At 35.2% G+C, this 67756-nt stretch overlaps 1 protein-coding gene and 2 pseudogenes across 4 annotated transcripts; 1 reads left to right on the forward strand and 2 right to left on the reverse strand.

The window, feature by feature from the left end:
* Positions 1-14846: 14846 nt before the first annotated feature.
* Positions 14847-60403, reverse strand: Nsrp1 (nuclear speckle splicing regulatory protein 1). 4 transcript variants are annotated; one of them, XM_027924556.3, is made up of 7 exons: positions 60360-60400; positions 59039-59132; positions 26151-26207; positions 22650-22778; positions 21598-21805; positions 20179-20287; positions 14847-16762 (listed from the first exon to the last, which is right to left on the reverse strand). In XM_027924556.3, the coding sequence occupies exons 1-7, from the start codon at positions 60377-60379 to the stop codon at positions 15694-15696; spliced, it is 1686 nt and encodes a 561-aa protein (XP_027780357.2). In that variant the 5' UTR covers positions 60380-60400; the 3' UTR covers positions 14847-15693. The 4 variants fall into 4 exon arrangements, with proteins under 4 accessions (XP_027780357.2, XP_071459339.1, XP_071459340.1 ...); XM_071603238.1 differs by lacking the exon at positions 60360-60400 and adding an exon at positions 59893-59940; XM_071603239.1 differs by lacking the exon at positions 59039-59132 and having other exon boundaries at positions 60360-60403.
* On the forward strand, positions 33828-34308 carry LOC139702396 (large ribosomal subunit protein eL21-like; annotated as a pseudogene).
* Positions 37638-37802, reverse strand: LOC114083315 (U2 spliceosomal RNA; annotated as a pseudogene).
* Positions 60404-67756: the final 7353 nt, after the last annotated feature.

Genomic DNA, 67756 nt, shown 5'->3' on the forward strand with positions numbered 1-67756 from the left:
AAATTTAGGAGAAAATCTTTGCAGAATAAGAGAAATTGTTGCCAGCTATTTTTCCATCAGGGAATTAAAACACACACACACACACACACACACACAAACCAAAACCAAATAAAACCACCCACCTACACACACAAAAAAAAAATTACGTGGGGGAATGAACAGACATTTCTCAAAACAAATTAACAAACAAAAAAGACACACAAATGGCCAAAAAATATTCAACAGCTTTAGCAATCAGGGAAATGCAAGATAAAAACTACACTGAGATTTAAACTCACTCCAATTAGAATGACAATCAAGAAGTGGTGACAGAAGGCATCCCTGTCTTGTTCCAGTTTTAGAGGGAATGTTTCCCATTTTTCTCCATTTAGAATGATGTTGGCTCAGGGCTTAGCATAGATAGCCTTTACAATGTTGAGGTATGTTCCTATTATCCCTAGTTTTTCTAGCATTTTGAACATGAAGGGATGCTGTATTTTATCATATACTTTATCAGCATCTATTGAGATAATCATATGATTTTTATCTTTGAATCTATTGATGTGATGAATTACATTTATTGATGAATTACATTTATCATTCATTTATGTTGACCCAACCTTGCATTCCTAGGATGAACCCTACTTGATTATGATGCACTATCTTTTTGATATGTTTCTGTATTTGATTTGCCAGAATTTTATTGAGAATTTTTGTATCTATATTCATTAGAGATATTGATCTAAAGTTTTCTTTCTTTGATGTGTCTTTGTCTGGTTTTGGAATCAGGGTGATACTGGCCTCAGAGAATGTGTTTGGAAGTGTTCCCTCTTTTTCTATTTCATGAAATAGTTTGAAAAGTATTGGTGTTAGTCTTCTTTAATGGTCTTGAAGAACTCAGTTGTGTATCCATCCAGTCTGGGCTTTTCTTGGTTGATGATAGGCTTTTGATGGCGTCCTCTATTTCCTTGCTTGAAATTGATCTGTTTAAATTGTGTATTTTCTCCTGATTTAGTTTGGGCATATCATATACCTCTAGAAATTTGTCAATGCTTTCAATATTTTCTATTTTATTGGAGTACAAATTTTCAAAATAATTTCTAAATATCTTCTGTATTTCTATAGTGTCTGTCATAATATTTCCTTTGTCATCACAGATGTTTGAAATTTGAGTTTCTCTCTCCTTCTCTTTGTTAGCATGGCTAATGGTTTATCAATTTTATTTATTTTTTCAGAGAACCACATTTTTGTTTTGTCATTTTTTTCAGTTGTTTATTTTGTTTCAATTTCATTGATTTCAACTCTGATTTTAATTATTTCCTGTCTCCTACTGCTTTGGGGGTTGATTTGTTCTTCTGTTTCTAGGGCTTTGAGATGTAATGTTAGGTCATTTATTTGTTGAAATGAAGGAATGAACTCCATGCAATGAACATTCCTCTTAGAACTACCTTCCTAGTGTCCCTGAGATTTTGATATGTTGTATCAGGGTTCTCATTTACCTCTAATAATTTTTAAATTTCATCCTTGATTTTGCAACCGATTGTTCATTCAATAGCATATTATTCAGTCACCAGGTGTTGGAGTAGCGCTTTTTAAAAAAATTTTATCATTGATTTCTAATTCCATTCCATTGTGGTAAGATAGAATGCAGGGCAGATAGTATCTCTACTTTTTTGTATTGACTAAGATTTGCTTTGTGGCATAACATATGGTCTGTTTTAGAGAAGGATCCATGTGCTGCTGAGAAGAAAGTGTATTTGCTTATTGATGGATAATATACTCTATATATGTCAGTTAAGTCTAAGTAATTGATTGTATTATTGAGTTCTACAGTTTCTTTGTTTAGAAAACCTATCTAGTGGTGAAAGAGGTGTGTTAAAGATCCAAAACATTCCACCAGAAATCTCCTAGAACTAATAAATGAATTCAGCAAAGTAGCTGGATATAAAATCAACACCCATAAATCAAAGGCATTTCTGTACATCAGTGACAAATCCACTGAAGAGAAACTAGGAAAACCACCCCAATAGACAATACAATAGACTTTAAAAAAATACTTGGGAATAAAGTTAATGAAAGAGGTGAAAGACCTCTACAATGAAAACTACAACATGCTAAAGAAAGAAATTAAAGGACACCTAAGAAGAGGAAAAGATCTCCCTTATTCTTGGATAGGCAGAATTAATATCAAAATGACCATAAAACCAAAAACACTATACAGATTCAATGCAATCCCAATGAAAATCTCAATGACATTCCTTATAGAAATAGAAGAAGCAATCATGAAATTCATCTGGAAAAATAAGAGACCCAGAATAGCCAAAGCAATCTTTAGCAAGAAGAGTGAAGCTGGTGGCATTACTATTCCAGACCTTAAACTATACTACAGAGCAATATTAACAAAAGCAGCATGGTATTGGCACCAAAACAGACTGGAAGACCAATGGTACAGAACAGAGAACACAGATTCTAACCCATATAACTATAGTTGTCTTATATTAGACAAAGGCACCAAAAAACGTTCATTGGAAAAAAGATAGCCTCTTCAACAAATGGTGCTGGGAAAACTGGAAATCCTCATGTAACAAAATGAAATTAAACCTCTATCTCTTACCATGAACAAAACTCAACTTAAAGTGGCTCAAGGACCTAGGAATTAAACCAGAGATAGACCTTGCGCCTAATGGAAGTAAAAATAGGCCCAAATCTCCATCATATCGTATTAGGCCCCAACTTTCTTAACAAGACTCCTATAGCACAAGAATTAATAAATGGGATGGATTCAAACTAAAAAGCTTCTTGTCAGCAAAAGGAACAATCAGTGAGATGAATAGAGAGACTACAGAATAGGAGCAAATCTTTACCACAAGCACATCAGAGCACTAATGCAATGATTATTGCAAGATTTAAGAGCCATTAATAATGAGATGGTTATTATGGGACCTGCTCAATCAGGGATTCCTCAATTGTCTGCTTTGCCAAAAACCTGGTATGTTTTAGTTATAGATATTAAAGATTGTTTTTTTTCAATTCCAATTCATCCTGAGGATAGTCCACGTTTTGCATTTACTATCCCTGCACTGAATCATGAAGGTCCTGATCAGAGATATGAATGGAAAGTACTCCCTCAAGGGATGGCTAACAGCCCAACTATGTGTCAAATTTATGTTAACAAAGTAATCCAGCCACTTAGAAATCAAAATCCTGAACTACAAATATTTCACTATATGGATGATGTATTATTAGCACACAAAGCTAAAAACACATTGCTAGAATGTTATGCCACACTTACAAACTTATTAAAAAATTATAATCTAGAGATAGCAATAGATAAAGTACAATTAAATTTTCCAATTAATTATTTAGGAGTTCTATTATCCTCAACCATGGTCCGTCCACCAAAAATTCAAATACGAGTAGATCAACTCAAATCACTTAATGACTTTCAAAAGTTATTAGGAGACATAAATTGGATAAGGCCTTATCTAGGTATACCAACAGGAGAGTTGGGACCTTTATTTGATATCCTAAAAGGTCCATCAGATCCAAATTCACCCCGCATGTTAACGCCTGAAGCAAGAAAGGCATTAAAAATCATTGAAACATATATGGAAAATATGCATTTGGATAGAATTGATATAAGTTTGCCTTTATTATTTATTGTACTACCAACAAAAAATATTCCTACAGGAGTATTTTGGCAAGAAGGTCCATTATTATGGATACATTTATCTTATTCTCCTAACACTATTCTTACTAGGTATCCTGAGGCTGTAGGACAATTAATACTCAAAGGAATAAAAGCAGCGAAGGGAGTGTTTGGAATTTCTCCCAATAAAATTATTACTCCATATACTATGAATCAAATTGATGAATTAGCTAATGAGTTAAATACTTGGGCAATAATCATGTGCAAATCTAATGTTTCATTTGATAACCACTTACCATCTAATCCTTTATTGTCTTTTTGGTCATCGCATCCTGTAATTTTTCCAAAAATGACAAGAAAAACACCAATCATGAATGTTCCAAATATATTCACTGATGGGTCAAATAATGGTACAGCAGCAATAGTTACACCTGATCAAACTTTTACATTTTTAGTACCCAAACAATCAGCTCAAAAGGTAGAGCTTAATGCAGTATTACAAGCTTTTGTGATGTTTAAAGATTCTGTATTTAATTTATTTTCCGATAGTCAGTATATAGTTAATGCTATAGTATCCCTTGAAGATGCTAGTAGGATTTCCCCTTCCTCTACTGTTTTATCTTTGCTTTCCACTATACAAAGTCTAATCTGGGACAGAAAAGATCCATTCTTTATAGGACATATCAGGGCACATACAGGATTGCCTGGAGCCCTTAGTTTGGGCAATGATTTAGCAGATAAAACTACACATGACATACATATTTTCTCTACATTAGAAGAAGCTATAAATTTTCATAAAAAGTTCCATGTCAATGCTAATACTTTACAAAAGCGTTTTAAAATAACTAAGGAACAAGCTAGACAAATAATAAAACAATGTCAAAATTGTGTGACCTTTTTACCACAAGTTAATCTTGGAGTCAATCCTAGAGGATTGATACCTAACCATATTTGGCAGATGGACGTCACACACTTGCCAGAATTTAGAAAATTAAAATATTTGCATGTTACAGTTGATACTTCTTCTGGATTTTTGATGGGCTCCCTTCATGCCGGAGAAAAAACTAAAGATGTTATAGCTCATTGCTTACAAAATTTTGCCACTGTGGGCATTCCAAAACAGTTAAAAACAGATAATGCCCCTGGTTATACTTCTACCTCTTTTAAACAATTTTGCTCATCATTTGGCATTACTCATATAACAGGAATCCCATACAATCCACAGGGACAAGGCATAGTTGAAAGAGCTCATCAAACTATTAAAATGTACTTATTAAAGCAAAAAGATGGAATTGGGAAGGGGTATATATTCCCCAAAGATAAACTTAAAATAACCCTTTTTTACTCTAAACTTTTTAAATTTGGATTCATCAGGACTTAGTGCTGCGGAAAGGCATATGTGTCCAAAAAATGTGCATAAGCCCAAGGTACTTTGGAAGGATATTCTAACAGGACAATGGAAAGGTCCTGACCCAGTAATTGTCTGGAGTCAGGGGTCTGTTTGTGTGTTTCCACAGGGAGAACAGCAGCCGATCTGGATTCCAGAGAGATTAACCAAGGTCCTGACCCAGTGATTGTCTGGAGTCGGGGGTCTGTTTGTGTGTTTCCACAGGGAGAACAGCAGCCAATTTGGATTCCAGAGAGATTAACTAAAGCGATCTCTACAGACCAAAAAGAAGATGATTTGACTCAAGTCCATAACAGCTGATATCCAAAACTCCAGTTTGGCTATCCTTACATCTGCGATAGAACCAGGATGCTTTTTTCAATATCTATTTTATTATTGCCCTTTCCCACATTCTATTTTGTTTTTTGAGCTCATACAGACCTAGGTTAATGTTTTGCTGATCAATTCTATTTTTTGACTATAGAGTTTTTAAACATTGCAATGGAGATTTCACCTGTAAAAAGTTATAAGGCCTTTACTATTAGGTTATGTGTTGTATGTATTATGTGTGCACACTTGTGTTTTGTGTTATATGTTTGAATGTACGTATGTCCATATATCATATATGATGAGCGCTCATGAAAAAATGGATCCAAATATATATATATATTTTTATTCACGTGATTTAAATGGTTTAATTTAAATTGGGTAAACAACTGTTGAGGATTGTTTTAATATGTGAACAAAAAAGGAGGTTAACAGATCTGTTTGTTTACTTTCACCTTTCCTTTTCATTATATTTAATAATTCTCTTAAAGATAATGTAAATTGTTAAGAAAATTGTTTTCTTTTAGTGCCTTCTGGAATGTTACATAATTTTTCTTTAGCCATTATTGCCAGAATTCCTATCTTCATCCCAGTGCCAGTGAAGACAATGTAAATTGTTAAGAAAATTGTTTTCTTTTAGTGCCTTCTGGAATGTTACATAATTTTTTCTTTAGCCATTATTGCCAGAATTCCTATCTTCATCCCAGTGCTGGTGAAGACAAAGATAAAACCAATCTACAGCTTCTGCAATAGCCATCACTGAACTGCTTGCAGAACTTGCCTGGACACATTGTGAACTCACCTGTATGCATTGTGAACTATCTGTTAGTGCAGCGACTTGTGGTAGTGTTGGGGTATTTTTGCTGATGATGTCATCGGTGGTACAATTTTTCCAAAAGGAGCCGTCAATTAGCTTGGTGTATCTTCCTCCCTTCTGCTTGTCATGATCGTTCAGCTAAAATTTGGGGGCCAAGAGAGGTGAGGCAAAGAACCTCACCCCCCCGCTGGTACAAAGACCTCTCCACAGGTGTGGCTGTATACTGGACTGGTAGTCAGTGATGGGTAAGATCCAATTGCAATGGTACCAACCTAATGGGTAAGGACCATATGTACTATTGGACAACCTAAGGCAGGCACGGTCCCTAAGCCACATGCTTGTTGTTTAAACAGAGAGGGGGAGATGTTGAGAGCCACAGCCGAAGGGGCCCCAGCAAACTTCCAGCTGCCGGCTGATGATTGGCTCACAGTGGCCCCAGCAACATCTAGCTGATTGGGTCCTCTGCGGTGATGCTCATTGGAGATGCTCATTGAGCTGTTTTCCTGCCCTTTCAGACTGCCAGCTGATGATTGGCTCACAGCGGCCCCAGCAACATCTAGCTGATTGGCTCCTCTGCGGTGATGCTCATTGGGCTGTTTCCCTGCCCTTTCAGTCCACGGAGCTGCTCATTGGGGGACTTTTTTGGCTCCGCCCACGCGACCCAGCCAATCGGCCTCAAGAGCAGGAGGATGGGGGGAGGTGGTGAGGCTTGTGGTTGAGAGAGAGGCTTGTGGGAAGCCGGTGGTGGCAGTTGGGGCTCTGAGGGTTTTTCCTGAGGAGCTGTTTTGTTTGGCGTGTGTGGTTCTAAAAATAAAGTTAGTTTCTTTTGACAAGTGGCTCCTGATTGTGCCCAGCCAGACTGCGGCACACTAATCTCTAGGATACATAAAGCACTCAAAAAACTTAACACCGAAAAAAAAAATAACCCAATCAATAAATGGGCCAAGGAACTGAACAGACACTTCTCAGAAGAGGATATACAATCAAATCAACAAACATATGAAAAAATGTTCAACATCTCTAGCAATTAGAGAAATGAACATCAAAACTACTCTAAGTTTTCATCTCATTCTACTCAGAAAGGTAGCTATCAAGAATACAAACAATAAGTGTTGGTGAGGATGTGGGGAAAAAGGCACACACACTTATACGTTGCTGGTGGGACTGCAAATTGATGCAGTCAATATGGAAAACAGTATGGAGATTCCTTGGAAACCTTGGAGTGGAACCACTATTTGACTTACTTATCCCACTCCTCGGTTTATACCCAAAGGACTTAAAAACAGCATACTACAGGGACACAGCCATATCGATGTTTATAGCAGCATAATTCACAATAGCTAAATTATGGAACCAATCTAGATGCCCTTCAGTAGATGAATGGATAGGGAAACTTTAGTATATATACACAATGGAACATTACTCGCCATTTAAAGAGAATAAAATCATGGCATTTGCAGGTAAATGGATGAAGCTGGAGAATATAATGCTAAGTGAAGCAAGCCAATCCCCCCAAAACAAAGGCCAAATGTTTTCTTTGATATGAGGATGCTGACTCATAGTGGTGATGTGGAGGGGAGCCTGGGAGGAATGGAGGAACTTTAGATAGGGCAAAGCGGAGGGAGGGGAAAGGAGAAGACAAAGGAGTAGGAACAATGGTGGAATGAGTTAGACATCTTTACCCTAAGTACATGTATGAGACATGAATGGTGTGAAAATACTTTGTGTACAACCAGTGACTTGAAAAATTGTGCTCTATATGTGTAATATGAAATGAGTTGCATTCTGCCATCATATATTACAAATTAGAATAAATAAATAATTTAGTAAAAAAAAGAATGACAATCAAGAATATAAATAACAGCTAGGTGTGGTGGCATACATCTATAATCTCAGTGGCTCGGGAGGCTGAGACAGGAGGATCACGAGTTCAAAGCCAGCCTCAGCAAAAGCGAGGTGCTAAGGAGATCCAGAGAGCAGCCCATTCTGCGTTGGAGTTCCTTATTCACAAAAGCATGGCTCCATAGCCCAACATCAGGGTACATATAGGCTTGAGGCTGCCACCACCACGAGACTGGGATATCGCCACTTCCATCAAGGGTCAACAATAAGAAATTGGTAAGCCCTCATCAAGGTCCCTGTGGGCCTGGCTGCACCAGAGATATCTCTACTAGGGGTGCTAACAGTTATCCTGTTGCTGAGGTAACAGGAAGTCTTAAATGGGGTTGCCTATCTCTTGTTTCTCCTACTAACACCAACTTCTTATGATGACCCTCTCTAGTCACATAATACCTCCATATTCTAACGTCCTACCTCATAAACATCTCATCCAACCCTCTAAACCCCTCTCTACCATTAGAAACTGTAAACATTACGCAAACCTATTGACTATATGGTTGAAGATAACTAAACTCATCATTTCTGATTATAGTGACAAAACTGTAAAAGTAAAAATAGAAGCTAACTGATGGCTGCACGTTGGGTACATTGAGTGCTGTAATATTGATCTCTCCCTTAAAAGTGAGGTATTGGTAAACTGTAGGGACACTATAAGACAATAGGGAAGAAGCTAAAATACCTCAAATCTATACTGCAAGAGAGGAAGACACATAGACATCATGAAAAAACAAGGGAGGAAAGTGCCCCAAACAATACTACCAAGAGAATCCACAGATAGCATAGTAGGTAAAATGTCAAGAGAAGGAGTTCAAAATATACAAAACTAAAATGATTTGGGAATTAAAGAAAGAACTAAGTGAGCAGATACAGGCAAAAATTGATCACTCCAACAAAGACATAAGAGCAAATACAGGTTGCAAGAGATTACTTCAAGAAAGAGATAGAGATACTGAAAAAAAAATAGAAATCCTCAAAATGAAAGAAACAATAAGCCAAATAACAAACTCAATAGATAGAATCACCAACAACTAGATCACTTGGAAGACAGGACATTAGACAATGAAGACAATATAAACAATGTTGAAAATAAAGTTGACCTCACAGTGAAGATGGTAAGAAACCCTGAAAAAATATTCAAGAATTGTGGGATACCACCAAAGACCAAATTTAAAATCTATTGGGATAGAGGAAGTTTCAGAGATACAAACCAAAGGAATGCACAATCTCTTCAATGAAATAATATCAGAAAATTTCCCAAGCATGAAGAATGAACTGGAAAATCAAATACCAGAGGCCTATAGGACACCAAATGTACAAGATTACAACAGATCGACACCAAAACACATTATAATGAAAATGCCTAGCATACAGAATAAGGATAGAATTTTAAAGGCTGCAAGAGAGAAAAATCGGATTATCTACAAGGGAAGACCAATTCGGATCTCAGCAGATTTTTCAACCCAGACTCTTAAAGCCAGGAGATCCTGAAACAACATATACCAAGTTCTAAAAGATAATGGATGCCAACCAAGAACCTTATATTCAGCAAAATTAAGCTTCAAATTTGATGATGAAATAAAAACCTCCCATGATAAACAGAAGCTAAAAGAATTTACAGCAAGAAAGCCTGCTCTACTAGAACATTCTTGGCAAAATATTCCACAAGGAGGAAATGAAAAACAACCATGAAAATCTTCAAAGGGAAGAACTACCATAAAGGAAAAACAAACCAAAGGAGAAACCAAGTCAAGCTAAATACCAAAAATAAACAAAAATGACTGGTAATACAATTAATGTCTCTTTCAACTCTTTTTGATAAATTTTTATACATAAAAATTTTAACTACAGGGGATGGGGATGTGGCTCAAGTGGTAGTGCGCTCGCCTGGCATGCGTGGGGCCCTGGGTTCGATCCTCAGCACCACATAAAAATAAAATAAAGATGTTGTGGCCACCGAAAACTAAAAAATAAATATTAAAAAAATTCTCTCTTAAAAAAAATGTTAACTACAATATTATCTAATTTTTCAGGTTTTTGTTTATTTTGTATTTTTTTGTTTTCCATTTCTCTTTACAAAGTTACACAAATATTTTCCTTAAAGGTTTTAGCATTTTATATATCTTAATATATAATTAATCTGGTATGTGTATATACATTGTCTGTGATATGAGGTATATTTCTTTCTTATAATTAAAAAAACATTATTCAAGATTAAGGGATGTGGGCTGGGGATGTGGCTCAAGCGGTGGTGTACTCACCTGTCATGCGCAGGGCGCTGGGTTCGATCCTCGGCGCCACATAAAAATAAAATAAAGATGTGTCCACTGAAAACTAAAAAAAATAAATAAATAAAAATGTTTTTAAAAAGATTCAAGGATGAAAAAGATCAATCAGGGTAATAATAAAGTATTTATAAAGGTAAGGGCAAGATCAAGGGAAACCAATAACTTTTGTGAAGCACCTTTTTTTCCCATAGACTTGTAGAGGTAGGAGGTGAAAAAAGAGAGAGCCATTATGAAAACCTTGTAGGAGAAGGCAAACTAACTGAAGTTATTCTCACCCAAAGCATGAAGAAACCAACTCACAGTCTGAGTCTTATAGGGAGGAATAAAGCAACTTGCTCTACTTGTTTATTCTAAGCTCATCCCTTTGGTGTCCCTTTCTGACAGACCTCAACAAGAAACCACATAACAAGGGGACTTATCATGCAGCCTATAGCATATGTCTCACCAAAAGGTGAAAGATTGAGAAAAAAGTCAATATGGCAGCCACTGGTTACATGAGGCTACTAAGTATTTGAAATGTGTCTAGTCTGAGTTGAGGTATGCTATGTGTTAAATAGGCATTATATTCCAAAAAATTACTAAGACAAACAAAATGAACATGAAATATCTTATTAACAATTATTTTCTTTGCAAACTATGTTGGTTATCCATTGGGTTAAATAAAAATATATTAAATTTCTCTATTTTTTAAAAAATAACAAGGTAACAATCTATATCTTGACTGTATATCCATATATATGTTGTCATTTTTTATATTTGTGTTGTCAAAATTCATATAACTATAAAACTAAATAGGGCAAATTGTACCATGTATAAATTATATCTCAACAAACATGACTTTTGAAAAGAAATCTAGTTCATGAAATATTTTAACAGTATTGGGCACATACTAACTACCTAATAAATAATGACTATTATTATGATTCATTAAAACAACCAGCATCAGGCTGTTTCATAGTAGGGTGGGGAGGGGTAGCATATAGACAAACTTTAGCTTAGGGCAAAGGGGTGGGAGGCGACGGGAGAGGGCATGGGGTTAGAAATTATGGTGGAATGAGATGGACATCATTATCCAAAGTACATGTATGAAGACATGAATGGTATGAATATACTCTGTATACAACCAAAGATATGAAAAGTTGTGCTCTATATGTAATATGAATTATAATTCATTTTGCTGTCATATATAATAGAATTAAAAAAAAAAAAAAAGCAAGCAAGGTGCTAAGCAGCTCAGTGAGACCCTGTCTCTAATAAAATACATAGGGTTGGGGATGAGGCTTAGTGGTCGAGTGTCCCCAAGTTCAATCCCCGGTACCAAAATAAAATAAAATAATACAAATAACAAGAGTCAGGCAGTAGCACAGGTCTGTAATCCCAGTGACTCAGGAGGCTAAGACCAAAGGATTTGAAGTTTAAGGCCATCTTAGATCCAAAATAAAAAATAAAAAGGGTTGGGGATATAGTTCAGTGGCAGAGGGCTCCTGGGTTCAATCCCCAGGACCACCAAAACAAATAAACACCTCACAAAACACAATACAAAAAGAATGCAAATAACAATAAATATTGGCAAGGATGTAGGGAAAGACACTTGGTATACTCATGAATATTTTTGGTGAGATTGCAACCATTTTGGAAAATAGTATGGAGATTCCTTAAAAGACTAGAAATGGAACCACCGTATGACCTGGCTAACCCACTCCTTAGTATTTACCCAAAATAACTAAAAGCAGTGTATTACGGTGATACATGCATACCAATGTTTATAGCAGCACAATTCACAACAGCCAAGTTATAGAAGTAACCTGGGTATCTATTAACATACAAATGGATAAAGAAAATGTGGTGTATATATATACATAATGGAGTTTTACTCAGCCATAAAGAATGAAACTGTCATTGTTGGTAAATGGAACTGGAGAACATCATACCAAGTGAAATAAGCCAGGAAAGTCAAGGGTTATGATAGAGTGCTTGCCTTGCACATGTGAGGCACTGGGTTCCATCCTCAGCACCACATAAAAATAAAAGATAAGTGTCCAGCTACAAAAAAAAAAAAAAAAAAAAAAAAAGCTTAAAAATTAAAAAATACTTAAAAAGTGGAGAGGAATCTTATGAAAATAGAAGGGAAACCAATAAAGAGGGGAGAGAAGGGGAAAGTACTGGGGAAACAAAATATACCAAACTATGCTATGTCCACATATGATTACAATGAATTCTACTTATATAATTATAATGCATTCATTGAAATAATAGGAGATCCATAGAATAGAGCACGTAGATTGGGAAGGGTAGAGCAGAAAGTGAAGGTCCTGGGGAATGAGAGTGATCTATTATGCCATGTATGAAGGTGGCATAATGAATCCTGGTATTATGTATAATCATAATCACTGATGTAAAAGATACAACAGAATTTCACTAAGTATTCCTTTTGGCAGGGTGGTGGGTACAGAGCATTGAACCCAGGGCACTTACCACTGAACTATAAACCTAGTCCTTTATTTTTTTCAGATGATCTCAATAAATTGCTGAGGGTCTTGTTAAATTGCCTGGGCTGGCCTTGAAACTGCAGTCCTCCTGCGTCAGCCTTTTGGGATTACAGGAGTGTGCTACCACACCTGGCATATTCTGATAATTTTGGGCATGGAGTTTCATGAGTGGGACCTTCTATCAAATAAGATTTTTGTAGTTGTTGTTGCAGTCCCAGAAATCTAATTCAAATCAGATCAAGAGAAAAAGAAAAGCATTTAATTATCTTTAAAAAACACCACAAAATACAAAACCTATACCCACTAGAGCCAGAGATTCAAACCAGTCATCAGGTCTTGGTCCTTCTAACCATCTCTCATTTCCTTTTTAATATGTATTTTTTCAGTTATAGGTGGACACAGTACCTTTATTTGATTATCATTATTTTTATAATTGTTGATGGATCTTTATTTATATGCAGTGCTGAGAATCGAACCCAGTACCTCATGCATGCCAGGTGAGCACTCTACCACTGAGATACAACCCCGGCCTTCATTTCTGCTTTTTTTTGTATCAAATTTATTCTGTCAGGCAGTCAGCTACTCTCACATATAACTCCAGACTTACCTCATCTTTAAAGGTAATGCTAGTAGAAAATATGTCTGTAAATTTTAACAATTTCCAGAATTGGCAGGACTTGATTCACATATCCATTCTGGAGGCTATTCTGCCTCATTTGAACTCCATAGTGAAAGGGTGCTTTCCCAAGAGAAAACCAAGGTTTTGCTACCAGAAAAGGGAGGAATGAATGGCAGAGGCAAAAACATCAGTATATTTGGGAAAAGGAGATAGGAAAAAACTCTTTAATTTGCAGTTTCTCACTGATATCATCCAACTAGGTTAATAAAAGTTATCTGTAGCTTATTCTATCTAAAATGTCCAAGTTGTTTGGTGAAAGTTTCTGAAGTTCTGGGAGAGGAAACCATATTGTCAATACCAAAGTTGAAGATTCTTATCATTTGTGGCTTTCCATTATCTCACCCTAACCTATTTTTTTCCCATACTTAATGCTGCTTCCCTCTTGTGTGTTTGGTGTTGCTAAGGATTGAACCAAGGGCCTTGTACATGCTAGGCAACAGCTCTACCACTTAGTATGACCTTATCATCAAAATCAGTGCTTTTTAGAGATCTGGGCATTGGCTTTCTTGTTGTTTTTCCTTCCTGAATTTTTTTAAAAATATTTTTTTAGCCGTTGATGGGCCTTTATTTTGTTAATTTATTTATATGAGTTGCTGAGAATCAAACCCAGTGCCTCACATATGCTAAGCAAGCGTTCCACCACTGAGCATCAACCCCAGCTCCTCCTTCCTGGTTTTAAAGGTATAATAAAATCTAAAAAAGCAGCATCAGAGATATAAACAGACTTTTCTTAATGAGAAGACCTATTAAAAAACTATTTTCTCCAAAGCATTCATTCTTTCTCCATGAATACTTTACATGTACAATTTCCAATGCTAAGAAGTCTCAAAACTTAGGATAGAAATCCCAGTTTTACTTGTAATAAGATGCACTTAAAAAAAAAAAAGAGTATTTAAGATATGTTCAGAAATAGGTCACTTGGTTTTGTTTTGTTTGGTACTGAGGACTAAACCCAGCTGTGCTTTACCACTGAGCTATACCCATAGTCCTTTTTCAATTTTAAAAAAATTTTGAGGTGCTGGGGTTGTGGCTCAGTGGTAGAGCATTCGCCTCACACGTGTGAGGCACTAGGTTTGAGCCTTAGCACCACATAAAAATAAATAAAATAAAGGTATTACATCTAACTACAACTAAAAAATAAATATTAAACAAAAAACTAAAACTATTAAAAAATACATTTTTGAGATAAGGTCTTGCAAAGTTGCTGAAGCTGGCCTTGAACCTGTGATCAGTCCTGCCTTAGTCTCCCGAGATGTAGGATTATAGGCATGCACCACTGCACCTTGCCATCTGGATTTTAGGCTAAATGTCTCCATCTTTTCACTCTTAGATAGATGTAATACATATATAATTTATTAACTTCCAAGGTTTCAGAATTACAAAGTAAAGAGATTTTTACTAAACAAAAAGAGGAATTGTGACATAAATGAAATTACTTTAAACATAAAAGCATGAATTAAAAGTACAGGCATATCATTATTTTTATTTTCATTTAGTCAAGTATGTTGTAGGTCAAGAAGTTACTTAAACAAGATGCATGATACATATTTTACACTTTTTTACAAATTTCAGAACATAAAAAGTCACAATTTTCTCTATTATACTTATCAAACTCACATATTTTTATCTAAAATACAATATTTATAAAACAAAACATATCCTGCAACAAAAGCAACATTATTAGGAGAGTTGTTTATTTTTTTAATTTTTATTTTTTTTTAAATATTTATTTTTAGTAGTTGTAGTTGGACATGATAACTTTATTTTTTTATTTATATGTGGTGCTGAGGATCGAACCCAGGGCCTTGCACGTGTGGGGCAAGCGCGCTACCACTGAGCCACAAACCCAGCCCCAGTTGTTTATTTTTTAATAGTTGATATAGAGCCAATTTTCCTCTCTAAGAACCTGGGGGGGGGGGGGTTGGTACACACTCATGGTTCTTGCATACAATCAAGAATGTGCTATTAACAAGGAAATATATATATATATAAATTCAGCTAAACATTCAAGATAAAAAGACTGACTTCTAATTTAAACCTAAATAAAAAAGTGAATTTTGGATTATGTTTAAAAATACCTTCCCAAGCCACTCCTAATATATTTCTTTATGCCTTTACAAAGCAAATTCCAGGAGTTAACAATGTTTTGTTCTTCCACAGATCTTCCTGTTGGGAGCAGCCATCAATCATCTTCTTTTTCAATATAGGTCTTTGCATTAACCCGTGCCATTTGCCTGGCCAAGTACCTGTCTCTAGCTGACATTACAGTTTCCTCATTGTTCCGCTTTGCAAACTTGCTCATTGCCTCAGGTGGTCTCTCTTGTTCATTGTCCTGTTCTTGCCTTTCCTCTGTGAGTCTGTGTTTTGCTCCCAGTGATGTTTCAGAGCTAGAGGGTTTGTCTTTTCTTCTTTCTTTGTCCTTTTCCATGTTTCTTATTTTGCTGAATCTTTCATGGTCAAGAAACTCATCTTTTGCCTTAGAATTTGGGCTGCCTTCCCGTCTGTCTCGATTTCTTTCTGTAGGCTGAACACTTACCTCTTGTTTTTCCCTATCTCTGTACTTATCATTATTTTCATATCTTTCCTTCCTTATTTTCATGTGTTCCTTCTTTGTTTTGTTTTTCTCTTCCTTCTCTCCTCCTCTCTCAATGTATCGGTCATGATCATTTTGTTGTTTATCTCTTTCTTGTTCTCTAGAGGAATATTTCTCCCTCTCTCTCCCCCTTTTCCATTCTCTATCGTCTCTTTCTCTCTGATCTCTTCCCCTTGATGCATCTTTTTGTTCATGCCTCTTCCAGTGGGAATCTCTATGACTGGCCTCTCTGTGCCTATGAGAATCCTTTTGTTTTTGGTGGTCACGGTCAGTATAATAATTCTCTTGGTCTCTGGACTGCCTCTCTTGGTGTGGATCTTCCCTCTTCTCATGCCCTCTTGACTTGGAACTTTTGGTGTGGTGTCTGGAACCATGTCCTCTTTCTTCACTAGATGATGGTGAGTGGGATTGATTCCTGTGATGCTTGGAGTAATTCCTAGAGGTCTCTATGACCTTTGGCCTTCGGCAGTTCATTTTGTTTTCTTCAATTTCATCATCCTCACTGCTCTTGGTATCAAAGTCACTGTCTGCATCTGGGTTTTCCTCCTTCTTTACACCCGTCTGGATAATGCATTTCTCCTGTAGTACTGTGTTCTCTGAATTTACTTCATCAGAGTAACCTCTTGATTTCTCTTCCTTTATTCCAGTCCTTTCAAAACTATGTAAAAAAAAATAAAAAAATAAGGTGCACATTATAGAAAGCAAATGAAGCATTCATATTATTTTTCTCAATATTTAAAATCATACCTATTTACTTTATAAACTAGCATGTTCAAACAATTCAGAATATTTTTAATATTTGTAAAAATGAAATAAGAGAAAATCAGCCGTTCTCTCTTGGACTACTAGAATGTTCATAGACAGGGATCTATACAAGTTTTTCATTTTTTTTTTTTTTGCTAAGCCAAGACAAAGACTAATTGGGAAAACTGTTTTGGATCAAAGCCCTATTTTCACAGCATGAAGTTAAAAGTTGTGATTTTTGTTAGATTTTTTCATTTTCTTTCTTTCAAAAAAATAAAGAATAATCCTAGAAGTACATGAAGATAATCTTTTCAAAGCAAATTAGTGGCAAGTCCAATTTATTTTTTATCCAGGGTCTCACTATGTTGCTCAGGTTGGTCTAGAACTTCTGGATTCAAGGGATCCTCCTACCTTTCAGTCTCCCATGTGATGGGACTATATACATACATACCACATCTGGTTCCTAAATAATACTAATTAATCTTCCCTGTGATTAAAAGTGCACCAGCAATCTTCATAATGATCATAATAAAATAGAAATATATGAATCTGTCTGTTAAGTCAATACTAAAATTACTTGAATCATCTACATTTTTCCAGCTGATCAGTTGGTTAACTTAGTGACAGTACTCACACATTCTGTTTTGTTTTTTCTCTTCTCTCAAAGTGCTAGGCATCAAACCCAGGGACACTCTACCACTGAGCTACATCTTCAGCCCTAGAAAGTGCTCTTCTACTAAGCTATATCCTCAATCCTATTTTTAAAATGTTGAGACAGTGTCTCACTAAGTTGCCTTGCAATCCTCCTGCTTCAGTTGCTGGGATTACAAGCGTGTGCCACCTTGCCCAGCTGATTCATTCTTATCACACACACTAACAACAACTTTAGTTCTCTTGGAACTCTAATAGAACTACCTTGACTAAAGAAACTACTACTAATTAGAAATTCAATTATTAAACTCAGAAGTGTACTATGTAAATGACTCAAAACTACACCAGATGAAACTGAGAAGTCATGATGCATTATAATTTCCATTTAAAAGCTAATTCTGCATATATACTTTATTAGACTCATGAACCTCATTTTTTTTTTTTTGGTACTGGGGATTGAACCCAGGGGTGCTTAACCACTGAGCCACATCCCCAGACCTTTTTTTTTTAATACTTTATTAGAGATAGGGTCTCAATGAGTTGTAAGTGATGAGTTGCTGAGACTTGCTTTGAACTTGCAATCCTTCTGCCTCAGCCTCTCAAGCTGCCAGGATTTCAGGAGTGCGCCACCATAACCGGATTCTCATAAATTTTATAATCAAAACCTATCAGTTTGGGGATGACTGGGGATAAATATAATTCTAGCAACACACAGACACAGATCTTCTAAATAGAATGTTTCTTTTCAAGAAAGTCTGCTTATTTACATGTTTAGGACAAATTCTCCTTTTTACCTTCAGCTATATATTTATAGCATAATTACCTTACTATCCCATAATAATACCTTATAATTTTATTTTAAATCCTCCAATCCTTTGCTTTTTAGACCAGCACTGTTTAACAGAAATGTCTGAAGAAATAGCAGTCTGTGAGCTATCCAGGATGATAATCATTAGCCAAATATGGCATCTCAATACTTGAAATATGGCCACTGTTATACTGCTACATCGATGTTCATAGCAGCACAATTCACAATTGCTAGACTGTGGAACCAACCCAGACGCCCTTCAATAGATGAATGGATAAAAAAAAAATGTGGCATTTATACACCATGGAGTATTACACAGCACTAAAAAATGACAAAATCATGGAATTTGCAGGGAAATGGATGGCACTAGAGCAGATTATGCTTAGTGAAACTAGCCAATCCCTAAAAAACAAATACCAAATGTCTTTTTTGATATAATGCGAGCAACTAAGAACAGAGCAGGGAGGAAGAGCAGGAAGAAAAGATTAACATTAAACAGATACATGAGGTGGGAGGGAAAGGGAGAGAAAAGGGAAATTGCATGGTAATGGAGGGAGACCCTCATTGTTATACAAAATTACATATAAGAGGTTGTGAGGGGAATGGGAAAATAAACAAGGATTGAAATGAATTACAGTAGATGGGGTAGAGAGAGAAGAAGGGAGGGGAGGGGAGGGGGGATAGTAGAGGATAGGAAAGGTAGCAGAATACAACAGTTACTAATAGGGCATTATGTAAAAATGTGGATGTGTAACTGATGTAATTCTGCAATCTGTATTTGGGGTAAAATTGGGAGTTCATAACCAACTTGAATCTAATGTATGAAATATGATATGTCAAGAGCTTTGTAATGTTTTGAACAACCAATAAAAATAAAAAATAAAAAATAAATAAAGTCAACGAATAAATGACCTAACATTATATCTCAAAGTCCTAGAGAAAGAGGAGTAAGTCAACATCAAAAACAGTAGAAGAAAGGAAATTAAAAAAAAAAAGAAATATGGCCACTGTTGATTAAAAGCTTAGATTTCATTTATTTTTAGTTTAAATAGCTACATGTGACTAGTGGTTATGTAATGGATAGTGAAGTGTTAGCTGCTGGCATGTGAATCTGTTTTATGAAGATTGGGTTCTAGTTAAGAAAATAAACCACTTTCCTTTTATAAACTGCTTTACATTTAAATACTATATAAACAGCACATAGAGTGTTGTATGATACCTCATTCATTCCAAATTTCTCCTTAATTCTCACATCAGTCCTTGTAAGGCACCAGGGCCATGAGAGAAATCTATATTTTGAGTTTAAAACAAAGAAAACAAAACACCATAACTTGATTTTGCTTATCCTTTAAAATTATTCATAAAACCCATAAAACAGATAATTCAGAAATTTGTACATTAGAAGTTTAATATGTCTTTGGTTTTTATAGAAGCTATACCCACTGCTGCTCCAGTACTAAGATTAGAACCCAGGGGCACTCTACCTCTCAGCCCATTTTCTTTTGAGATAGGGTCTTGCTAAGTTGCTGAGGCTGCCCTCAAACTTGAGATACTCTTGCCTCAGCCTCCTGAGTAGCTAAGATTACACACATACACTATTACATCTGACATGGTTTTATGATAATATTAAATTAAATGACAGAGAATGTTCTGACATAAATTGTAATTATTTTTGTGAACTGCAGAATAAAAATGATCTTGAAGTAAATCTATAGATATTTATATCAAGAAACTGCAAATTCTTAGCTATTCAGTTAGGTCAGTTTGGTGGACAGTAAAACATGCAATGCTGTGATACTCTGAGTGTTAAAATGACCCCATAACCAAGATTATTATCAGTATATTCTAATATTCCATTTGCCACCTCTCACCTAGCTTCACGAAAGCTGCATTTAGGTACTTCCTCTTCTCCAACTGCTTGATTTAATAGGTGCCTATAAAATCCACTGAGGTCTTTCTGTTTGGTTACATCCAAACGTGCTAAGGGAAAGCAAAAGACAGAATATAATATTCAACAAGGCATAATGCATTTTCATTTTACATGTGTAGAGTAAATATCACACTGAGATGTGTATGTATTCTGTTCTTCTACATTTGGAGTTGGCAAACTATAGTCTACAGGTCAGATTTGGTCTGTTGCCTATTATTGTTTTTTAGGTACTGGAAACAGAATCCATGGGTATTTAAGAACTAAGCCATGTCCCCTCAGTCCATTTTTATTTGGAAACAGGGTCTTACAATGTTGCCAAGTGTTTCATTAAGTTGCTGAGGCTGGCCTCGAACTTCTGATCCTTCCAAGGTACTGGGATTTACTGCATGTACCATTGCACTGGCTGATACCTATTTTTATAAGTATGTTTTTACTGGAACACAGCCTTCCTATTTGTTTTTGTCCACAGCTACTTGGGCAGAGAGAAAGAGTTGCAATAGAGATCAGATAGACAATAAGTCTAAAATACTTACTATTTGATCCTTTATAGAAAGCGTGCTGCTTGGTGGTCTAAATGAACACATAGTACATGCCTAGACAGAATTTTATAGATTTGTTTTTTTTCCACTTAAGAGTTGAAGAGCACTTACCAAATACATTATTTGTAAGTATATGTTATACTTAGTTCTTGAGAAATGACCATGAGTAAAAAGCACTAAGGTAGAATACTAAGATATTCTTTAGTCCCTGTACATATCTTCTGTCTTTGATCGCTATTCTTTTTCTAGCTGCTCAGTTGATGCTTCTTAAGTGGTGACTCTAGGTTCTCATCTCAGCAAGTATTAGAGTTCAAAGTTATATTGTTTCTGACAAATGTTATGGTGTTACATATACCTTGTAATAAGTGTTTTTGGATTCATGTTCTACTGCAATGACTTATGATGATTACAGTGAGATCAAAATGAGAACTAAGTGAAAAGTCCAGTAGAAATAACAGTTACTAAAGTAGAATTCAACTGTTCTTAGTTAAAAACCTCATGGTTTTTTTTTAATATATATATTTTTTGTAGTTGTAGATGGACAGAATGCCTTTATTTTATTTGTTTATTTTTTATGTGGTGCTGAGGATTGAACCCAATGCCTCAAGCATTCTAGGCAAGCGTTTTGCCACTGAGCTACAGCCCCAGCCCCCCCAAATCTCATGTTTTATACTACTATACAATACTATATATCTTGAACCTTGAATTCATATACATACATTATGATCACATTATTAAGTCCAAAGTTTGGTGACAGAGCAAATGGCTAACCATAAGGCAGAAATTCTGTTTCCCTCTACCTATCCCTTTTCCCATTTTACCTTCAAGTGCAGCAGCCTTCTTTTCTCTTTCTTCCTCTTCAGCTCTCTCTTGCAATTTTTTTTTATAAGCAGATGTCACAAATGCCTCTTTATCATCAAATTCTCCCTTTTCCATTTCTCGTTCTCTTTGTATTTTCTTTTCCATTCTTTTTTCCTGTTCCTTTTTTCGGATTTCAACTGCTTTTAGTAAGTTATGAATATATTTTGGCTAATAGAAAAAAACAAGATTACTTAGGAAGGAGTAAAAAATAATTGTTATTATTCTATAACTTTTATCATGAATTCACTAACATTGAAATTGTTAGTCCAAACAGGAATGTCATGTCAAAATTCAATAAAAATCAAGTGCAGCAGAAATAGAAATTTATGTGATTGTGCTTTCAAAATAACAAAACAAACTAAATAAAACACTTTCCCAGTGGTATTTTTTTCCATGATAAACTGGTATTCTCTTAATTCAACATATAAATTAATCAGGAAAATTTCTATGAGTTTTTTATATTTACTGGAAAATTATTTAAAACAGCAGCTCCAATATAATTTGATATCTCATTCTACTAATAGATATATTATAAGATGTGAAGATCAATACCCTCTACCCCCAATTTTTTCATACTAAAATTATGATCAGGATATGTGTAAGCAGATGATTCAATTACCAGCTAGGAAGCAAAACAAAATTGAGAAGACAATAAAACATGAGTAAACATGAACAAGGGAATAGCAGCATAATTTTGGTACACAGACTTTTCTCAGGAAAAAAATTCAAAAAAGTATTTGCTGAGGTCATTAAAGCAAAACACAGAATTTACAAAACTGTTAGATAATCCACTCTTAGGATCCTGTTAATAATACTATATATAAAGCTTTCAGGGTTCTAAATTCAAATCTATAATCTAAAAATAGGAGCTCTTCATATACTTCAGATATCCACCTTTGGACTCTAAAATATTATTGCACATACTTTTAATCATCCCTCAGATGATTTTCATCTTAAGATTAAGATACAAAATGCTGGTTGAGGTCAAAAAAAGTTTGATTTCGCTACCAACCTTCCGATCTTTTCCCAAAAGCAATTTGGGATTATTTTCCTCCTTTTTTTTCTGCATTTCATCATAAATACTGTCATATTCATACACAGTAGAATCTTCTGCAAGGGCCTTCTGAATTTCCAGTTTGGTCTTAAAACAAACAAACAAATAAATAAATAAAACTGAATGTTTCAAAAATACAACCCAGCTGATACTTACTACCAAAATCCTATGGTTTTTAAAAAAAATTATCTGAGAAATTAAAAAGATTCATAAATTGAAAATAAATCATAAAAACTCCTTCAATCACAGAAAATATGAACGTAAATTCTGGAGTCAGGCTGAATTTGAATTCTGGCTCTATGCTTATCATTAGGCAAGTATTCTACTACTGAGCTGCATTCCCCATCCTTTTTTAAAAATTCTGAGACAGAGTGTTGCTAAGTTGCCCAGGCTGGCCATGAACTTTGCCCAGCTTATTTAACCTTTTCCTCAATCAAGGAGAGGATAATAATTATACTAACTTCCCAAGTTGTGATAACTTAAACAACATGACAACTAAAATAGAGTCTAACAGAATATTATCCACATCAAAAGGTACAGTAGTCTGGCATGGTGGCGCACACATATAATTGAACCTGGGGTCTTTTGCACGCTAAGCAAGTACTATACCACTGAAGTATACCCTCAGTCTTCACATCACTTTTTTTTTTCCATACCAGGGACTAAACTCAGAGGTTTTTAAACACTGAACAATATCACAGCCCTTTTTATTTTATCTTTCATTTTGAGACAGGGCCTTGCTAAATTTCTGAAGCTAGCCTTGAACTTGTGTTACTCTTGACACAGCCTTCTGAGTTGCTGGGATTACAGGTGTGCCCCCCACACCTAATTTCATATCACTTTAAAAAAAAGTTTGAGCTGCAAAACAAAATGTTTATAGTTTTAAAATATATAATGATAGGAACTATTTCATTAAAAGTTCCTAACATTTAAAAAAGGTTCCAAATATAATATTAAAATGGAGGACATTTGTAATTTATTAATTAGAATATTACTTATAAATAACTTTTTAGAGTATCAGTTATATAAAATCCTCTGCCTTTGCTTATCATGGTCCCTTCTATCTTTAATGTTCTACATGTACTTTCAGGCCACTAATATCTTACCTAGTTTCAGGGCCAGCTCAACACTACATCTTAAATAAAGGCTTCTTTGAGGACCTTAATACACAATGATATGATCTCTTTCTTTTAAAGTTTGTGGAACATTCTATCTACACTGCAATGTTCAACTCTTTTTTTTTTTAACTATTTATTTTTTAGTTGTAGTTGGACACAATACCTTTATTTTATTTATTTATTGTTTTGTGGTGCTGAGGATTGAACCCAGGGCCTTGCACATGCTAGGCGAGTGCTCTACCACTGAGCCACAACCCAAGGCCCTCTTTTTTTTTTTTTAATATTTATTTTTTAGTTACAGTTGGACATAATATCTTTATTTTATTTATTTTTATGTGGTGCTGAGGATCGAACCCAGGGCCTCCCATATGCTAGGTGAGTGCTCTACTGCTGAGCCACAACTCCAGCCCCCCAACTCTTAATAATACACTTAAAAAAAATTTTTTTTAGTTGTAGATGGACACATGCCTTTATTTTATTCATTTATTTTTATGTGGTGCTGAAGACCGAACTCAGTGCCTCACACATGCTAGGTAAGCACTCTAACACTGAGCTACAACTCTAACCCTTAATACTACACTTGATGTTATTATTTTCTAGTTGTTTCACAAGTCTGAGCCTTTTGCCCAGTTTATAAATTTCTGAGATAGATTTTACATATTTTAACCCACATTAAAATTTTTTGCAATATGGAACAAAAGAAAAATTCTTTAAAGTGTAAGAGTGATATGGTAGTTATTCAAAAGAATCCACCTAACATTCTTAGGTTTTTACATATCTACATTTACTTTATTACATGTGCTAACTGAAAACCTTTGTTTTCTGGAACACTATTTAAAACTTCTCAATTTTAGAAAAGGAATGATTTTCCTATTCAGATGGTAAACTGGCACTGCTCCGTCCTCAAAACAGCCAGGAGAATCCAAAGAAGAAAACATGAAATCTAAAAAATAATAACCACCACCCTTAAAAAAAAAAAAAAGCAGCCAGGCATGGTGGCACACGCCTGTAATCCTAGCGCTCAGGAGGCTGAAACAGGAGGATTGCAAGTTCAAAGGCAGCCTTAGCATAAAGAAAGGCGCTAATAAGCAACTCAGCAAGACCCTGTCTCTAAATAAAACACAAAACAGGGCTGGGGATGTGGCTCATTGGTAAGGTACCCCTGAGTTCAATCCCCAATACCAAAAAAACAAACAAACAAACAAAAAAACCCCAAAACCCAAAACAACAACAACAACAAAAAAAAAATCCAGAAAGCCAGGGAAAAGGGAGACTGTAAGTTGGTTGTTTAAACTGTCATGTCTTTGTATATGTGATGAAAAGAGCTGCTAAGGGAGTACTTGAGTAGTTATGTTATTAATTTATGTATCAAAGCAAAATATGAAGAGAAAGCAGAAAAACCCATAATTATAGTGGAAGAATTTAGCATATGCCTCTCAGTAGAAGACAGACAAAAAAAATCAATATAAATAAATATAGATTAATATAACTAGCCCAATGTATTCATGAACATTTTTCAAACATAAAAGGAATATTTATTAAAAAAAAAAAAAAACCAGGATAGGGGCTGGGGATGAAGTTTTGTAGTACCACACTTCACTAGCATGTGTGAGGCTGAGTTCAATCTCTAGCACCACCATAAAACAAACTATGAAGAAGAAAGATGGCTGAGCACAGTGGTGCACACTTATAATCCCAGAAGGTAGGGAAGCTGAGGAAGGAAGATTATGAGTTCAAACCCAGCCTCAACAACTTGGTAAGACTCTGCCTCTAAATTAAATACAAAAAAAAGGGTTGGGTTGGAGATATAGCTCAGTAGTTAAGTGTCTCTGGGTTGGAGATATAGCTCAGTAGTTAAATGCCCCTGGATTTAGTTCAATCCCCAGTACTGAGGGGAAAAAAAAAAAGAAAAGAAAGAGAGAGAAAGGTTATCTTGCCACTGTTTAATTATGTTCTACAGCAGCAAAATCTAAGATATACTGGCGGAGAAGCAGAAAAATTAGTAAACCTTCAGGTCTATTTCTATGATTAGTTGTATCATGATAAGGGAAATTTTTTCCCTTTTGAGTTTCAGATTTCTTAATCAGGAACGTGGGTAGGTTTGTGAGAATTTTAAAAGATAATTCTAATTCTTCATTGTGTTTTTCTTTTAAAAATCTACACAGGACATCTGTAATCTATATGAAGCAAACATTTTTATACATTAGAAAAAATGACTCAGCATAAAATTATTTCATTATACACACATAGTGTTTTAGTCTGAGCATCTATGTATCAAAACTGGTCCTTATAAGCTGAAACACACTTCACCAAATGCACTTATTTTACTCATCCACCTTACCTGTTTCATGGCTTGCTTCTTAGCAGCTTCTCTCTGAAGGCTTTCACTCACGGAGGTCTACAAAATAGAAAAATGCTGTCACTGTTTAAACCAATTAAACCAATTTAAAAATTCTTATCCAATATTCTTGTTGGCAACTGGTTTCTTATTTATAGTTAAAAAGGGGAAAGATAGCTGGGTACAGCATGCCTGTAATCCCAGCTATTTGGGAGGCTGAGGCTTTTGAGGCTAGCGTGGGCAACTAAGTGAGATCCTGAAAAAAGGGATATGGATATAGCTCAGTGGTATATATATTTTTTTGGTATTGTTTTTTAACCCCATCCGAAAGTAATGTGAGATAATGAATATGCTAATTTGTTTTACTATAGTTAAGTTTTTAAAAAAACTATCTATATATCCCCTAACAATTTGTTGTTACACCATTAATATACACAATAAAATTTACTTTTAAAAAAAGTATCACTGGGGAGGTGGGGCGCTGAGGTTGTGGCAGAGCGCTCACCTAGCATATACAAGGCCCTGGGTTCTATCCTTAGCACCACATAAAAATAAATAAATAAAAATAAAGGTATTGTGTTTAACTACAACTAAAAATATATACATAATTTTTTTTTTAAGTATCACTGTGACCAGGAGTGGAAGTATACAACTGTTATTCTCAGCTACCAGGAAGGCAAGGCAGGTGGACTATAAGTTTGCGGCCAGCTGGTCAAGATAAAAAGTAAAGAGGACTGGGGATGTAGTTCAATCCCTAGCAGTGCCAAAAAAGAAGTATCACGTATATAATGTGAATATATTCATTAACACCATATAATGTAAATTTATTAATGAAAACTGAACTACACACTTTCATTGTGTATGAATTGTGAATATATTAATGAACACTAAACCACGGCATGTGAATTTTATCTAAAATATAAAACTACTGATTAATTTAATCTATACCTTCCTCTCAATTTTGCTGTGAATCTAAAACTGCTATAACGCACCCCCCCACACACACACTCTCTCAGCCGTAGGATCATAGGTTTTAGCCTATTGGTTATTTTCAGTTGTATAGTATCAGTAATTGGTGCTCTCCCCGCCATGGCAACAAACAACAAAATACATGTAATTCCAGTTCCCTATAATCACAGAGATAAACTTAATACCCAAAGGTTCCCTATTAAGTGATACAATGTTTTCATTCCTTAGAATATCAATTTAAACATGAAAACGGATAATAATAAATATTTCCAATGTATTTTATGACTCAAATTAACATAAATGAAATATATTTTTCTTGATTCTCCTGCGTAAGTCAGGGAAAACAAGGAACTGAGCAAGAAAAGAAACATATTTCATATATGTGCCTGACAAATAAAACAAAACTAAGATATAAGTGTGATCATATTATTAACCTCTAACTTCAGAGTTTCTACACTGTATACACTAAGAAGTAAGTACAAAATAACGGTCACAAGGCAGACCTGGGGATCTTGGCTGACTTTTAGTCTAACTCTGTTATTCCAGGTATTTTAACTTTTTTCTAGTTCAGTTTCCTCATCTAGTCAAGAGTATTTATCTCACAAGGTCCCCCCCTCCCCCACCTCTTGGTACTGGGGAATGAACTTAGGGCCTTGCCCATGTGTTCATCCCTAGCCCAAGGTTTTTTTGAAGATGAAATGAAATAACATGTAGAAAGCACTCAGTAGCTGACTCAAAGAGTTAGCTATCATTTATATTGCTATTACTACGTTCATGTTTAAGAACATGGGGCTTGGGCTGGGATGTAGCTCTTTGGCAGAGCTCTTGGTCCCCAGCACCACAAAAATCAACAAAAGAAACAAAAACCAAGAAATTTAAAATGACACAGGGCTTCAGAAATGTTCATATTAAATTTGAAGTAAAAAAAAGAAATGCTCACATTAAATTAAGGTTTTTTTTTTCCCTTGGAGTATGATTGTTAAAACAAACTGTTGACTGTGGGAAGCCATTCTCTGAAGTGATTTGAGTTACCTCCCTGGCTGGGTGAGAGGTGCTCAAGCAAGCTTTGTCAGAGCCTTCCCCACCCTGTCTCAGGTGCGAGGGCTTGTCCATGCGGTGGTGTGCCTGACCACTGACCTGAAGACCAATCATTGACCCTGACCTTGGAATGCTGCCCCCCTCCATCTTCATTGGACGGAATTTTCCCTTGAATTTTTTTGTTCCCCAATAAAAGCTCACTCCCTGGCGTGTTCCCCCCCACCCTCTCTCTCTGGCCTCTTGTGTTAACCTCACTAACGCATTAGGTGGCTGGAGGCAGGAGCTAGGAGGAGCAGTCTCTGAGCTGGGCAAATAAGGTAACTGAGAGTCATGTCTCTTTAATTTAAACTGACCAGTTAATTTCTATGCTTCGAACCTCTATTATGAAGCTAGCGTGCTGGACACGTGGCTGAGTTCACCAGAAAAGCATGCAACTATATTCCACTTTGAAATACATTTTTCAGTGTGCTTAATAAAACACAAGGTCCATATCTACTTGAAGTTACATGATATGATCACATTTGCACCTATGAAAATAGGAAAATCTATTTTGTTGACTATTTAAAAGGCTGCCATGTTTCAAGATTCTTTAAGGTTTTATGTTCAGTATATCAATAAATAGGAAATGAGAGATACATACATTACCATAAGAGCTGTGATTTAACTAGAAATGACTTTCTAGAATTGACAAAGAGATTTACTTGGAACTACTCATAAGTAAAAATACACCACCCCCAAAGCATGAGTAGATTATAAAGAACTCTCCTTTGAGGGAGTCTTCTACTTTGCTGCTCTAATAACTACAAGCTTGAATCTGACAGTAAGAACAGGCCAACTGAACAGATATCTATCTGCCTTTAATAGTCACCCTGGTTTGGGGTGAGAGGGGAATACTCATTAAAGCAGTTTAATTTTTTCTAACTTTATTTTAAAATGATTATAAATTTGAAAGAAGTTGCAAAGAAACATATAGGAGGTACTATACTCCCTTTGCCCAACCTCCCCCAATGTTGACAACATGCTTAAATAAAACAGAACATCAATACCAGGAAATTGTGTAGCTTCATGAATCTATGGCCCCAATCAAGATACATATAACTGAACCATTATTGACATGAACACTTTGTGCTACCCCTTTACAACCATACCCATCCTTCTTCCACCCTCCCTAATTCCTGGCAACCACTAATCTGTTATCTTTGTAATTACATTTCATGAACATTAAACAAATGGAATCATGCAGTATACACCCATTTGAGATTGGCTTTTACAGCGTTATTTTCAAGGAATGCATTTTGATTAGTTTAGAAATCACAAAAAAGTTACTACCACCAAATACCCTAGCCTACAAAACCTAAGGCAAAATAGCCGTTAAAAAAAAAAACACACACAAAAAAACCCCCAAAAAACCTATGGTTGAATGTGACCACACCACACAATATGATCACTGATTCCAAAATTAGCACACAATTATTTTTATTTTGTCTGAAGACTAGTTCACTGAAAAACTTAAGATGGTAAATGTTCACTAATGGTGCTTTCTCATAAAACCACAAATTATTAGTTTTAAATTCAGAAAGACAAAAACTACTCTCTTTAAGGGCCTTTAATTTTTTGTTTTGTTTCAGTTTATAAACAGGTTCAAAAAGTTCAGTTGCTCACTGAAAGTGCAAAATCTACACAGATATTTTGAAATAGATTTCCTACCAAAAACCTCAGGAAATTACCTTTTCAAAACTCTGGAAATTGCTTGCAAATGTTTTCTGCATCTACTATGTGTATAGTAATTAGATTAAGTGCTACACAAAGCTTAAAATCTAGGGCTGAGGGTTTATGTAGCTCAGTGGTAGAGTACTTGCCTACTCTTCAGCACCCCACGCCACACCGTTAAAAAAAAAAAAAAAAAAAAGTTTACAATCTAGTGGAAAAGAAGGCATTTGGTCAACATTTTAACTTTTGAAAAGTTGGTAGTTTCTACTCATTTTAACTTCCAAGAAGAAATGAATACAAAAAAGAAAACACCTAGCCTATAACACACACGATTATAAGAGTAAAGATGTGGTCATGTATAGGCCCCATAAATTATAAAATTAAGAAAAAAATGTTGCAGGCTGGGGATATAGCTTAGTTGGTAGAGTGCTTGCCTCACATGCACGAGGTCCTGTGTTCAACCCCTAGCACCACAAAAAAAAAAAAAAAAAAAAAAAAAAACCCAAACTAAACCAAAACACCCCACTGCAACTGGATTTTCTTGTCTTCCATTGTTCACTGTAGAGAATAAAATTAACCAATGTAATGTTTGTTTCATTTCATTTCGAACTATAGTTAGATTTGGCTTGACTAGATGGAAGATCTTTTTATCTAAAAGGGGGAAAATAAAACCTTTATAATTAGCTCAGACAAATGGAAGGGAAAGTACTTGATTGTGTACCTTTCTTATGTCACCCTACATGTTTAAATGGGTTGTCTTCTGGGTTGTGATGACTACTAAAGAGAAGTAGCCCTGTAATATTATTAGAACTCCTTCACCAAGAAACAGAATAAAATTACAGATACTAGCCCACTATTTATATTATTAAATTACCTTTTTAAGTACTAACTTTTTAACACTGAACAAATATTTAGAAAAAGATTCTGAATTTTTTTTCAGATATCAATCTATCATTCCAAAGCTAATAAAGCACAATAAGCAAAGATTGTTCATGGGTTTCTTTCTAAAATAAGAGGTTTACCTATCCACTTGTCCAAAATAGCTCTTAGCTAAAGAAAAATAGTTCAAGAATCAATCTTTCTGCAGATGGGTTACAGCTACAATTTTCTGTTGTGCTGAGAACTCAGAGATGAGAACTTCCTGTTCTTTTTTTAATTTAAACTTAGGAACAGATCATTTATTAAAGGTCTTATAACTCAACAATCTTTACTATTGGTTTTACTTGCTCCCATTCACAGAACTCCTGTAAATACAAAGCCTGTTTAAGAGTTGTGAAGAGAGGGCTGGGGTTGTAGCTCATTGGTAGAGCACTTGCCTAGCATGTGTGAGGAGGCACTGGATTCAATTCTCATATATAAATAAATGAATTAAAGAAAAGAGGTTCATCAACGTCTAAAAAAATAAATATTAAGGGGCTAGGGCTGTGGCTCAGCGGTAGCACACCTGCCTGGCATGTGTGAGGCACTGGGTTAGATTCTCAGCACTGCATATAAATAAATTAATACAATAAAGGCCTACCAACAACTAAAAGAAAAAATTAAAAAAAGAGTTATAAAAAGTTATTTTTAATTACATAAGCTCAGACCTAAAACAAACTATAACAGGGGAAAATTTAAAAAAAACATGGCTATGAACAAAATTTGGAAAAGAAAATATACATCACTATTAACGATATGAAAACTTAAATTTGATAATGATTTAAAAAATGATATTACCCAATACTGGCAGGGTATAATGGAAAGCAAGGATACACTGTGAAGATGTGATAGAATAAATGTTATGAAAATCATTTCATTCAGAAAGGTGTTTTTACTTTTTTTCTTACAGTGCTGGGAACTGAAAATGCAAGGCATGCTATCTACCACTCATCTACATCCCCAGTCTCCAAAGAGTGCTTCAGAATTATTGTAATTATGAAAATTATACTATCCAATTATACTTACACCAGAAGATTTTAATGTGAAGTTTTGAAAAGTTTTAACAGTTCTCCCACTGATAACTCAATTAAGTCCCACATATATTACTGGGTCCTCATTATAAAAGGTAACACCTGGTTTGTTCCACTTTCCTCCAATATCCAAAATTTGAGGTGTTTTATTTTGGGGTGGTAGTAGGGATCAAACCCAAGGCCTTATGTATGCTAGGCAAACATTCTACCACTGAGCCACACCCCCAGCCCCAAATATTTAGGTTTTGAAGAATATACAAATAACCTAAAACATATTCATTTAAAATAATTCCATAGGAAAACAACAGGTTGACAATTTCTTCCCAATATAATTATATCAAAGAGTATATAATACTAATACAACATATAGTACCTTCATGGAAAAGACAACTGTACATGAGTGCTTTCCTCACATGCACAAGGCCCTGGGTTCAATCCTCAGCAACACACACACACACACACAAAGTTAAATACAAGCCAGGCACAGTGGAGCACACCTGTAATCCCAACAGCTCAGGAGGCTGAGACAGGAGGATTAAGAGTTCAAAGCCAGCCTCAGCAAGAGCAAGACACTAAGCAACTCTAAATAAAATACAAAATAGGGCTGGGGATGTGACTCAGTGGCCGAGTGCCCTCAATTCAATCCCTGGTACCCCTACCCCCACCAAAAAAGTTAAATATAAGTTTGAGGCCTGTCTCAGCAACATAAGACCCACAGTTAAGACTCGGCAAGACCTTGTCTCAAAATAAGAGATGTGGTTCAGTGGTAAAGCACAATCCATGCATATGAATTAACCCAAGAGAAATGAAAACCTATGTCCACAGAAATCCTTTAATACAAAAATGTACATAGTTGTTATTATTATTGGTTCCAGGGATTGAACTCAGGAGTACTCAACCACTGAGCTACATCCCCAGCCCTATTTTGTATTTTAATTAGAGACAGGGTCTCACTGAGTTGTTTAGCACCTTGCTTTTGCTGAGGTTGGCTTTGAACTCATGATGCTCCTGTCTCCACCTCCTGAGCGGCTGAGATTTCAGGTGTCGGCCACAATCATTATTTTTTTGAGGCGTCAGAGATGGAATCCAGGGCCTTATTCACTAGGCAAATGCTCTACCTCTGACCTATGCATCTACAGTCCTTCCATTTGACTTTAAAAAGTCTAAAACACAATCCAAGTTACCACCAACATCCTATTGATATACATGATATGAATTAATCACAAAATAATTATGCTGAAGAAGTCAAATATCACTTCCATCTCAAGTATATATTACATAAACTGAACAAAATGAATAGTATTAAAGAAAGCATACCAGTAGCTGTCTAAAGATTAGAAAAGGAATGAAAAAGGGCAGGAGGGAGGAATTATAATTAGGGGATAAAGAAATTTTGGGGTGTGATGGCCATGTTCATTATCTTTATTGTGACAATGGTTTCATGGTATAAGCTCACATCAAAACTTAGCCAACAGGGGCTGGGGTTGTGGCTCAGCGGTAGACTGCTTACCTAGCATGCGTGCGGCACTGGGTTTGATCCCTAGCACCATATAAAAAAACCAAATAAACAAAATAAAGGTATAGTGTCCATCTACAACTAAAAATATTTTTTAAAAACACAGCCAAATATAATTTTAATAGCAGTATATATATGTCAATTACATTTCAATAAAACTTATTTTTTAAAAGTAAAATAGGCGAGATCTTTCAGGTAGGACTGTGCGTGGCTCCTAGGGTCCTGTGTTCCTTAGGCTGGAATTGTAACTCTGTGGCCTCATATGCCATGCACTAGGATACTAGTGAGGCTCTTCACCCAATCTGGGATCCACTGTTGTAGGCAGTTGGGTCCACATCCTGTTAGTCCTGCCAGACAGGGAGCAGCCAGTGCTGTGTAGGGCCTGGATGGTGGGCTGTGTACCCAACTGCGGTGCCCGGTTCCTGCACTGGGGGTATGGGACCAGGTGGCCTGATGCTTTTCCAACTCCTTCCTATCTAACTTTGATGGTAATTTGTCAAAATGACAAACACAAAGGGAAAGAGGAGAGGAACCCGATGTATGTTCTCTAGGTCTTTTGGAAAACATGGAGTTGTTCTTTGGCCACATATACGCGAATCTACAAGAAGGGTGATATTGTAGACATTAAGGGAATGGATACTGTTCAAAAAAGAATGCCCCACAAATGTTATCATAGCAAAATTGGGAAAGTCTACAATGTAACCCAGCATGCTGTTGCCACTGTTGTGAATAAGCTAAGGGCAAGGTTCTTGCCAAGAGAATTAATGTGAGTATGGAGCATATTAAGCACTCCAGAGCCAAGACAGCTTCCTGAAATGTGTGAAGAAAAATTATCAGAAAAAGAAGGAAGACAAAGAGAAAACACTGGGTTCAGCTGAAGCACCAGCCTGTTCTACCCAAAAAAGCACATTTTGTGAGAACAAATGGAAAGGAGCCTGAGCTGCCGGAACCTTTTCCCTATGAATTCATGGCACAATAAATATTAAAAAAGAAAAAAAAGTAAAATAGGCAAGTGCAGTGGCACACACCTATATAATTCCAGTAATTTCGGAAGGAGAAGTGGGAGTTCAAAGCCAGCTACCTGGTCTCAAAATAAAATATAAAAAGGGTTGGGGATGTGACTCAGTGGTTAAGCACCCCGGGCTGAAATTAAAAAATGATACCAAAATTTAAAAATGATAATATTATGTCAGGTCCTACACTAAAAATAGTGGAGAAAAATGTACCAAACTACTGCTGATAGGCAATCTCAAGTAGTTATTCATATACTTGGAAGGGGAAAAGAAGATTCAGCTAGTGACAGACTGACCAACACTGTGGAAAATCAGTTGCAAGGGAGCCTCAATGAATTAAACTCAGGAAGACTAGAAGTATGGACACATTCAAAAATAAGCGAAGAGCAAGAATGTGTTAAGCCAAGTAAATATAGAACACAGGTTTAGAGCAAATTCAGAGGTAGGAAGATGATAGCAAATATAAATTTACAGTACAACAGATAAAGAGACTGTGACAGCTAAACAGCAGGGTGAAATTCTGTATATAGAGCAAATTATATATGGAGTGCATATACACTACAGTATAAGGATGATTTTAAGAACAAAAAGCAGGTACCCCAAAATAGGTAAAGCTAGAGTTTGTAGCCAAAAATAGGTCAAAATCAAGGAGACTAGAGAATGAACAAAAGAAGCGAAGCTGTGTACAAGAATAGGGGCCCATATACAATTCTTATCAAAGGAAAGCTGGCTGATCAATCTGTCTTTTTTCCTGGTTGCTCAATAAGAAATGGCTTTTATCCTAACAAAGCACCCTTTCTGAAAATTTTAACCTGTCTCAGTTGATAATATTTAGTGACTTGCTTTACCTATATATTCATTTTCATGTTACAGACCAAAATTCTTGAGAGCAGAGATCTGTCTTATCAGTCTTTTCTTTTTTTTTAATATTTATTTTTTAGTTGTAATTGGACACAATACCTTTATCTCACTGTTTAATTTTATGTGGTGCTGAGGATCGAACCCAGGGTCTTGTACATGCGAGGCAAGCGCTCTACCACTGAGCCACAACCCCAGCCCCAGTCTTTTATTTTCTATTGGTAAAATCTAGTATATCATCTTCTAATCATCAGATGCTTGCATGATAACTAAAAGTGTGAAACAATAAAGCCATTAAAAATTATGTTCATTGAAAACCAAATTCTCCATTTTCTGATAACATTTCTGGACCAGTTTACTTCCATTGCCCAGGAACTTTTTGTGTTACCATCTTTCTTCCAAGAGAACATATAATCCCTAAATACAAAACAACTGGTAAATGTTTAAGTTAAATATAATTAGAGCCGGAGCCAGAGGCTGAGATAGGAAGATCACAAGTTCAAAAGCCAGCCTCAGCTACAGTTAGGCACCAAACAACTCAGTGAGACCCTATCTCTAAAAAAAGAAACACACAAAATATTAGGTTGATGGAGGCGGCTGAGGAACTGAGCATGCAAGAACTACCAACCAGGCCTGACAGAGCTGCCTGTCAATCAGCCGGCTCTCCTGGCCAATCCTGGATCTTAGCCAGCTCCCCGGCCCCCACGAACCCCAGTAGGAGAAGGGACTCTAAAAACCCCTTTTCCTGTCCCCAGCCCTCCCTTCCTGCCCTAACCCAATAAATTCCAGTTCCACTCAGCTCTGATACGCTTCTCCTTGGACCTACCCTGTTGGTCTGAGGGTCTCGTGGGGAGCGAAATCTCAATAAAGCCTCCTTCAGCAGCCTTTTAAATCTGTCTCCTTCTGTTCACCACTGCCTGACCTTACACAAAATAGGGCTGGGGATGTGTTTCAGTGGTTGAGAGTGCTCAGAGTTCAGTCTCTGGTCCTGCCACCCCCCAAAAAAGCATACATACATAAATTAGAAAAGTAAAGTATGCCTCCCAGCCAATCTCATGCATTCAAAGGTCAAATAAATAATTCTTAAAATTAGCCATGTTGAGCTTTCAATTCTTTGGGAATCTTAAGCCAGGTTCCTTCCTCCTAAGATGTTCAACAAGCCAGCAAAGGTGGATTTGCTAAGGAAACACAATAACTGTTTTCAAAAAAAGAAAAAAAAAAAACCCTGTGTAGACAGAAGCTGGCTTGTGTAGACGGAGGGAGAGCAGGATAGCAACCCAAAGCTAAAGAACATTGGGCACACTACTTGGGGGGCAGGATGAGAGCACTTCAGAGATATCTTTCTCCAGTTTCTTCTAAGGCAAAAAAGCAATACCAACCTATCATTGGAGGCAATGTCAGAACAGCTTTCTAGCATGGGTGGGGTGACAGCCCTAATCTATTTGCTCAACAAACTTCCACAGCAAGAACAAACTCCTAATGAAGTGTCCTGAGGGACAAGGTAGATGGAACAAATGGGAAGCCCAGATTGATATTACAGGTTCTCAGCCTTGAGACATTCACCACCATGCCAACACTTAGTTTATTTTATGAGGCTAATATACTTCTAACAGGGGCTGGGGATATAGCTCCACAGTAGAATGCATGCCTAGCATGTGTGAAGTCCTAGGTTCCATCCTCAGCACCACATAAAAATAAATAAATAAAATAAAGGTATTGTGTCCAACTACAACTAAAAAATATTTTTTAAAAAAGAAAATGAATCAATTTAATAAACTGCATTAATGGACTACAGGAGAAAAAGACACAACTATCTCAACAGACTGAGTAAAGGCCTTTGATACCTTTTTATGATTTATTTTAAAATTGTGAGAAAACTACGAACAGAAGAAAATTTCCTTAACAAACCTACACACTGAAAGTTAAAAACAAACACCAAACTTAATAGACAAACTTTAGAAGCATTCCATTTTACAAAGACAAGACAGGATACACATGAAGGTTTTGTTCAACATTACTTGACGACTTCGCTAATAAATGGGTAAAAGAAAAGAAGAGGTATAAATATTAGAAGAGATGGAGACAGATAAACTGTTGTAGTAAATGAGATTAGAAAGACTGTCAGACACAGAATCAACTTTAAAAAATCAATAGTATTGCTCTACTTGAACAGTCAATCAGTATATATGCTTGAAAATAAGGTATCACTCTCAATAGTTATAAAAACTATGAAGTATCTAGGAACTCTAAAGATAAAGCATAAGATCTTAAAGAGGTAAAAAATTATCTTATAAAAAATTCTAAATGGAAAAAAGTACATTTGTGACTTCTTAAAGATTAATCTAATGTATAAATTCAAGGCAATTCCAATACAAATTTTAGTTAAAAAAAAAAAAAAAAAAACTTTAGCAGTTTATTTTTGTTTCTTTTATTTTAACCAAGTTTTATCTCCCCTGGAGCGAAATACTGCAATACCAGGTTGATGTGTGGAGTGGTCAGAGCAAGCTCCATTTAATGTATTGTTCTCAGATTGAGGATGTTATCAGATATTAAATAGAACAGATTATTACATTTGATCTTAGCCAAAAGGCCGAGAAGTGATTAGGAGTTTTAATTTTCAAGTTGTTTCTAAACTTACTCTAAAATGTATATGTAACAAAAAAGATCTACAAACACTTCAATTAAGTTTCAAAACAAATATATAGTAAGGGACTCACACAACTAGATAAGATCTACAACTAAGCAGTAATTTTAAAAAACTGGTATTGGCACAGCAACACATAATCCAATAAAAGCTTGGCAGCAAATTCATGGATATATAGGGAAAAGATGAGCCACAAACAAGTAGGGAAAGTATGTAATAGGAAACCCGGTCTAAGAAAAATATTGAATCCCTACCTCACAAACTATTTAAAAGTAAACAACACGGATGAAAGACTTCCATGTAAAAGTTATTTTAAACCTAACAGTAAAACAAAGTATGTACATACTCCATGATCCAGAAATCCCACTCTTGTATATATATGCTCAAAGAAAATCTTGCACAGGTTTATATTGGGATATGCATGAGAATGTTTTTTCATAGCATTGCTGTGGTAGAAGGAACCTGAAGGTAATTTACGTGTTTCTCTCAGGGTAAAGATAGAAAACAGAGTGGACGCATATACCATAGTTAAGAAATCAACTAGGTATGTATATTGTAATGCAGTGTTGACTGAAAAAATGTTATCTATAATAGTATTTACATATATAAAAGCATACACTTAAAAAACATACCTTTTCTAAATGAGATTAAACCAATATTTGTCAATTTTACAAAGTTAATAAAACACAAAGAAATTTAAAAAAGAAAAATATATAAAAACCCACTTGAATCAAATGTATGTAATATGATATGTCAAGAACTATGTAATGTTTTGAACAATAATAAAAATTAAAAAATAAAAGGATACATTATATCAAGCACATATATCACACATATCATAATATGTTTAAAAGAGATGAAAGAGGGGATCACAGATGAAGAGGAAAATTATTAAAAATTAGCCTGTACAAGCTAATGATTTGTGGGGTTTTTTTTCGGGGGAGTGTGGGTACTGGAGGGTTGAACTCAGGAGTGCTTAACCACTGAACCACATCCCCAGCCCTTTTTGAGATAGGGTCTTGCCAAGTTGCTTAGGCCTTGCTAAATTGCTGAGATTACAGGCATGCACTATCTCTCTCTGGCTTACAAGATAATGATTTGAATATATCTCGAAATGAAAAGTATGACTGACATCTCTCTGCACATATTTCAGAAGTTTACTGCATGAATAGTAGCTCTTTCCTTTATTAAAGCAATACCCTATGTGAACATTTGTATATAAATGTCATGAAGGATGCAGTTCTGAAATAATAATCTTACCTGTTTTGTGTGATAATTTCTCTGAAATGAAGACATAGCAAAAAATGGGAGAAGCATAAAGGGGAGGTACTAAAGGCAATGTGTATTGCTCTTAAGAGAATACAGTTCTTTAGCACTCAAATATAGTGTAAGACATGGACAGAAGAAAAAAAAAATCAGCACATAGTTTCAATATTCTATGTTACATCAGCCAAAAACTGGTAGAAAATGTTTTTAAAGCTTTAGCAAAAATATATGTATTAGAATTAATGTTATCATTCTAATTATTCTTTAATTCACCAATAAAAGAAAAATCATTAGTTTATTTCAGTTAAAAACAAAAACTTAATTTCAAAAGGAACATTAACCATGTTGGTAATAACTGGTACACTTAGAATGAAAAATCAAAGGTTTTCCTTTGATTCCTCCCCACATCAGGCAAATTTTAATGAAATACACTTGGTTAATGTCCCCCTACCTGCCCTCCCTATTAAAAAAAAAAAAAAAAAGGAAAGAAAAGAAAAGCACTAGTTTGGCACCTAATATATATTCACAATGACCAAGTCAGGTGTGCAGCACCCCGAGTACAGACTTTATTAGAGTTCAGTTATAAATACACAATCTCTTGACACTGAAGATGTAGTTCTTACAGATAAAAGCCCAGAGGCAGGAAATGAATCTCCTCCCAAATACTGCTTCTTATCTTTAAAGAAACCTTAAATTATTACTAAAGTAATAAAGTAATTTTCTTTCAGAAAGTGATCTGATCTATTTTATTTTGAGCTTTTGATATATCCAAGAGTAAGATGGGGGATTATTGCATTTTGTCTGGCTACCCACACTAAAGCACAACACACACACACACACACACAAAAAAAAAGACTTTTTAAAAATGATTTTTATGGTAAAATTGAAAAAGGCAATATCAAGTCTGTCAGATAAAAATGTATATTGTTTTGGAAAAACAGAAAACTAATTTACTATTTAATAAATCTGGAAGTAAAGCTTTTACTACCTTCTAATTAGAAAGTTTCTGTTACATAGGATAAGTAAAAAGAGTACAATGAGATTGTATATAAATTGAATAAAATCATAAATAAAAATATAATTATGGATATTAGTGTTTTATTTATGTAATTTTTCTAATATAATGGTTCCTAGATAATCGCCACAACCCAAGTTGGAAACCAAGATTCTATTAAAAGGTCACAAAAAGGCCAGGCTGGCAACATGACTATCAAATATAGAGTGGGATGAAGACAGCACAGGAAACTTTCATACAATTAACGATTAATGAGGGTAATTACTAAACACAGAGAAGATACCATTATTATTATAGCAATACAGGTGCCATTTATTGCACTTCCACTATGTACCATGCTCTATACTAGAAACTTAAGACATAGGGCTAGGGTTGTGGCTCAGAGGTAGAGTGCTTGCCTAGCATGCGTGGGGCACTGAATTCAATCCTCAGCACCATATTAAAAAAACAGTAATAAAATAAAGATTGTGTCCACCTATAAATAAAAAATAAATATTAAAAAAAGAAACTTAATTTTTAATTTTTAAAATAAACTATAAGTAGTTGGGTGCAGAGGCCCACACTAGTAATCTCAGCCAACTTGGGAGGATGAAGCAAGAGGATCTCAAGTTCAAAGCCAGCCTTAGTAACTCAGTGAGACCCTAAGCAACTTAGTAAGACTGTGTCCCAAAATAAAAATAAAAAGGGGTGTGGCTCACTAATTAAGTGCCCCTGGGCTCAACCCTCCGTATAAAAAACAACCAAACAAACAAAACTTTAACTAATAATATTAGAGTTGTTTGTTTTTTTTAATGTGGGAACTGAGACTAATAAGATTTAGACAACTAAACTAGGAAAGCAATACAAAGTTCAAGCTGACAAACTAACACATGCCACAGTTTCCTTCTTCCTAATCTAAACTCTTAAAATGACAGATACATTCATAATCATTCTAGAAAACATGAAGGGATACTCTCAGTGAACTGGATACCTGAAGAAGATAGAAAGCAAGAAATCAAAGTACCCACAGAGGATGAGTGATAGAAAAGTTAAGAATGGTTTCTAGGGTACATGTTCTGACTTAAAAAGATTAATTGGCCTCTCACAGTAGCATCCCTATGGGGATCATTACATATTGTCTTCTTTGGAGAAAGCAAGTAACAAATTTAGTTTCTGCCCTTTGTTCAAAGGTGTGAATAAGAAAAATGCCTCAGGGACTGGAGCTGTAGCTCAGTGGTAGAGCACTTGCCTACACTCAGGCATGTGAGGCACTAGGTTCAGATACTCAGCACTACCTAAAAATAAATAAAATAAAGGTGAGAGAGAGAGAGAGAGAGAGAGAGAGAGAGAGAGAGAGAGAGATGCCTCAGATGATAGGCTTGGGAACACCCAAGAACTGGAACTTTGTTAAGGCTGCAGTATTACATTAACCAACAATAAATTCCAAGCCTTTCCTATAAGTAGGCAATAAATAGTAACAAATAGAGCTGGCCATAAAATCTTCATCAATGTAAGACCAACAAAATGTGGGATAAAAACTCAAAAACTGGAAGAACTCACACTGTGGAGATAAAACTGTACTGAGATAATATTTAAAGATAGAATTTTGTATCCATAAAAATATCCAATTAGAGCTTTAAAAAGATTATTAAAATAAACAAAAGTCAAAGAATTCTCCCAGAATGCACTGAACAAATAAAAAAAAGTCAAAACACACACACACATATAAACATTTGCTATTCTTTTTTAAAAAAATCTTTTAATTATAGATGGTCACAATATCTTTATTTTGTTTATTTTATTTTTTTAATGTGGTGCTGAGGATCGAACTCAGTGCCTTACAGGTGGGAAGCACTCTGACACTGAGCCATACCCCCAGCCCACGGTTGCTATTCTTATATATCAGCAATAAATGTTTAGGAAATCTAATAATTTTAAGTGATTCCAAGCATTTGAGCTATTAAGTAGATTAGTTGTATGATTTCCATCGAATTTTAAAACTCTACATCTGCCCATTTCTTCAACTGTAAAGTAAGGTTAATGACACTCTATTTCACTGATTCAAGGGCTAGAGGTATATAGCTCAGTGGCAGAGCACTTGCCTACAATATATGAGTCCAATCCCCAGCACCACAACACCTAAAAACAACCGAACAAAAAACCTAGCATCTTTCACCATTTCTAAAACATGCATTTTTCACATTTAATCTCCAGAAATCAATGATTTCTCCAAAAAAAAAAAAAAAAAAAAAAATCTGTCATCCAGGAAACAATAACGATGTACTACGATAGGAAAACTTTCCACTGACATAAAGCATCAGTATGAAAACATCCTAGATTTGAAATTTTGACAAAAAATGGCAAATTAAGATGATTATATGACATAATCCATATAAAACATGTAGAGCAATGCCTAACATACAACGAGTACTCAATAAACATTAGCTTTTCTTATCTTGTCCTACCATACATCAAAACAGGTTACAATGCTAGAGCAATTGAAATAAGAATACCTCTCAATCTTATATTGCTGTATACCCCTTTTTGAAAGAGGTATTTGTTGGAGTTGGGGATGTGGTTCAGTGGTAGAGCCTAGCAATGTGTGAGGCACTGGGTTTGATTCTCAGCACCATATAAAAATAAATAAAATAAAGGTATTATGTCCATCTACAACTAAAAAACATTTTTTAAAGAGTTATTTGTTTATGTCCCTTATCTACAATGAAATAAAACCCACTCATACAGATCTTCTACATATAATTAAGAAAATTATATATATACACAAACACAATAAAAGACAGTAAGTCACCAATAGCTTCTACTTTTATGCAAAATCACTATAATCACCAACAATGCTATAAATACAAATGCTGAGTGCAGAATTGGTGACTGAAAAAAAAAATAGAAGTAAGACTGATGACAATGGTAAGTTTTCTTATTGGTTATCAACTCTTGGTAAAGTTCTTATCAAAACAAGATAGAATCCTTCCTCAATCTATAAAACATCTCAAATTAGGAGGAAATTTAGCATATGTTTTATCATGAAAAAATATTACTTTTAGGGTTGGGGATATAGCTCAGTTGGTAGAGTGCTTGCCTCACATGCACAAGACCCTGAGTTCAGTCCCCAGCACCACACACACACACACAAAAAAAAAAAGAAAGAAAAAATATTAATTCAAAAAAGTATTTTAAAATGTATTTTTATTAAAAATTTCACTTAATAAAAATAAAACACAAAATATACTATGTTATGTGTAAAAAGAACTTGGGTATTAGGTTCATAAATTATAAACAGCTTTTCATCTATATGCACATTCGCAGAGATTTTACCTATATGAATGGAGGGGCATGAGATTCAGAATATCTACCATCTCTGGCCCACATCAAATATTGGTGCCAATGGCATACTACCCTTAGTGTTTGTAATAAGCAAAAGCCATTCCACAAATTTCTTAATGTCCTTTGGATATAGTAACAACCCCTTTGGAAACTCTTAAGATAAATTTTTAAAAAACAAAAAACAAATTCTGACCAACTGATGAAAATTAAATACAGTCCCAACTCCTCAAAATAGGAAGTGTTGTGTAATTTTGCATAATAAAAAACACCCTTCCAGAGACTTCTGGTTTCTTTTTCCAACTAATAAACAAGATTGCCTCTTTGTTTTTTTTTTTTTTTTAATACTTATTTATTAGTTTTCGGCGGACACAACATCTTTTGTTTGTATGTGGTGCTGAGGATCGAACCTGGGCCGCACGCATGCCAGGCAAGTGTGCTACGGCTTGAGCCACATCCCAGCCCCAAGATTGCCTCTTTGAAGTCTGTCTGATCTTTGCCAATTGCCCAACTAGTCCTTTTTCTATTTCTTCTCAGATTCATTCTTTGAAACTCTTAAAATTCCATTATGAACAAACTGCCCCTCAAAGGAAGCATAATATACTGTTTATAAGCATGGACTTCAGAATCAGGCAGATCTGAGCTCAAAATTTAGCTCCACTAATTTAGTATTCTTTGTATAATATGTGCCAATTAACTCCTTAATACCTTAGTTTCCTTAACTAGAAAATTTCTCCTTTCCCCTTAGCTTCTTCCCTTTTAGTGTAAACATAAACAAAACACCTCTATCCTAAGATAATAACAAAAAGGAAAATTCCAGCAATTCTACCATTCTTTTATTTTTTTTGGGGGGGGGGGGGGTCACCAGGGATTAAATCCATGGGTGTTTAACCACTGAGCAACTTCCCCAGCCCTTTTTATTTATTTATTCTTTATTTTGAGACAAGATCTTGCTTAGTTGCTGAGGCTGGTCTCAAACTTGCAATACTCCTGCCTCAGCCTCCCAATTCACTGGGATTACAGGCATGCACCACAGTGCCGGTCATTACCATTATTTCTTAAACCATCATTTCATCTCCTCCTCTCCCTTTCATGTCCAATTTTCAAAATGTGACCATTAATAAAATCCAAAAGTTAATGACCAAATAATAAGAAACAAGAAAGGAAGATTATAGAGCTCAAGAAACATTGAGGACTAAAGTAATACCAATAGAACTATTAAATAAATTAGAAACAGCAAGAAACAGAAGACAGAACTTAAATACTAACAAAGGTTTAAGATAATAATGGTTAAAGTAGAAGAAAAATATATATATATATTAATTTTCCAAACAGCTCTCGTTTACCTTGTTCTACTTTTCCCATGGCCCTTGTCATCTTTCACACTAACCCCTAATTTATTAATTATTTATCATCTTTCCTTTTTCTAATGGAATAAGCCCCACAAAGGCAGTGGCTTTTGTGTGTTTCACTGGCACAGAGAATCGGATCAATAAATAACTGCTGATAGCTGAGAAAGATGGCACACACCTGTAATCAAAGCTACCACACTGAGGGAGGAGGACTGCTAATTTGAGCCTAGTCTCAGCAAGTTAGAAAGACCTAGTCTCAAAGTAAACAGAAAGGGTTGGGGATACAGCTCAATGGTAGAACACCTGTATTCAATCCCTAAGCACCATTAAATAAATATCTGTTGAATGAAAGAATGAATAAATGCATAATGATACAGGAAGACAAAAATGATCCTCCAAAAAGAAAACCCAGCAAACAAACCATAAAAAGTATTCTGATGTAAGTTAATTTCTATGAAGTTAAGGAAAAGCTAATAGATAAAAAATGACAATGTATTCCAGGAAAAAGTAATACAAAATTACTAAACCAAAACATCATATTTAACTTAAATGATACAAAGAAAATACATACTCTAGTTGCCTAAGTCAGTAAGTGGAATAAAAGAAACCATTATTTTCATTTCTTCAAGAGAATACTCATGCCAGACAAAATGACTAACACCTACTAAGATTTCAAAATAAATTGTTATTCTAGAAATACCATACCCATTCAAGTAGGTATTTAAATGATAAAAAGCAACATACAAGGGCTCAGTGGTTCAGCACTTGCCTAGCATGTATGAGGCTCTGGTTTTGATACTAAACATCACATAAAAACAAAATAAAGGTACTATGTCCACCTACAACTAAAAAAAAAAAAAGAAAAAAAGAAACAGATAAGCATTCTTTAACAAATGAGAACTGAGGAAATAATACCCCATAAGCACATGTTGTAAAACTATGAAATTAAGCCCAAGACCTCAGAAATTAAAAGAAATGGCAAAATAACTAGTATAGTGAATCAAATTAAAAAGTAAATTATCACAATAGATGCTAAAAATCATTAATACTCATTTGTGACTTAAGAAATTCTTAGCAAGCTAGAAAATGTAGCAAAAACAGCAAATATCACATTTAATTATGAAACTTTATAAGCAATTACCATTAAAAGAACATGACAAGAATGTTTGTATCACTGCTTCTATTTATTTCTGTATTATAATTTGCAGCCAACACAATATAATACACACATAAAAGAGGCAAAAGATGGGCTGGGGTTGTGGCTCAGCGGTAGAGCGCTCGCCTCGCACGTGAGGGACCCTGGGTTCGATCCTCAGCACCACATAAAAAAGTGAAATAAAGGTATTGTGTTCATCTACAACTAAAATAAATAAATAAATAAATAATTTTTTTTAAAAAAAAGAGGCAAAAGAAATGAGTATGAGATAAGAATTGAAAAAAAGGACAAAAATGCCTTATTTGTAGACAATGACTGTCATAAGAAATTTTTTAAAAAATCAAAGTATTAAAACTATAGATGCTACAATTACCAACACAATATTCATATTCATCAGTAATAATAAGCTAGAAAATTCCCTCATACAATAGCAACAAAAGCTATGAGTATACATAAGTAAAACTAACAAAGAGTATGTCTTATTTTTATGGAAGAAATTATAAAATTTACTAAAAGGTATTTAAAACATCTTAAAGAAATAAATCATCTTTATAAATGGAAATACTAAATTATTTCAGAAAGGTATAAATTTCTGTAATTAATGTATAAATTCAATACAATTCCAATTGAAATACCAGAGTTTTCCACTATGAAACTGAAAGTGACCCTAAAATTCATTTACATAATAGCCAGGTGTGGCAGAGCATGCCTATAATCCCAACAACTTGGGAAGCTGAGTCAAAACAAGCACAAATTCAAAGCCAGCCTCAGAAACTTAGCAAGGCCCTAAGCCTTGCTAAAACAAAATAAAAAATAATTTACTTAAATATTCCAAGGCAATCTTTATTTGTGATACTAGGGATTGAACCCAGGGGCACTCTTCCACTGAGTTACATCTCCAGCCCTTTTTTATTTTTTGATACAGTCTTCAATTAGGTTGCTGAAGCTGGTCTTGAATTTGCAATCCTCCTGCCTCAGCCTCCAGAGTATCTGGGATTACAGTTGTGTACCACTCTTGTGTGGCTGACTCAAGGCAATTTTAAAGAATAAAGATAAGGCACTACAGTGAAGAGGTCAAGAGAAAACAAGTCAACTGATGGCTTTGTAGGCTAAAATTAATAATTCTGGCCTTGAGTTGGGTATACAGCTCAATGGTAGAGCCCTTTACCAGAAATGTGTGAAGCCCTATGTGAGACCCTGAATTCAAACCCCTGCCAAAAAAAAAAAAAAGATTTTGGTTTTTATCCTAATAATACTGGGGAGTCAATAGTGATTTTTAAAACCAACAAGATTAGGGCTGGGGAATGTGGCTCAAGTGGTAGCATGCTCCCCTAACATGTGTGAGGAACTGGGTTCGATTCTCAGCACCACATAAAATAAAATAAAGACTAAAAAAAAAAAACCAACAAGATCACTTGATGCAAAAAGGTATAATAGAGGCTTAAAGACAACCTGAAAGTTACTGAAACTTGCAGAGCATTGGACTCTGAAAATTTCCTTCCATAAAAGCAACAACAAGAACAACAAAAAGTTAGATTCAACTTTTTTAGAACTCTTGAAAATTAACCAAAGGCTTACAGTAGTCCATGGGGTACTTATTCAAGAAAAACCACCTGGGGGCTGGGGATATAGCTCAGTTAGTAGAGTGCTTGCTTCCTATGCACAAGGCCCTGGGTTCAATCCCCCGCAAAAAAAAAAAAACAAAACCACCCACCCAAACCAGCTGAACCTTAGTCAGAACAGTGAGTTTTCTGGTGTTTTAATTTGCTCTAGTTCCTAGTTCCATCATCCCTACACCCCACCCAGTGACATGGTAGCCTATAAAATGTCCACCATCATGAAGAAAAACCAGCAGTCTGGCAGCCAGTGCCAAACAGCCTTTTTTTTTTTTTTAATATTTATTTTTTATTTTTAGGTGGACATAATATCTTTATTTTTTTTTTTATTTTTATATGGTGCTGAGGATTGAACCCAGTGCCTCATGCATGCTAGGTGAGTACTCTACCACTGAGCCACAACCTCAGCCCCAAACAGCCTTTTCTTCCTGAATGTGTCTGTCAAAAACCGAAAACAACTGGCTAAAGATGTAGCTCCGTGTAGAGCTCATGTGTAGCATTAACAAGGTCCTGGGTTTGATCCCCCGCACCAAAATAAACAACATAGACAAGGGCTGCTTAAGGTTGTGAATAACAGTTACAGTAGTTGGGCAAACTACAAGCTATTTAAAAGTTGGGGACTAGAGTGTATTATACAGGGGTCTTTAAAAATTCCAACATATTCCTGAGAATCTTGATGGTCACATGCATACACAGGCCAATGAATATGACCAGGAAAGACCTAAGAGATCTTAAACTCTCATGGCTGACCTTCAGGATCTGCAAGAAGTGTAGGCTAAGGCAGAATAGTAAAATGCTCAGCTGAGAACTGAAGGCATGCTACAACATGTGTATTGTCCATCTCCTGGAAAAGGCCAGGAGACTTATTAGTTCCATGTGTTTAAAGAAATCTCTGTCAACTTGTTAGACAAGCATTGATAGAGCAGAGACTTCAATGGCTGCAGGAAACAAAGAATACAGACTTTACAGATTAGTTTTTTAAAAGTTACTAAACAAAAATGGCCTAAAAATATAGGTCAGTGACAGAAGTGTTTGATTTGCATGTATGGCCTGGGTTTGATCCCCAGCATCCTGAAAATGCAACAAACCCTGAATAGAGGGGAAATTTTTCCAGAGTTGTCACATTATATAACTTTAAACTTCAAATTAAAAAATAAAAAATAAAAAGTATGAAACTTCCAATGAACAAGAACAGACTGTGTTCAAAGAGCTAAAGAAAATCATGATAGGAAGAACTAAAGAAAACAATGTTTCATCAAATAGAGAACACCAATAAAGAGACAGCAATCATAAAAAACAAAACAAAATTCTGGAGTTGAAAAGTATAAGGCTTATGCATTCTATTTCACAACAAAAAAGACTTTAAAAAAAAATCTGACCACATGTCAATATAAGTAAATTTGGCCAAAAGCATATAGATATAATCAAGACTCATAAAGCAACTTTACATATCTAAAAGGACCCAAAATTAATACCACTTCCTTCCTGGGAAATAATAAGAATTTCTACCTCATCTCATCTTCACAATCTGGGTTTTCTTAGCTACTTCTGTAATGCTGTTATCTACTGGGAGAAAAAAATAAGAGGAAAAGAATTCTCTTGCCATCTCTCCCACTCATAAAAGAATTTTATCATTTAGTGCATCCCTTTCTCTCCTTTTGCTTTTTCACTCCTAGACAGCGGGTTAAAAGAATTAATTTTTAGCAAAACTGCACAATTACTTTAAATCCTTTACTGCTTAAGCTGCAATTTAGATTTATTCAGTAGGAATAGTTTAGCAGCATGAGAAAAGTTAAAAAATTCTTAGCCATCATTATAATAACCTAAATTTCCTGACATTTTCAAAAGTAATATGCTTTGTCATGTCTATGTAAAATTATCATTTTATTTGAACTATACCAGACTATCCAGAAAAATAGGAAATTATTTGATTATAACTGATGAAAAACCACAACTAAAACACTTTATTGATTCAGATGTATTATAATGTTCAGAGAGATTAAAATTTAAACTTTTTCTTACCATTAGCAAGCCAACAAGCTTCCAGCTAAAATAAAATTAGCTTTTCATTAGGAAAAACAAACCTATGAAGACCACTTTCTCAAAGGAAAAAAAAAATTAATTTTTTTGCTTTTGGTAGTACTGGGGATTGAACCCAGGAAGACTTTACCACTGAGCTACACCTCAAGACCTTTTTATTCTTTGAGACAGGGCCTTGCTAAATTACTAAGGCTGGTCTTGAACTTGTGATCCTCCTGCCTCAGACTCCCAAGTTACTGGCATTACAGGAGTACACCACCATGTCTGGCTCAAGAAATTTTCCAAAGATTGGACTTAAAGTAGAGAAAGATTAAGAAACAGTGAAAACAATAAATGTATGTAATCCCATAACTTAATTCTTCTTAGGGAATATACAATTATGGTTATCTTTTTAAAAAGCAGTCACTCCCTTCTATTGTGTAATCCTATAACTTGTTATTGCTTCTTACTTAGGGAATATACAATTATGGTTACTTTTTTAAAGCAACATTCCCTGCTATTTTCAAAATTATAATCATAAAATAATAAACACAATTTTGAAAAACAAAACTCATACTGCCACTCTAAAGAGAAAATCATTTTCATTTATTATTTTCTACTTATCTAATGCATATAATTTTATACAACTATTCATATTCAATTTTGCATTCTGCTTATTCCATTTTATGTTTTTAAATAGTTACCAACATTCTCTCAGTATGTTTTATGTTAAGTAAATATATTATTCCCGCTTGTATTTTAATATGATTTGGAAACTAAATCCTCCTACTGAAAATCCTTAAAAGTCACCTGAGTTTTTCCTTAAAAAATAATCTGGATGGGTTGGGGCTCTAGCTCAGTGGTAGAGCGTCTGCCTAGCACATGTGAGGCACTGGGTTCAATCCTCAGCATTACATAAAAATAAATAAAGATATTGTATCCTTCTACAACTAAAAAAATATATATATTAAAAAAAAATTGGAGCCAGGTGTAGTGATACAGATCTATAATCCCATGCTGAGATAGTAGGCTTCCAAGTTCAAGGCCAGCCTGGGCAACTTAATGAAATCTTGTTTCAAAATAAAAATTAAAAAGGACTTGGGGGTGGTAGAACACTTGCCTACTGTGTGCAAGGTTCTAGATTCAACTCCTAGAACAAAACAAACAAAATAAATAATAACAATAATGATAATTTGGGAAATAAAGTATAAAAAAGTAACTGCTTATAGTTTACTGTCTACTATCCTTACATTTTGTTTTTGTTTGGGGACAGGGTCTCCTAGTTGCCTAGGCTGGCCTCAAATTCCCAGGTTCAAGAGAGCCTCTCATTTCAGCTTCCCAGGTAGACTGGAATTATAGACATGTACCACTGTACCTGGCAACCTATGAAAAAAATTTTGTTATTTCATGATGAATTTAACAGCTATACATAATAGATGATATCTGTACTGCTTTACTTAGCCATGCTTTCACTGTTGAAAGTGGATTGATTTAAAATTTTGCAATCTTAAAGAACTCTGAGATACTTTTGAGCATGTATAAATTTTTATATAGATTTCAAAATCTATTTTTGAAAGTATTTTTTAATTATTATTTTATTATTATTAAAAGTATTTTTATTATTTTTAAAAGTATTTGCTATTGCATACAGTGCAAAAAAATGACAGTGCATGCTGTCTTGGTTTACATTTCTTAAACAGTAAGATTAAATATTTGTAATGGTCAGCTGGGCGTGGTGACACACACCTAAAGTTCCAGCTTCTCAGGAGTCTAAGACAGGAGGATTCAAATTTGAGGCCAGCCCAGGCAACTTAGACTTTGCTTCAGAAATAAAGTGAAAAGGGCTGGGGATGTTCAGTGATAGAGCACTTGCCTAACATATGCTAGGCCCTGCGTTCAATCACCAGTACAGAAAAAGAATAGACAGGGATTTTAGTGTTATTCTTCTAGTATTTAGTGCTTTACATCTTATGAAAATGCTGAAGTTGTAAAAGGACTATACTACAGCTTCTGAGTAAATTCATACATGATTTATGTATGTGTGTGCATAAATATACACACACAAATACACATAAAACTAAGTTCATAAATTTTAGCTGTCCTGTTTAACTTAATATTAATAGTCTCTCTTAAAAAGGTCAGTTTTCTCTGAGAGCAATAATTTTCAGGTTCTAACACATCATATCTTTACAGAGAACATGAATTATTTTGCATAACTGGATCTCAAAAAGTATACTGCTGCCTAGAAATAAACATTTCAATTGGCAAGATTAAAGGGAAAATTCATTATTTTGTCTGAAAAATAAACAAGCATTTATCATAAAATTAACATCAAAAACAAAGTTTCATGTTTAATCTTTCACCCAACATCTAACTATACTTGTCACTAATTACCTTATAATACTTGTAAAATATCTTTTATCACAAGTACTTTTGAGAATAATCATATTCAAGGGCTCAGCAAATTATAGGCCATTGGACAAATCAAACCCACTCATTTTTTTGTTATTAGGGGTTTTTTTCTTTTTTTTATGGTAGTGGGGACTGAACCTAGGGGCCCTCTATCTCTGAGCTACATTCCTGGCCCTTTATTTTTTGAGGGTCTAAGTCACTGAAGTTGGCCTCAAACTTGTGATTCTCCAGCCTCTGTCTCTAGGCTGTGCCCAGCTCCACCTGTTTTTGTACATAATTTTTTTTTAAAAAATGTTTGTTTAGTCTTTTTAGTTGTAGGTGGACACAAGACCTTTATTTTATTTTTATGTGGTGCTGAGGATCGAACCCAGGGCCTCACACATGCTAGGTGAGCACTCTCTATATCCCCAGATGTAAATAAAATTTTATTAGAATATATTTATTACTCATTTTCAATGTTTACATGTACCTGCCTTTTGATTGTAATCCTGCACATGACTTATGATGTGAAATTTTAACTGGCAGCATTATGTGGACACTCAGAAAGTTTCAGAATTTAGAGCATTCTGAATTTCAGATTAGGGATGCTCAACCTACTTATCTGGCTCTATACAATAAAGACAATTAAACCACCTGAGTAAATAACTTTCCCGATTCTTGGAAGCCAGTCTAGATGTCCAGATCCCAGCTCACACTCTAGTATGGTGAAAAAATGAACGCACAGACTTTTAACACAAAATTTAAAATGCTAAGAGCTGTAAGAAAAGTAAAGAGTGTCAAAGAAAGGAAAAATTTTTTTCAGCGGGGAAAATGAAAGCTTACAGGAAGTAACTTTTGAATCAGGTTTTGAAGGATGGCTATAATTTGGACATACAGAGTTGTAAAAACTTATGCTGTGAAAAAAAGCAATCTGACAAAAATTACCACCAGACAGTATACTTTGCACGGAGAAGCAAAAGAAATTGCTAATAAGTATTTTAGGGCTAAAGCATTAAATACAATTAAGTTCAGGAGCTGGGGAATAAGAGTGATTAGAAGTATTTTAGGAAGATCAATCAGACAATAATATTTAAAATGAATGAGAAATAAGTAATAAAGAAACCATTTATAAAGGTGTTAAAATAATCCGAGAAGTAATAAAGATGATAATCATGGGATTGGAAAAGAAAAGACAGTATGGAGAAACTGGAATAAATACATTAGTATGATAGCAAAACCACTCAAACATTAATGATCACACAGAAGTATCAAAATATTCTTTCTTATTCAGCAGGGGAAAACACTTTAATTTCCCTTGCCTTTGAACAAAGTGATAATTATTTTTAATTAGTTCTGATTATTTTAAAGGGAAATACTTAAATAATTAAAAGACTACCATTTTCCCATTTCAAACTAACCCTGAATATAAACATTTAACAAAAAACAATTCATGTGCTAGGGCCCCCTCTGCTGGACCACTGGAGATAAAATGTGATCTTAAATTGGATAGTTGAGGCAGCTGGGGTTGTAGCTCAGCGGTAGAGCGCTTGGCTCACAAGTGTGGGACCTGGGTTGGATCCTCAGCACCACATAAAAATAAATAAGTGAAATAAAAGGTATTGTGTCCAACTACAACTAAGAAATAAATATTTTTTAAAAATTGGGTATCTTGGGGCTGGGGATGTGGCTCAAGCGGTAGCGCGCTCGCCTGGCATGCGTGCGGCCCGGGTTCGATCCTCAGCACCACATACAAACAAAGATGTTGTGTCTGCCGAAAACTGAACAATAAATATTAAAAAATTCTCTCTCTCTCTGTTAAAAAAAAAAAAAAAATTGGGTATCTTGTTTCTGCTGAATTGATGAAAATACCAGTTTTGCTTCATAGCAGTTCCTTTCCAGGGATATCAAATATTTTCCTAAAGAAAAAACATTATTTTCCCAATTCCTAGGGAAACCATAAAGAACCTTTCTCTGTATTTTCCAAAGCACTCCTAACTTTATTATTGCTTAAACTGTTGGATTAGTCATGAAAAAATTATTTTAACATACATTCAAACCACAATAATAAAACATACTCAACTAAGCAATTTACTTCTCAGCATGAGAATAAGCTTTATTGATTAAATTTATTTTTTTTAAAAATTGATTTTTAAAAAATTTAGTTATCAATGGACCTTAATTTTTAAAAATTTATTTATATGCAGTGCTGAGAATTGAACCCAGTGCCTCACACATACTAGCAAGCACTCTATCACTGAACTACAACCTCAGCCCCCAAAATGATTTTTTATAGGTAAGTAAAACTATGTAAAACAAGTTTCATAGTCAGTTCATTAAGAACTAAGCTCCCATTTTATGATACTTCTAGTTTGTTAATCTCTATTCTATAAATTGTAGTTACCTATATTTTTAGTTTAGGAAGTCTTCCAAAATACAAGCACTCCTAGTTAAGAGTTAATGATAAATATTTTTGTGGATACTAAAAAAAAAAAAAAAAAAAACAAAAACTAAGCTCCCTCGTTGGCTGGTTTCTGACTAGGCTCCACCAGTAGGAGTCGAAGATAGTGTAGTGGAGGGTAGGAGAATGCCAGGGTACTTTTTCCTCTTTCTCTCTACATAAAACTCAAATTCCCCCATGAGCCTGTTATTTCTAGATAAGTCTAGTTCCCATCTGGTTATGTTCATTCTTGGCCTCCAACACCCATCACCTTCTTGCATCCCTCCATTTATCACTACTTGCTTCTTACTATTGCTAATCCCTGGATTGCCTAGTCATCTTCTATTTGGTATCTCAACTCTTCTATCACCTGTGTAATGCATTCTCTGCATTAAAGTCCCTCTAGGGGAGGGAAGAAAAAAGCTACAACAAATGGCTTAGGTCCTTTTTTGGCTAGCGTACCCCACTCACTGTTCAGCTACCATCACCTTCATTTCACAATGCAAAAGAAACAGTAATAACATGAGTAAACACTTTTTAGACCATGTAATCCTGTTCTTCTCAAACTGGGGTACACTGTAATTTGTATTACACAGTATACCAGGTTGAATTAATGTGAAACTACAGGATAAACATGTTCTATCTTTCTGTCATATCCTTGGTAAGTGATTTAAAAATGAGTCAAAGACCTAACTTAAGAGCTAACATTACAAAACTATAGACGGAAACATAGTTGTAAATCTCTGTGACTTTCAATCAGGCAATGGTTTCTTAGATATAATACTAAAGCACTAGCAACCAAAGAGGGGGGGAATAAATTGGACTTACTCACAATTTAAATTTTGTCCTTCAAAGTGCATTATCAAGAAATGAAGACAATTCACAGAATGGAGCATATATACTTGCAAATCTTGTGTTTAATAAGGTACTCGTATCTAGAATATATAAAGAACTCTTATAATAAAATAACACTACCCAATTTAATAATAGGTAAATGATACAAACAGACATTTCTTTTAAAAAAAATTTTTTTTTTTTTTATTTTTAGCTGTAGACAATACCTTTATTTATCTTTTCTTTTGGTGGGGGGTAGTAGTGGGGATTGAACTCACGGGCACTCAACCACTAAGCCACATCCCCAGCCCTATTTTGTGTTTTATTTAGAGACAGGGTCTCACTGAGTTGCTAAATGCACTGCCGTTGCGGAGGCTCCTTTGGATTTGCGATCCTCCTGTCTCTGACTCCCAAGCCACTGGAATTACAGGTGTGCAGTCACCGTACTCAGCTTATTTATCTATTTTTATATAGTGCCAAAGATCAAACCCAGTGCCTCACACATGCTAGGCAAGTGCTCTACCACTGAGTCACAACCCCAGCCCCAGACATTTCTAAAGAACCAAAAATTTCATCAGGAAAAAGGAAATTGAAACCATAATGAGATACCATTTTACAGCCACTAGAAGGCTATAAAAAAAAAAAAAAGGGTTGGGGAGGATGTGAAAATGCTGGAACCCTCAATGCTGCTTGATGGAAAAGTGAATGGTGTAGCTACTTCGGAAAACAGTCTGGCAATTCTTTAAAAGATAAAATGGTTATCATATAAATTAACAATTCCACATACATACTTGATTACACATTATAAAGGAAAACACATGTCCACCCAAAAACCTATATACAAACTGCTATACAAATATATATAGCAAATGTTATTTATTTATAATACCCAGCTACTGGAAACAATTAACATGTCCACCAACTGCTGAATGGATTAAAAAATTGTGGTATATACATACAGTGGAGCATTATTCAGTAATTAAAAAAAAAAGTTGCCTGCATGAGGCCCTGGCTTCCACGCTCACCACTGGGGGGCGGGGGAGAGTAAAGAAGAGGAAAAGAAAAGTTGTGATATAGGGTACAACTTTGAAAACATTATCCTAAGTGGAAGAAGCTGGCCACAAAAGGTGCATAATCCTATTTATATGAAATTTCCAGAATAGGCAAATCCATGGTCATAGAAAGTTGATTAGTAGTGGCCAGGGTTTGGGGATAGGGAGAATGCGGAGTGATCTCAATGGCTCCAAGTTTATTTCTGGGTGATGAAGTATGTTCCAAAATTAGATGGTGGTGGTTGTACAACTTTTAAACACCAGTAAATTGCAGAATTAAAAGGGTGAAGTATATGGTTTGTGGATTTTATCTCAATGATTTTTTCAGGGGTTGGGGGCAGAAATTGAACTCAGGGGAACTTAACCACTGAGCCACATCCCCAGCCCTTTTAATGTTTTGCTTTTGAAACAAGGTCAAAGCTAAGTTGCTTAAGGCCTCACTAAATTGCTGAGGCTGGCTTTGAAGTCTTTTGATCCTCCAGACTCAGCCTCCCAAGACACTGGGATTACAGGTGTGCACAACCACGCCAGGCTTGATGATATTTTAAAGGGGGAAAAAGACCAGAAAAATCTTGTATAAAGATAAAAAATACAATAAAGGATAAAATGTCTTTCTTATTTTTTAAAAAATATTTTATTTTTTTTAGTTGTACACAATACCTTTATTTTGTTTGTTTTTATGTGGTGCTGAAGATCGAACCCAGGGCCTCACACGTGCTAGGTGAATGCTCTACTGCTGAGCCACAACCCCAGCCCCAAAATGTGTTTCTTATTAAACTACAAATTGGCTAAACACAACACTATGCAGATGTGCCACAATTTATAGTGTGGTTATCCTGATAAATATCTTAAGTCAAAAATATATTTAATACACCTAACTTGAACATCATAGCTCAGTAACACAGTATACTGTAGATGGGTTGTTTACTCTCATGATAGTATAGTTGACTGACACCTTTGCCCACCATCACACAAGAAAGCACTGTACAGCTGGCCCAAGGAAAAGATCACAATTCAATGTATGATTTCTACTGAATATTTGTTGCTTCTGAATTTACGATTCATAAAGTCAAAAAATTCTAAGCCAGTGTATATTAACCTCCTCCAAAAAAAAGTTATAAAGGTGTCACAAAGAATAAAGCACACAGGCTACAACTACAAAACTAATCAATTCTTAACCTATATTAAATATTTATTGAAACAAAGTATCTAGAAACAAAAAATTCAAGTTGTAATTAATAACTTTCTAAATATGCTATTTGAAAATAATCTAGCTACCTACACAGATTCAACTAGAAATCTTGACTCATTTCTTATACTCAACTATTCTTAAAGTGTATGAGGAAATAAAAACAGAAAAATAGAAGAAAAACTTACATAACTATTAAAGGGAAAAAATCCATTTTCAGTAAAATGTGATTCTATGACTGCATGGATAATTTCACTGACATACTTAGTAAAAAAGAAACCAGACATAAAAAGAGTACACACTGAATGATTTCCTTTATATGAGATTCTCCAATAGGGAAAACTAGTGATAGAACTCATATAAGCAGTTTCCTGGGGCAAAACATGGGAAGGTAAACTGACTGAAGAGGGGGCATGGAATTATGTACAAAAAAGAAGCTCTACATCTTGATTAGGGCAAAAACATTTATCAAAATCATTTACCTATATATTTATAATCTACAGATTTTTATTACGTCTAAGTTCAACCTCAATTTTAAAAAGTACGATTCAAATATAGCCAATTTCTTCAAAAGAAGAAAATATTAAATATTTATCTATGCTACTATATAGTTAGTAAAAAGTGAAAGAGAAGCTATTTTTCTGCCAGAGCAAAAGGGGTACCAGATGAACTGATGCAAAGGTCTTTGTTTTAAGAAATATAAAAAATACAGTATTAGGAAAAACAGACATGTAGCTGTTTCTGCTAAAAACTAGGTTTCTCAAAAAAATATTGTTACAGATGCTACAACAGAAAATTTTCATATGATATTATTATTGTAGTACATCAACAATAACTGTATTCACTACTGTAATTTTAACTGTGCAATTAGCTTTAGCAGACACTGAAGAAATAACCACAAAAGTAATACCAGAAAGAACTGTTACTCAGTCATGCTAGCTAGAGCATGGTTAACAAATTAAAAATGTCTTTGCTAATAAACTTTCCAGGAAATGGTAACATGTTAACAACTCATTCCTAGGCTGCTCGCCCTGCCATTACTAGGGATTGAACCTGGGGTCACCACCTGCATGCTAAGCTAAGGAAGCATTCTACCTACCAATGAGCTATCACCTTCTTTTTTTTTTTTTTTTTAATTTTGAGACAAAGTCTAAGTTGCCCAGGCTAGCTTCAAACTTGCAAGCCTCCTGCCTCAGCTTCCCCAGTAGCTTGGATTATAAGTAGATGCCTCTGCACCCAGCTCCTAGGGATTTTAATAGCAATAAGTTTGTTACCTCAATTTTAGTTATCAGAAAAAAAAATTTGTATTAACTCTTAGAGCAAATGAAGTTCACAGCTTTAGGTTATAAAGAAAAAAAAAAAACAAACCTATTAGGTTATAAAGAAAAATGAGTGGAGCTTTTCCCTTTAAACATTCCTTCTGATAATTCCGTAAATTATATTCTAAAATACTATTCACAAATAACAAACGCAAAAACATCTATATCACAAGTTAAGATTTTATAAAATTTCTATTTCCGATACAGGAGTAAAACATAGGTTCCCTTACCTCATCATCATCATCAGAATCATTCCCAAACACTGAAGGTTTTTGCAAAACAGGGCGCAACTGCTGTGTTTTCTTTGGCAAAATAAGCCCATACCTGCATTTTTTTTTTTTGAAATAGAAATTACACCATTATCTTTAAATGTCAAAAAATAATACATCCACTACCTCTTCCAGATGAAGTTATCAGGTCAAAATATGTCAAATAGTCTACAAAAACAAACACACTTTTTGATTTTCAGTAACCTCAAAATTCTAATATACATTACGATTTTACAATTTCTATTCCGATTATCTGTAGACCAGGGCCAAAGTCAAATATCATTTTTGTCAAGGAAGAGAAATAAATGAAAAGTTCAGAAATGCTTCAGATGGTGAAGTAAAAGTAACATAAAAAAAAACAAAACCTATACACACACACACTCACATATATTAGTGGAAAGCTCAGTTCATGTCTGCTAAAAATAAAAAAAAAGCTAAATTAGCCTCGTGATCTAACAGGAGTCAAGAAAACAACCAGACTTTTTTTCTCCTGCGTACTTCAACAGCTTTTAAGAAGTTATTAAATAATGTAACGCACGAAAAAATTTAAAAATTATTTAACTGAGAAATCCAAATAGCCACGAGCCAAGTTCCCATTACACTTTATTAAGCTCAGTTGCTTTGTCTTGGAGCATCTAAGAGAACCATCCCATCAGATTCAACTCATTTAGTTTCTCACGTGTTGGCCTCTAAGATGCGGAGATCACGGAAACCGCATCGAAAGTTAAGGATTACACATCAAAGGTAAAAACTTTTAAGTACGTACAATATTTCTCTTTTGCGGCAATGTATACACCAATTCCCTAAATGCCTACCCTTTTCTGTGGCTTCTCAGCACAACATTCCTAAAACAAGAAGGGAGGGCGGGAATCAGGACTTGAGCTTCTGCCAAGGAGAACAAGGCCCTCTAAGGAAACCAGGAATTGTCTCTTCTTAGTGCTCCTGAGAGAGCATCCAACCGGGGAGAAACTCAAGCGCGGGGTAGGAAGCAAGACTGAGGGGCCTCAGACCGAGCTTTTGGAAAATAGAAAAGTCTCGCTCTCTGCCCCTCAGCCTAACTTCCTTTATTTCCTCACAAGTTTCTCCCTCAAACTTCGGGCTTCCATCCTGCAAAATGTATGGGGGTGGGGAATCTAGGTTGCAGAGGATTTCTCGCTTTTCCCCGTCTCTATCCCTGACGACACGGCCCCTTCACTTCCAGCGCACTTTAACTCCTCAGCCAAAGACAAAGTCGCCGTAGCTTTTCATTCCCCAGCCTGACCCTAACTCCCGGATCACTCACTGCCTGCCCGGAATCGCCATCTTGCTCCTGTCTCCGCTGAACGTGGCCGGCGACGACGTGACGCTGACGCCGACGCCGTCACGTAAACTCTCGCGCGGTTTTGGGCCCCCCGGAGACGGCTTTGCGGTTGAGTCTATTGAGTCACTTTCGCATTCCTGGGAACTGGACTCAAAGCTGCCTGTTTCCTTTTAGGGCCGACGGCTGCCTCGAAATCAGTGGGAAGAAAGAAAGGACAAAATTCTAGCCCAGTGATTCTCAGCGTGATCATGGAACCAGCAGTATCAGCATCACCAAAGATATTGTTAGAATTACAATTCTCGGTTCCCATCCCAAACAGTGAATCAGAAACTCTGGGGTGGAGCTAAGCATCCAAATTTTCATGAGAGCGCTGGGTAATTCTAAAACTCGAATTTGAAATCCGCTACTCTAGCCCGTGTGTGTGTGTGTGTGTGTGTGTGTGTGTGTGTGTGTTTTGGTTGGTGTTTTTTTTTTTTTTTTTTTTCCCCTTTCTGAGTGTTAAGATTTAAATGTAACTGGCTCAGGTTAATTAGGCAGAAAATTAAAATATGTATGCTGATAACAGTATTGTTTGTGGTGCCCCTATAGGCATCAAGATCATATGATACTTTTTGTTTTGTTTGTCAAGGAAGAGAAATAAATGAAAAGTTTAGAAATGCTTCAGATGGTGAAATTAAAGTAACATTAAAAAAAAAAAAAACTATACCCACACATATATTAGTGGAACGCTCAGTTCATGTCTGCTAAAAAAAAAAAAAAAAAAGGCTAAATTAGCTTCGTGATCTAATAGGAGTCAAGAAAACAACCTTCACAGTCCATCTGTATCCACGCACTTCTGGCTTGTTCCAAACTAGTTTAGGAGGAGCCGAAGAGATAGATCTCAATTACAGAAAGATTGATTTTGAAATCTCCAATCATGGATTTGTATGCTTCCTCTTTTAATTCTGTCAGAAGTTAGGTTAATATTGTGATGTCCTCTTGTGTTAAATTTTACTAAGTGACCCTCAGAGCTAGATTGTAACTCAGTGGCAGAGTGCTTTCTTAGCATGCCTGAGGTCCTGGATTCCATCCCTGTCATTGGGGGAAAAAGTAAGTTTTTATTTATTCCTCTCTTAAGTCTGCTTTGATATATAACTAGCTTTTCTTTCTTTCCTTTTTATTTTCTTTTGACTGGTGATTGAACCCAAGGGTGCTTTACCACTGAGCTACATTCCCACCCCTTTCTATATATATAATTTTTTTTTAATTTTTTAGTTGTAGTTGGACGCAATACCTTGATTTTATTTACTTTTTTATATGGTGCTGAGGGTCGAATCCAGGGCCTTGCACGACCTAGGTGAGCGTTATACCACTGAGCCACAAACCCCAGCCCTCCTCTTTCTATATTTTGAGATGGGGTCTCACCATGTTTTTGGTTTTGTTTAATTTTTTTTTTCACCACGTTTTTGAGGACCTTGCTAAATTGCTGAGACTGGCCTCAAACTCTTGATTCTCCTACCTCAGCCTCCTTAGTCACTGGGATTATAGGAGTGTGGCACTGCACTTGGCTTGCTAGCTTTCTTTTAAAATTATTTTTATTTATTTATATTTTGCTGTGCTGGGGATCAAATCCAGGGCCTCATGCATTCTAGGCAAGCACTCTACTGTTGAGCCATATCCCTATGCCCACTAACTTTCTTTTGATTAAAGTTAAAATGCCATGTTGTTTTCCATCCTTTTACTTTTAACCTATTGTAATCTATTTATATGGTACTTGTATTAAAATTGTATTTTAATCTGTTTATATGGTATTTATATTAAAATTGGATCTCTTGTTGTTATGATATAGTTGAGCCTTCCCTTTTTTAATCCATTCTGATAGTTTCTTCCTTTTAAAAGGTGTTTCCAGGCACAGTGGTGGACACTGTAATCTCAGTGACTAGGGAGACTGAGGCAGGAGAATCACAAATTTGAGGCCAGCCTCTGCAATTTAACTAGTCCTGTCTCAAAATAATACAGAGGGGTTAGGGATCTGGACAGTGTAAAGAGCTTCTGGGTTCAACCCCCATTACCCCAGCCCCCCAAAAGAGGTGTTTAAAACATTTTCATTGAAGTGATTATTAGTATGGTTGCTATTATTTGTATTTTATTTTTCCCATCTTTCTTCTTTTCTATCCTCCTCTCTCCTCTATTTTGGCCTTCTTTTTGGCTTAATAGAGAAATTTTTATGATTCAGTTTATGATCCAATTTCGTTTGTTGGTTTATTAGACATAATTCTTTGCTTGTCATTTTTATAAAGTGTTGTTTAAGGGCTTCTGAGAGACATCTCAAATTTGTCACAGCCTACCTTCAAGTAAGAACATGCTACTTTAGAGGATGTAGCTCAGTGGTAGAGCACTTGCCTAGCATGTTGGGGAGCCTCTGAGTTCCATACTCAGCACCCCCCCAAAAAAAGTAAAGAAAAATCACTTTATGTACAGCGTAAGAAGCTTACAAAAATATATACTTGTAGTGGACCCAGTGGAGCATGTGACTCAGGAGGCTGAGGCAGGAGGATCGAAAGTTTGAGGCCAGCCTCAGCAACTTAGCAAGACTCTGTCTCAAAAAATAAAAAGGGTTGGGGATGTAGCTCAATGGTAAAGCCCCTCTGGGTTCAACCCCCAGTATCCCCCCAAAATTTTTATTTATTTATTTATTTATGGCTCCTTTGTGCTATTGTTCCACATTTTCTTCTGTTATGAATTGCAAAATAAATTGTTATTATTTTTTAAAAATAGTCAATTATTTAATTAATTTTAGTACTGGGAATTGAACCCAGTACTACTGAGTTTTATCTCCAGGCCTTTTTATTTTTTATTTTGGAACAATGTCTTGCTAAGTTGCTGAGGCTGGCCTTGAACTTAGATTCAGTCTTCCCACCTCAGCCTCCCAAGTCCCTGGGATTTTAAGTGTGAACCACCATACTGACTCTTTAAATCTTTTTTAAAAGCAACTTTACTGAGATATAATTCACATACAGTTTACCCATTTAAAGTGTACAAATCAATGGCACATATTCAAGGACTTGTACTGACATCACCACAATCAATTTTAGAATACTTTCAATACCCCCCAAAAGCAAACATGTGCCTGCTGGTCACTTACATTTTCTCCCAAACCCTTCAACCCTAAGCAACCACTAATCTGCTTTATTTCCATAGACTTGAAGTTCTATCAGTTTTTGTATTTTGAAGTTCCATTACTAGATGTATAAATGCTTAAGATTGTCATGTCTTCTTAATTAATTGACCCTTTTCATTATGAAATAATCTTTTTTATCATATTAATATTCTTTGCTCTGAAATCTACTTGTGTGATATTATTTTAGCTGCTCCAATTTTCTTTTGATCTTAACTCCAGGAAAAGTGAAAAGATGTACAGGAGTGAAAAATTATTGCAATTTACTACATGGCTAAACCCTAAATAGCTTATATAATAATGTTAATGTAAATACTGAATATTGATCTATTTTAACTTAAATGACAATGTAATAATGGAAAAACGAAGGGAAGTTATGTGTGTGCATGTGTGTGCACGTATGCTAATAGGAAAACACTAAGAAAGGAGCTAAATCTTTATATTGCATACTGGGAGGCTAATAAATATTTCCTAATTTGGTGGGAAAACAATAGCCACACAGCATGTTATTTAGCAATATGGAGGTCAATGTCAAAACTACAGCCCAAATAGGGGTTGGCAAACTTTCTGCATGTAGTCAGATAATAAATATCTAGGGCTTTATGGGTCATATGGTCTTGTAAACTGCTCAACTCTGCCCTTAAAGTAGGAAAGTAGCTATAGACAATATGGGCAAGGCTATTCCAATAGAACTTCATTTGCCATAACAGGCAGCTGGCCAGATTTGGCTATTTACTAACACCTGAGCTAAAAGAATTGAAAGTAGTTGAACTTAGAAGAAAAGAAAATAGGGATGAGGTGGGACTAGGAAATGCTCTGGTCTCAACAGATCTTTGCATAATAGGATGCCTCTTTAAACTGTGAACATGTGTTACTTTGCTTAAAATAAAAAGAATCAATAAAGAGTAAAAAAAAAAAAAAAAAAAAAAAGCCCCTGACAGGACTGTCTGCCTCTTACTTGAAAAGAATGGAGAACTGATTATACAAAATTACTCAGTAGGGAGCCCAATATCCTGGATAATGTGAATTTTTGAATTGCTGTATTGAGTGTATTCTCCCATTGCCTTAGGGATACTGTAATGAACAGCCACTCAGGAACCTCAGCAATTTAGTGAGGCCCTGTTTCAAAATGACTAAAGGGCTGAGGATATAGTTCTGTGGTGGAGCACTCCCTGGATTTAATTCCTAGTACTGAAAAAAAGAGTTGTTGTTCTTCCTTGGCCATGGAAAGCCATGAGTATAAAAGAAAGTGATCTGGAGAGCTCAGACTACACAGTGTCATTTTACTGATATTCTCTGGGGGAAGAGCCAGTACAAAATCCAATTAACCTGCAGCCATGGGGGGTGGGGGTTTGTTCCCCCAAATTATAAAAACAAGAAAACTCAAGACAAGGACCCAATAAGACCAGTGATTTCAGTGGTAGGGCAAACTGGCCAATACCAGGAGAGTTAGTGAGCAATGGATCTCAAAAGTGATGATCTACTGATGCCCTGGGTGTCATCTGATGGGAATGTTCAGTGGAACAGGTAACTCACTGAAATGCATTGTAAATACTGGAGCAAACCGTGCTGCAGAGATATAAGCCACCAGATGGCGTTCTGTGTTACCCCGGAGCAGCATGGCAGTGGAGATGACCACCTCTGCCACAATGGGAGACAGAGCCAGGGACGGCTGCTGGCATTCCAGGAGCTACCTGCCTTTTTCTTTGTGACTAGACTTAGGCCACATGGCTACTTTTACTTGCAGGGGAAGCTAATTATTATCACTGTGGAAATACTGCAAGGTTCTGTCTTTTGTTTCCAGATATATGTACTTGTGTCTAGGTCAATAATCATAGAAAGAGAGGACTATGTAGCGTTTCCCAGCTTGCCAGGCCCTTGGCTCTTGATCTGCCCTTTGCCATGAACATTTCATAACATGTGTTAAGATGTTTTACACAAATGATAAGATTTATTAATGTGGACATTTAAGGGGTAAGAAATTGAAGAAATAAACAAGGGTATTTTTTCCATTATACATCAGTATAAGTCCTGTCCATCACAAAAACATTAATGATGGACAGTTTCACAGAAATTTTTATCCATATTTCTTTGTGAGCCCTGTGCTTCTAATCCCAACAAGCAACTTGGGAAAGTGTTTTAAAGGTTGAAGAAATGTGAGATTGTTTGCTTGCTTGTTTTTTAAAGATATAATGGGTGATTGCAAAAGTTAGATTTATTTATTGTGTAAACTTGGGTCCAAGATGAAATTTTTAATCAGCTTATGAACAATCATTGGTAAGTTGGATAATATAGAAAATACTTTTTTCCACACAATAATTGCTGATGCCTGTCCATCCATTAACCATTTATGTATTATTAATAAAATTAACAGAATAAAATCATAAAAATCCCATTAACCTAGTCAAAATTTTGAAATATATGCAAATATAAGAAACTGATAAAGCTATGACCAATGTAATAAATGGATTTAGATATAATCTACATTGAAATTTTTGTCAAGTATAACTAACATTCTTCTCAATTTAAAAAAAAATCAGCTCTCTGGGTTGGGATTGTAGCTCAGTGGAAAAGCGCTTGCCTAGCATGTGTGAAGCATTGGGTTCAAGTCTCATCACCACATATAAAAATAAATAAAAGGTCCATCAACAACTAAAAAAAAAAAAAATCAGCTCTTAGTGTTAAAGAATAGTACTTTACTTGAATGATAGTTAAATAAATTCAACCAGTCTGGCTGGTTGGTTACTTAATTTTTAAAAAATACTTATTTTTTATTTGTAGTTGGACGCAATACCTTTATTTTTATGTGGTGCTAAGGATCAAACCCAGAGCCTCCCACATGCTAGGCAAGCACTCTACCACTGAGCCATAAGCCTACCTTGGTTACTTAAATTTTAAAGTATCTTCTAAAAGACTGATAGTATAATTGTAAGCCTAATAAGAAATTTGGAAAATGTTAATAAAATGTCTGAGGTGCTAGCAAAGACGATGTACTAAAAATCCTTTTTTTTTTTTTTTTTTTTGAGCAGGCATTGAACCCAGGGGCACTTAAACACTGAGCCACATCCCCAGCTCATTTTACTTTTTTAAATTTTTGAGACAGGAACTGGCTAAGTTGCTGAGGCTAGCCTCAGTTTCCTGAGTTGCTGGGATTTGGGGCATACACCAATGTCCTGGCTCTTTTTAGCTTCTTAACCCACTTCTAAGAATACTAGCTGTTGAGAACTCATTCTTTGTTTTCTCATTTATAAGTTGGAGATAATATCATGATACCTACTTTACAGATTGAGAGGATCAAGTGAGCTAATATGTGAAAATACTTCAAACAGGTTCATGCACCAAAATTTTTATGATATTTGTTACCATAAAGCCAGAGGTCATTTAGTTAATTACCATGATAATGGTTAAAAACAGTATTCTGCAAAATCTTCCCTTCCTCACTGCCTAAAATGCCATTTGTATTCACAGTGAACTCTTAATAAGCTTGTTCTGAAACCATTTGGATGTGTGCTATCAGTTTAATATCTTCAAGAACACTGTTCCTAGAAATGTTGCAAATCTCCTAAAATGCCCTCCTCCAAATATGAAATAGGCTGACAGGTTAAAACAGGGCATGAGATCATCCAAGAGATGAGAACTGGTAATAACACTGCCATCTTATCAGAAAAGGTTAAAAAGAGACCTCCAATCTCCAATTATAAGATGTTTAGAACATATTACATTTTGTCAACCTAATAAAGAAAATAAAATTTAATTTCCCAAAATTTTATTAAAAATGGAATCTTTCATCAGATATCTTATTGCAAAGATGAAATCTCACAGCATAGCAGTAAAGTTTGCTTTAATAACAAGCTTTAAGCAAAAACAAATTATTTTTGTAGTTCTCAAACTTGAGAGGTTTATGTCATTTAAAAAGAAATGCTATTTTCTTTTTTGCCATGAATCATGGACAAACATTTTTCCACAAGAATTTTTGCTCATTAAAAAAGAAAAGGGGAGGGGGAAGAGGTAGCATTCAATTAAGTCTTTGAAAAATTAGAAAAACAATTTCAAGTCCAGTTCTTAAAATCTTTATTTGGTTCCCTTTTGATGTAAAAACTGCCATTTTTTCCTAAGTTGTCCCTTAAAACATATTAAAAGTAACCACCCAATCATCTATAGTAGTTTCATGGTATACACAAAGTTCAAATGAAAAGGGAACTTTCAAATATATTCTATGATG

Source organism: Marmota flaviventris, chromosome 17 (genome assembly GCF_047511675.1).
Source record: "Marmota flaviventris isolate mMarFla1 chromosome 17, mMarFla1.hap1, whole genome shotgun sequence".
NCBI lineage: Eukaryota > Metazoa > Chordata > Mammalia > Rodentia > Sciuridae > Marmota > Marmota flaviventris.

What these genes read in the sequence shown, in the direction of transcription:
- Nsrp1 (XM_027924556.3), bottom strand. Translation starts at nt 60,379, where the DNA reads ATGGCGATTCCGGGCAGGCA. An exon ending in TTTTGGGAAAAGATCGGAAG is followed by an intron (nt 21,806 to 22,649) that starts GTTGGTAGCGAA and finishes TTTTTCTATTAG; the next exon opens with CCAAAATATATTCATAACTT. An exon ending in TGCAGCTTTCGTGAAGCTAG is followed by an intron (nt 16,763 to 20,178) that starts GTGAGAGGTGGC and finishes TTTTTTACATAG; the next exon opens with TTTTGAAAGGACTGGAATAA.